This window comes from Electrona antarctica (assembly GCF_951216825.1).
Source record: "Electrona antarctica genome assembly, chromosome: 9".
NCBI lineage: Eukaryota > Metazoa > Chordata > Actinopteri > Myctophiformes > Myctophidae > Electrona > Electrona antarctica.
In genome coordinates this window covers 40,994,194-41,066,282 of record NC_136790.1, presented here as the reverse complement: position 1 = coordinate 41,066,282, position 72,089 = coordinate 40,994,194, and the positions used below count along the sequence as shown (strand labels likewise).

The window sequence follows — 72,089 nt, the reverse complement described above, 5'->3', positions numbered from 1 at the left end:
ATACTATCGCATCGCTGTTAAAATGTATCGTTAGACCCCTAGTAGGACCTACTCACAGTTCAAACTGTCACAGTAAAACAAGGAATATAGATGGCTTACTGGCTTATTTGATGCACATAACTGCATGTAAAGATTCTGCAGTTTGTGGTTGTTCTATTCATGCTCATCATTTCAATGTATTTGCGAATGTAACTGCTGTGATCAAACGTGCTAATGGCCACCTATTAGGTACTGACTAGCTAGATCACCTGTGAATGACCACATTATCATCATTAAAGGTGTGCTTCCATTGTTTTGTGGGGAAGCAACAATCTGTACCAATGATGGTGGCTCATTTGCAACAACTTGTTCTATTGTTCACCAAACCCTGAACACAGGACGTCAATGATGTCAAGCTTTGAGGCAGAGGGCATTACATTCTAGAGAAATGATTCTCAAAGGAAACGTGTCATGGACTGTACGACCCCTTTTACCTGGGTCTCAATACAGAGCCAGAGTCAAACACAACAGCCATCGTTGTTGTGTTTGGGGGTTTAAAGAACTTACCAACAACAAAGCAGCATGCTTTGTTACTCTTTGTATGTTTTGATTATTATTACAAAGCACATTAACCACTTCAGCCCTATATACATATACGTATATACATTACGGCCATTTGAAAATAGCCAATCTACAAGCTCACACTGCGTAAAGTCAGTTTTATTTTTCATCAATGTCACTTTGAGCCATCGTATAGTATAGTATTAGTATTTGACCGTGACAGGATTATATTGGGGTAAAATGGCGTCCTTCCATAATGTGATCATGAGCTGATCTATGATAACCAGTGGCCATTAACATGGTTTAATCTATGCATTTGAATGTGTTATTGTTCACAATGAGGCAGCAGCCATCATCATTTAGATTTCATGCAGAATAAGTTTAGCTACATATATTGGAAGCCCCTTTTCATTCTGGGCTGGTGAGTTAAATCAAATCAATTAAATTTAAAGGAGCTTCATTGGCATGAGAAAACATACGTTTACATTGCCAAAGCAAGTGTCAAAATACAATGAAAACGGTTGGATATGGGGAAAGTATATACAGTTGGATTTTGAAAAAACAGAGCCATGTCACATTGCATCGTTACACACATGTTATAAAGGGTATAACTTCACTCACTTCACACATGTGTGATTTTTCGAACTGTATTTGATTATTCTTTTTACATAGATGTCTATATTTGTAAATGGTAAATGGTGAATTTATCCAAGGCGCTTTACAGAGATTGTGCATTACATTCACAAACCGATGGCAGCGGAAACCATGCAAGGCTGAAGGCACCAACCAGCACATCGGGAGCAAATAGGGGTTCAGTGTCTTGCTCAAGGACACTTCGACAGTAACTCTGGGGGAGCCCGGGTTCGAACTGGCAACCTTACGGTTACCATCCAGCCACTCTACCCCTGAGCCACCGCCGCCTGGTTGTATGTCTTTAATGTTGTGACAAATAAAAAATGGAGGACCCTGATGTAAACAAGTCTTATAGTGCTTTTTCTGGTTTTATCCTCTTAGCAGCTTTTGTAGTCGACCTGTACCTTCATTGAACTGTACGCATTCTGCAAGATGTTAATACAATCAATCCCCCCACCCCCACCCCCCTCACAGACACCTTGGGAAAGGTGTTAATGGTCAGAGAGGGCCATGCTGTGACCAACCAGGTAACATCTTCCCTGAGTACCCTGACTAGACTGCATATAAAGAGTGGTCAGTGTTTCCTTCAGAGCAGATCATTTGAACCTACGAAGCAGCAGGAGAAAGAGGACTCAAGAAACACACCATGACTACATTAATGACCACGAGACAACAGGAGAGCAACAGATTAAAACTCAAACTAGAAGGCCTGAAAAAGCATCGCTTTGAACCATACCAGCGCTCTTCAAGGACATGTAGGCCTACAGGTAAGGGTTAATGACCGAATTAAAATGCATGCAGACACGCAAACTCTGAATACAAACACTAATACAATAATCACTCAAATAATATTGCAAGCGTTTTCATGCTCAACTGTGACCATAAGAGCTTGTCATTTAATATGGTGGCATGCAGCCGCATGATATGTCTTCATGTCTTTATATGTTGTGATGTTATAATGAAAATAAATAGTTATGATGGTATTTTATTAGATTTCAAGTGAGGCTACTCGAGCAAATGAACTGTTAAATGTGATTGATTGGAAGCAAATTAACTGTTGAATGTGATTGATTGGATACACACAGATGTACAGTTTACAGTTCATACAATAATGACAAGGAAGCTAATAATCAGTGTGACAAAAGCCTAAATAATCAGTGTGATCATGGCTTCTCTGGTCTGGTATTTTGTTTTAAAATACACAATGTGGTCATGGGTGGTGTGGGAAGGAAGGGAACTGTAGATCTGCTTGATTCTTCTTGTGTGTGTATAATGATAACTTCTCCCTCTGTCTCTTCACTCTCTCTAGGCACCAAGAAAAAGCAGCAGCTTTCTGAACCCTCCATGGACAAATCCGTGTTGCCCCGACACTCCAGCATGTCCAGCTCCAGTGGATCTGAACCAGAGTGGGACACAGGTGACCAAGAGGTGTTCAACTCCGATGGGCCCTTCCCAACCACTTCCATTGAGCACTTTGATTCAGAATGGGGCACCGTCGAGCAGGACCTGTTCAAGTTTGTCATCGTCCCTTCCCCGGCGGTTTACGTTGACATCCTGACCACATCGGCCCCCCAACAACACGCCGTCGTGTCCTGCTCAGCTGTCTCTTCCCCAATGACGCCACTGACCAAAGTGATCACCAGCTCCTCCCAACACTATGATGGACTCTTGGATTCAGAGAGTTGCATAGTCGAGCAGGACATGCTGGATGGAGGCCAGTACGTCGTCCAGAGCTTCATGGAGGAAGGGAGCTATGGGATGGTGGCCAAAGCCATCAACACACGTACACATGACAAGGTGGCCATCAAGATAATAAAAAAACGCTCCAATTACGATGAAGTGGTAGAACACGAGGTGAGCATGGCTTTGAGAGTTTTGGCATGGTTTAGTACCTAAATAATACGACCAATGATGATTTCTAATACCTGTCTCTAAATCTGTCTTCTTGAATTTGCAGATGACCATGTTGCGAAAGCTGCAAGTCCTGGACCCAGACGTGTGTGGAATAGTGAGATATTTCGACAGCTTTGTGCATAACGGATTTAAGTGCATGGTGTTTGAGTCTCTGGATGTTGATCTCCTGGAATTCGTGGAAGGGAGAAATAATCCAATGTCCATGACGGAGATGAGGCCCATCATACGGCAGGTATGAGTTTGAAATGTGATACAAAAACAAAACATTTGGTTAAATTTCACACCACCTTGTGTTGCACATATTCATATTAATCATGGTCTTTATTCTGGACTTGCAGCTTGCCATTGCACTCCAGGCCCTGAAGGGCATCGGTCTGATCCACACAGACATAAAAATGGAGAACATCATGCTGGTGAACCAACGAGCACAACCCCTCAGAGTCAAACTCATTGACTTTGGTCTGGCCGTTCCTGCCTCCGAGACCAAGCAATGGAGGATTGTGCCAAATCTTGAGTATAGGTATGTGTGCTACATTTATGTGTTGAATTGTATTTATCCTGGCCTTATCTGCTCTCCAGAAAGAACAAGAATTGTTATACAGTTATTATACCGCTAACATTCTGTTATTTTAAAACCCACAGAGCACCAGAAGTATTCCTGGGTCTCCCGCTCACAGAGGCACTTGACATGTGGTCACTGGGCTGTGTCGTGGCCAATGTGATGCTGAGCCGGCATTTATTCCATGGAAAGACTGAATATGATTTGGTGAGTAATCTACAGATGCACATTACAACACGCATTCTTAAGTGATCACACATGATTATGTGAAATATATCCTGGTGTTTTTTTCTGCAGGTTCAATCCATCTTCTTGACACTTGGTATGCCAGAGCAATCTCTCTTGGATGCTGGAAAAACAACCTGCAGCTTTTTCATTCAGGACGACGATACATGGAGATTCATGGTATGACACACACACACACACACACATACACAGAGAGACAAACATTGTTCTTCATTCAAATCACTGAAACTCTAACTTTTTGTTTATTTATGTACTTTGTCTAGAAACCGGAGGAATATTCCGCAGTGGTAGAGTTTGGAGCAGAAGATGAAGACCTCTTCTTGGACGATAGCTGCTCCCTGGAAGTAGTGTTCGCCTCCCTGTGTGACGATGCTGATGAAAGCGGCAATGCGTGGGTCTTCATGGACCTATTGAAACAAATGCTTCATCTGGATCCAGAGGAGAGGATAACACCTGACCAGGTGTTGGACCATCCCTTCATCACCACCAAGCCAAGTCCCACGAAACCACTGTTTCACAATAGTGTGCGATCTTGAGGTGGAGGTTTTTGTTTTGAGGAACAATTAGAACTTTCGACCGAATCAATGGAGAGATTACACTCCACTGCTGTTGCACTGGTACTGTCACGTACAGTGATATTTCACCCACCTGTACAAGAGACTGCATTGATATCTCTGCTGCTACTCATTGCTGCTGCAAATCTTTCTCTGTACTTGTATTTGACCATGCATACTTGATATTGTAACTTGGACATTGTATATTGGACCATGCAGCTTATAGTATATAAGACATTTTATATTAGACATTTTATATTTATATTAGACATTGTGGCACAAGTGAGTGTTGTGATGTGGTCAAATGTGGTCAGTGACACAGAAAAGACCAGGTGTTTCTTCCACCCTCTGCCAGTTTTCTGGTTTCTGTTTCACATCATTGTCTGCATTCCAACTGAGAGAGAAGAAATTAGCATATTAATGCATTGCATAAATGTTTTTGTGATCTATTTTGTAAGCCCAAATCGTAAGCATGATTGAAATAAAACTTGTTGAAGGAAATATTGTGTACTTTCTTATTGTGGTACAGCCTGTGGTTTCATAGTTTCTTTAAGACGCATAACTGTTGCTTAATTATATTTCATTATAAGGGATATTTATTGGTTAATTTTAATGTGTATTATATCAGCTTCACAAACACCTGCACATCCAAGTATCTGTTAAAATCATCAAATTTCATCAGATATAACAGATTTAACAGATTTTTGAGAAAACATTGAGGACTATAATTTTTATTTTTAAACTTGTTTTTATCCAGGGTATAGTTTCACTGAGCACCAGGCCTAGAATTCCGTCATTTTAGGGGCAAGGCCTTTTATTTAATTATTTATTATATGATAACCAGTGACCATTCACATGGTTTAATCTCTGCATTTGAATTTGTTATTGTTCACAATGAGGCATCAGCCATCATCATTTAGATTTCAACCTTGATAGACTAGACTTGAGTATAGTCCGGGAGCCGTGGGGGTGAACGTGGTTTCAACCGATTCTTGTAGCTTGGGGTCACCTCTTAAGAATTCAAGAGGGTGCCCGGTGATATCCCTTGGGCATTTTTAGTTATTAACCCCTTAATGTCCAAAACACAAAAAATCCACCCAAAATAGAGTTTTATGATATTGCATGCAAGATACTTGATCTGAATACATCAAATTAGCTTTCTACAGTGTTCATGAATGTGGATATGCACAGCACAGTGTATTTAAGACACTGAAGTATCTAAACTACAAAGGAGAAGTTCTGCACTGCAGACAGATAGATGGATGAAGAAGCACAGGCAAGGAGATGAATGAAGGTTTCCGGAGTTCCATTTATTTTCAGAGTTCAATACAGCATCAGACAGCCATGGATCCTTCCCTCAGCCTCTCGGCCTCCGGACTAACACTAACACAGATAGGCATTTTACTAGAGTATTTATACAGAGAGAACAACAGATGCAAAGGTGGTCTCAGGTTACCCCACCCCCCTGAAGTCTAAAGTGGTCAACATTGTCCAAATTGTCTCCATATATGGTCACCAGAAAGAAAGCACAGGAAGAACAGTAGGTGTCCTGCAGGGCCTGCTATCAGCAAACCCCCGACCATTTGTTTGGTCAAGCTCTATTCTGAAATTCCTAGCCTCTGTGTCCTGACATGTTTGCCCCGCTGAAAGACAATGTAATGTCATACTACACTAAACAGTTGTTTAAGCTATATTAGTGTTAATTGTGGTTTTCCATATACATCAGACCTCCCTTTGAGGCAACCATGCCTCATAAAAACGAATATGGAAACACAATTGGCCCTCGTCCTCCCTTTGGCACTGACTGGAACATTAAGATGACACAAAGAAATCAAACAATTACAGTAGAATTAAAAATGGCTTACAAACTTCTAGGCATTCAAATTACATAACTTGTTACAAATGGTTACATTACATTACACTTTTAACCTTTACATAACTCAAAACATGATCATTGGCATAAATGATAACCCGTAAACATATATCTGACACTTAAACACAATACACCGTCGCTGAATCCAACCCCTTTTGCTTCACTCCAAAGCACCCAATTATTGAATACAAAGTGTGTTACGGTTCTTCAAACTTTACATCTGATGCTCTTAGCTTCAGTTAATGTCAAGGATAAATTTCACCATAGTCATCCATAAAATGATTCATTTTTGTTTAGTTAACTCCTCTTTTTAGGACATGCAGAAATCATCTATAATTATTTCAACACTCTAGATTTCCCAAGGCTCGTAGAGAAAACCACGGCGACCATAAACCTGTATGTTTTTCCAGATCTCGTGCTATTACCCACGGCGACCATAAACCTGTATGTTTTTCCAGATCTCGTGCTATTACCCACTTACGTTAAAATCCTAGAGTAATTTATATAACTTTAGAGTTTTCCCCACATGTCATAGCAGAAATACCTTCGTTGACTTTTCCCATTCACAAATGTATTCGAACAAAAATAAGAACTTTATGCACAATTAGGACGATTAACACTTATGCGTACGACAGGAGCGCTGTCTTTCGCCTGACAAAGAAACATCTAACTAATTTTACTCCGGTAAATATTTCTATTCAGATCCAAATCTCCCTTAGGCATATTCATCCCCATTAAGCCAACTTATCTAATTAAATACCTGACACATAAAATCAACATACATGCCCATTAATATGTTGAACTAGACAAACGTAGACATACATTTGAAATCACAATGGAACGATATCCATCTGATATAATAAAATCTTCTGTAACGTTTCTCTTCTTCTTGTCTCACCTTCGATGTTCATCAGTCAGCGCACATAGGCCAAACGAGGTTGTGATGCAGTACACTTATGCACCGCATGGCGTAGGCCGCTCTGTTGTCGAGTTGCCCATTGTCCCGTCCGGAAACTTTCATTCTGAATTCTGATCTGAATTCACTTTATCACCTCCAACTGAGAGAGAAGAAATTAGCATATTAATGCATTGCATAAATGTTTTTGTGATCTATTTTGTAAGCCCAAATCGTAAGCATGATTGAAATAAAACTTGTTGAAGGAAATATTGTGTACTTTCTTATTGTGGTACAGCCTGTGGTTTCATAGTTTCTTTAAGACGCATAACTGTTGCTTAATTATATTTCATTATAAGGGATATTTATTGGTTAATTTTAATGTGTATTATATCAGCTTCACAAACACCTGCACATCCAAGTATCTGTTAAAATCATCAAATTTCATCGGATATAACAGATTTAACAGATTTTTGAGAAAACATTGAGGACTATAATTTTTATTTTTAAACTTGTTTTTATCCAGGGTATAGTTTCACTGAGCACCAGGCCTAGAATTCCGTCATTTTAGGGGCAAGGCCTTTTATTTAATTATTTATTATATGATAACCAGTGACCATTCACATGGTTTAATCTCTGCATTTGAATTTGTTATTGTTCACAATGAGGCATCAGCCATCATCATTTAGATTTCAACCTTGATAGACTAGAATTGAGTATAGTCCGGGAGCCGTGGGGGTGAACGTGGTTTCAACCGATTCTTGTAGCTTGGGGTCACCTCTTAAGAATTCAAGAGGGTGCCCGGTGATATCCCTTGTGCATTTTTAGTTATTAACCCCTTAATGTCCAAAACACAAAAAATCCACCCAAAATAGAGTTTTATGATATTGCATGCAAGATACTTGATCTGAATACATCAAATTAGCTTTCTACAGTGTTCATGAATGTGGATATGCACAGTGTATTTCATTTATGATTAATGCATTATTAATAAATGCATAATAACCCCTTCATGTCCGAAAACCCTCAAATCCCATAAAATCTATATATTTTTAGATCTAAATGCATCAAATGTACTTTCTGGAGTGTTTATCCATGAATGTGGATATGTACAATATTTGATTTAAGAATAGGGCATGTTTTTATATTAGCCCCTTCATGCTTAAAACGGAAAAACCCCATAAAATACAATAATCAATGTAAATGCATTCTAAAAAAATGCTTATTTGGAAGTGGTCATGTCCACCACATCTCCTTTCTCATGAATGAATTATTTCAGGCCTGTCATGAGCATTCTACACCAAAACATCAACAGAACATTATGTGAATGACTATGTACACAGGTTTTCGCTCTTACTTACAGCCACACTTATATATAATCTTCAGGTAGTGGTAGGGCTCAGTGACCTGATAGATCTGTGTATTTCCATTCAAATTACTCTGGGTCCCATGCTGGTGGAAGATGCCCATCAATATTTTGCCACAAAGCTGCTTAAAAGTGGGCCTTCTGTTTAGTTTGTAAATACATCAAAGATGCGAATATAATCCATTTCTAATGGATGCCTTGGCCTGGAAGAGAGGTCATCAGGTGGTCTCCAACCTTCTTAGAGAGTTTCAACCCTCAACCACTACACTCTCCAGTTGGCGGGTCAGCAGTGATTGGCCAAGTCACTGCTCCTCTAGGCTTCCAGCTATAGACAAGTCTACGGAGGGGCACCCCGCGAGCAGCCATCACCGAGGCGCAACCTGCACCGGGAGAGAGAGCCACACCCGGCCAACAGGGAAGTGCGAAAAACCTGCCGGCCAGGTGCAGCAAACCAGTGCTGACCACACCCCAGCGACCGCCGCGCCCAGGGCACCCCCCGCGGACCCACCCACTGTCCTTTCTCTCCTGCCAGAACTAGCAGGAAGCTCTCTCTGCCTTGTGTGTTCTTGGGGGATATCAGGCACTGAGAGGCCTCCTGCCTAGTGTCCTCCTACGTCTCACCAGACTGTTCATCTGTGCGGTGTGCATGTTTGTTTGTTTGATTGATTGATTGATTGATTGATTGATTGAAATATTTATTAACAGTTTGCAGAATTACAGTACATTTCAAGCACAAACTCAATACAAAGGCTGTTAACTGTGAGTGGACGTCCCAATTAAGCATTACACTTGTTTACAAGAGGGTCCACCATGTTCAATTCATCAAAACATTTAGAGACGTACAAATAGACACTTCTATATAGACAAAGAACAGAACAGGAATTCATCATAATGGAGGTAAAAAGGGAAAAGAAACATATACAGAGAGGGAACAAGGGGGGGGGGGGGTATTCACGTTCAGCTCCGTTCCTTTGTTTGTTTGCCTTGGAGGAGCTGCTTTGGGTCCCCAAGTCGGCTCCGTGGCCGTACCTTGAGTTGGCTGTGTGGCCGTGACCGTCTCTTGTGTTGTCCTTGCGTTGGGTCCCCAAGTCGGCTCCGTGGCCATACCTTGAGTTGGCTGTGTGGCCGCGACCGTCTCTTGTGTTGTCCTTGCTTCCGTGTTTGGGGGATTCAGATTTTACGGCGGCCAGTTTCGAATTGCAGCCATCCGTAGGTGCCCTTTGAGAGCGGTTTTGAAGAAGTCAAGGGATTTGCATGTCTTAATGACTGTTGGTAGGGCGTTCCACATTTTGGTGGCATAGGAGCAAAAATAATTTAGTCCCTTGTTTGTGCCGAATCTGGGTTGTACATGGTTCGTTGCACTCCCTCTGGTGTTGTGGGTGTGGACAGTATCTAGACAGGTACATGGGTATCTTGGTGGTGTATTGAATCTTGTGGACCAGACCCATTGCAAGATGCTGTACTCTGTCGTCGACCCTAAGCCATTCCAGCCTGTCGAAGTGGGCAGGGGTGAGGTGGGTTCGGGGGGCGAGGCCAAGTAGGAGCCTGACCAGTTTGTTTTGGGAAGTCTGGAGCCTAGTTTTAAGGGCCTTTGAGGTGCTGTGGTACCAGGAGGTGCATGCATAGTCAAAGAAACTTTGTACAAGGGCTCCTGTTAAGGTCTTCAAGGTGTTTTTGTTGACCAGTGAGGAGATCCTGTAAAGGAATCTTGTTCTTTGGTTGACCTTTTTGATTACGTTGGTGGCCATTTTATCACCGGAAAGATTAGCCTCCAGGATGGAACCTAGGTAGGTAATTTCATCTTTACGTGTGATAACATTGTCACCCACTCTAACCAAGAAGCCATTTGCCTTGCTGAGATTACTATTAGAGCCAAAGAGAATGGATTCAGTTTTTCCCAGGTTTAAAGATAGTTTGTTATCACCGAGCCAGGTGCAGATTCTACCAAGTTCAGAGCTGAGGGCCTTTTCAACCTGCAGTTTCTTCCTGTCCGAGACTAGCAGTGCCGAGTCATCTGCGGACAGGAACAAGTTGCAGTCACAAGCTGAAGTCATGTCGTTAACATATATTAGGAACAGTAAAGGCCCTAGTATGCTTCCTTGTGGAACGCCACAGCTCACTGGGAGGGGGGGGGACAGTGTTCCATTCACCACCATGTGTCCGTCCTTGTCCACACTTGGCTTTACTCTGGTGTATTTGTATCTTAACATTCTCAATGAATGATTGATGTGTTGGTGGTAGTAGTGCAGCTATAGGTTTGAAGTAGATGCATGTCCTTTCCCACATTCTTTTCTCCCAGGCTAGTAGTCTAGTTTCCTCCATAGTTTCCTTAAGGGAACAGGACCTGAAGGTCCAGATGGCACTCGCCTGGAATGCCTATAGCACAAGATGAGGAGAGTGTAGTCAGACATGGGAGAAGACTTTGCAGTATCCCTGTCTCTTCCATGTCTGTCTTAATCTTGGAGCAGATGTGACAAGTCAGGTCCAAGGTCTTCCGGGTCTCTTGCTTCAAGGTTATTCAAATAGGTAACCCATCCTGCACTGTGGCCATACCTCATGAAGGTGAACTCTATGAACTGTTGGTCCACCGACCATTCCATGCTCCAGCAATAGGTGATGTCACATAAAAATACCTTTGAACATGTATTGTACACTGTAGAGTTAGCACATGTAGTACATGTAGTAGAGGCCATAACATCAGATGGAGAAGGCAGTCATCTCATGTTCAGACTAGATGTCATGACAATTGACATCAGCAATTGTAATCTGACCCAATTGGGCTCACATCAGGTCCTCTGCCTCTGGAGCCTCCATCGTAGATGGAGCCTCCATCTACAATCACTCTGTAGAACATGCTCAGCCATCAACTGCAGGGCACGCACACACATTCTGAAGGAACTTCTTTCCCATTCAACATCTTGGCAAAAACATCCGACAGTCACAGAACACCAGAAAGCCCACTTTCAGCTAACAGTGAACCTACTGGCCTATATATAACAAAATCATCAAGGCATGCATAGCAGGAAAAAGTATGTATGAATTGGGGTTATTATCTGTAGCCAGCATTGAATTGATAATATTCATAGCTGTGATTTTCAGCTGAGTATGTTTATTATTTTTGGTGGAATAGTATCTGTGTTCTATAGACCAGTATTATTTAATGGGGTCAAAGTACTCTGTCAGTTCAAAACATTGAACATCACCACATGTACTATGAATACATCTTGGAGAAAGTAAATTTGATGGTTTGGATTTAAGTAAATGAAATAGGCTAGCATAACCCTATTTTTGTGGGAAATGTTCGGTGGATGTTTGGTGCAAGATGCTCAAGATGGATGGCCTGAAAAGGTTAATATGCAAAGCAGATTAATTAATACAGATTAATACAGATTGTAGAATGCAAATTTGATACATTTCACTTGATTATTGTGCATACAATCTGAAAAGATTGTATGGGATTTTCGGGCATGAAGGGGTTAATATGCATGAATTAATAATACATTCATCATAAATTAAATACACTGTGCATCTCCACATTCATAAACACTGTAGAAAGCTAATTTGATGCATTTAGACTAAGTATTTTGCATGAAATACCATAAAACTCTATTTTGGGTGGATTTTTTTGTGTTTTGGACATTAAGGGGTTAATAACTAAAAATGCCCAAGGGATATCACCGGGCACCCTCTTGAATTATTAAGAGGTGACCCCAAGCTACAAGAATCAGTTGAGAAAAAAACTTTATCTGACGAAACCACGTTCAGACAAAAATCAGCCTTTGGCTCCCTGACTATAGAGCGTGAGGCAGTATAGAGCTCCCAGGATTACTGCATGTTTTTTGTGAGTGTACCTACCCTAGGGAAAACGTAACCTTGCGTCACCAGGCCACTCAGGGTATGAGCGCTAATGACGTGGAGGAGAGAACACACGCCCCAGCGCCCCAGGCGGGAATCAAACCGGCGATAGTGCTACCGACTGTGCTACCGACTGCAGGCACAACCGTGCCCCCCATTAGCCCCATAAAAGTTTCACATAATAATCTTAAGTCCTCGCTTAAAACTATACTGAATTCTTATTTGCACACATTTGTCTCTTAATAAGTAAGACCAGTAGCCTGGGTTCCAGACTGAATCGCTGCGTTCTGTGAATCTGTTTTTGTCACTTTTCTACAAAACAAAATCACGGAATGGAGCGATTCAGGCTGGAACCCAGGCTATAAGACCAGGCCTTGGCTTAGAACCTTGCATCTCTTCGAGGTACAGGCTAAATGTTTGGTCTATAGGTCAGTCCCAACTTTAGCTCGGCGTCCGTGTTGAAGGACACCATGCAGGTCCCCATCGTTTTCCTTGAAAATATTAATGACTTTCCGCTTCAGTAATTCAGAACTAAATCCTCCTCCAGAACAAAGCAGCAAATCTCCCTTGTGGAACCTCCCTTTCCCATAAGGCAGGCTCTCACATACACATCTATGACAATGGGCTATGCACACAGAATAAGTCTTCCTATTTCCAGGCCCCTTCGCTACTTCCTTCACAGGTGTTACTGATGATACTAATAAGGCTCTGTTCCATTGTGGTGGTTCTAAAACCTTTTAATTGCAATAACCCTCATACCTGTAACTCTGAGTTATGGAACCCACTCAAGGACACTTTGGACCTCATTCACAACGGCGTTTACGCTCATATCGTGAGCGGAGCGTGAGCGGACAGGCATTTACGAGGATTCCCACATTACGTGGGAATTCATGGCCATGAACTTGGCCGTGATTATACACCATAAATAAATACTGAAACCAGATATAATCATTAGGGAAGGTGTATGCATGTACTATCTATGTGTACTATATGTAAACTCTTCATTTCCATTTTCCAGCCATTCAGTTGCAAAAAAACATTATTATCTTTATTTTCTTTAAATGATTTGTGGACCCCCCAAAATAATTTGGCGACCCCCAAGGGGTCGTGACCCACGGGTTGAGAACCCCTGCTGTAAACAAACGTGCAGACTTGGCTGCCACATGACGTCACATTTACATGTAATGCTCTAAACTAAGATAAATGTCCATAGACTTGGTTATGTTTGTTAAAAGTGCTCTAAACAAACGTCCTTAAAAGTCCATAGACTTGGCTGCCATGACGTAATTTCAAAAGCCAGAGCCCCTCAAAACTAAAATAGAATAGGTGCCCTTCAACACCATGGACAGCAACACACACTATAACAAATGTATAATCTGGTGTACCAAACATTTCTCAGTTTTTCTGGCATCCATTTCTGCTGAATGTTTTTATATCGTGCATATGTAATTAGATCATTTGCACATCTGAATAAATTAGCAAGACATAACAAGTCCAACTTGCAAGTGAACGAATATTTCATCTTATTACCATCGGGTATGTTTATGGTGGTTAATTAGCATGAAAGCATAAATATATGTAACAACCATAAGCAGGCACATTTTCTGTTTGTTTATTCTGTCATTACATTACACGGGCAATACTATACCATAGTAAACTGATATTATTGTCAGTTGTTATGCCCAAATAATATTTCTGTTTGTCATTAATTAGGCTGTCTATATTTTTGGAAACCTTAATGGTGAGTACCAAACTCTTCTTAGTTGATGGTAATTCTTACCATAGAATCCATTTGTTTGAGATTGGCGGTTCAGAATTCAGAAAAGGCATCAACATTAACAGCCCGTTTCAACACAGAATAGGCCAAAGCTAACGAGTTCACGGGTGAAAAAGACAGCGCAGGGCGGAGAGACAAGACAGGTAACACCACAAAGGAAAACAGCATAGCCTACACATTGATATGTCTAAAAGACAAAAAAATACAGGTCCAGGCACTCAGGGTGCCAGTGTGGATGTTATTAGCATAATATTTGGGCTATAGAGACAATTAGGCCTAATTGTAGGACCGCACCTACAATTAGGCCTACTAGGAGTTACAATTTACAATTTAGGCATTTAGCAGACGCTCTTAATCCAGAGCGACTTACATTAAGCAAGAACAAAAAGCATGGGAATACATCACATATGTAAAATGCATTTATCGCGAAACATGCGTAAGCTAAGAACGTGACTAGAACATATCTATATAATGACACTATACATATAAACTATAACTAGAACATATCTATATAATGACACTATACATATAAACTATACATATATGCTATACTATGCTGTACATATATACTATGAAGTGCTATGACTACATACAATGCACTTATTGTGCTGTCTACATGACATGCTATAAGTCTGTTTCAAATGCTATATAAGTCTAAGAAGTGCTGTCTAAGGAGTCTCTTTGTTTCACTGCTGTAACATATTTTCTACAGAAAGTCTTTAAAAAAATCACACCCATGTGAACTGAGTGGTGCAGTGACGTCACACACTAACCATACTCACCTGTACGTGGGGCCACGTACAGGTACACACATACACACATACACAGGTACATACAGACAAAGCTGGTTGTTGGAGTGGTTTGCACCACTCAAAAATAAAGGAACAAAATTAACAGAGGATCATGACAGAAAAGAAGCCTTGACATAACACAGAGATACGTGATAATGCTCTCTCTAGGAATAGCAATGACAAGGGACTACAGTATGCACAGGTAATCTGGAATAGGCAGAACTAAATTGAGAAAAAAATCTAAATATTCAGGGATTAATTGAGCTCATTGGCCTGCTGTCAGTGTGCACAAGAAATATGGCAATTAACATACATAGTAGGGAAATGCTGTGCTATTTGAATGTCCCCTAAGGGGGCCAATGCTGTAAAACATTGAAATTACTGTACTATGTTGCGATGTGGATATTCAGTTTTAACCACTTAAACCCTATCCTATATAGTTCATTGTACAATAGTGAAAATCTATAGTCACAACGTGTCAAGGCAAGTTGTGAGCTTGCAGAGTATTGGACTCGAGACTCGATGACTCGACTCGAGTCCGACTCGAGTCATTGATTTGACGACTTGCAACTCGACTTGGACTTAAGGGTAAAAACTTGAGACTCGACTTGACTTGGAAGACAATGACTCCAGACTCGACTCGACTTGAGACAAGCTGACTCGGACACCACCATCAAGTGTCACTGTTGTGCAGCCTAACACACAGAGGCCAGGGAGGAGAGCTTGTACAGTACAGTACAGTACAGTACAGTACAGTACAGTACAGTACAGTACAGTACAGTACAGTACAGTACAGTACAGTACAGTACAGTACAGTACAGTACTCGACTCGACAATCTTGTGACTCGACCCGACTTGACTTGACATAACCTTGTGACTCGACCCGACTTGACTCGACAACCTTGTGACTCGACCCGACTTGACATAACCTTTTGACTCGACTTGACTTGACTTGCCCACAACAGAAAAACTTGAGACTTGCTTGAGACTTGGACCAAATGACTTGCTACTCGACTCGGATCGGAGGGACTCGTGCAATTGTCTGTTGAGCTTGTAGAACTGCTCTATTTTGCCAAACGTTCACCTATTTTCATCTATGCATGCACATGCACAGAATCTGGATGCTAGGGTTCACGTGATTAAAAAAAAGAGGCAAAAAAGAGGCAAAAAAGAGGTGCAAAAAAACAAAAAATAAAAAGAAACATTGATGTTATGTCGTCGTGGATCTTCTTTAATAAAACAAAAACACTGAGATTACGTTGAACTGTGGATATTTTGTCATCAACAAAAAAAGTACTGTTGTAGTATATATTCAATTAAAAAAAAGAATTGGAGACACATTACCATTATGTTGTTTTATGTTATTAAAACATTGATTGGTGTGGGCATACATACAATAATAATCTAGGGAATGGTTCTCAAAGTGGGGATCAGGGACCCTCAGGGCTCCCCGAGGGGGTTCCAAGTGGACCCTTACAGGTCTGTGACTCTTGAGTGTGCAAAAGGAACCAAATAGACCCCTACGGGCTCATTTGTACAGAATGTACACTCAGCTGAGCTATAGGGGTCTTTGAAATGAAAAAATTGAGAACCACTGATCTACAGGGTCTGTGTACGTTTCTCTCCTGTCGAGGCCTTCACTTTCAGTGCCAGAGGTGGAGTCTGCTTGATTGGATTGAATGCAGGTCCATTGGCTCCAGTTTTTTTTAATGAATCTGGTAAAGGTTTGTGGCTGCCTCCATATGGCGTCTCACGTCTTGGTTCTACCTCCAGGGTGATGACCTTTGCCGTTAAGGGCTTTCAAAAAGGTCTGCATGCTTCCCCTCAGGTGCAGGATGCAGAAGGTGGATTCTCTCTGGACGTTCTAGTCGGAGAGAATGTGTCCATCAGGGACAAAAAATTAGCTTTTGGCTAACTCTGGCTCATTTACATGGATGTGAAAACTGACATTGATGAATAGCACTGTCCCTGGTAAATAAATAAATACATAAATAAATAAATCTAGCAGTTGCTTGTCAGAAAAGATCATATCCTCTTCTGGTCCAGGGGAACATTTGACATTATCAAACCTGGCTCAACCTTCACTTTGAGGTTGGTGGGGGGGTTTCACTGTTAATGTCTCAATGACTAATAAGTCGTCCTCAAGGTCAACGTCTAAAGGCGCTCACTTAATTTGTTTTAAATATTTGATATAATGTCTGACCTCCTTGATGTACACTCTAAAGGTTTGGTCCCTCATAGCCCTGTATCCCATAGTCAGCTCCTCACTTGTACAGAAGTGGATTAGGTCCCCATCCTTGTCCTTGTAGAACATCGCAAATTCCATACCCTTCAGGATGGAGAACTTATCGGCAACCTTTGCGAGCAGAAACTCATAATTTGTGGCTACATCGCACTCTATCATAAAGGACCGAATCTCCCGTGGGGTATCGCCCTTCCCCAGAAAATAACCTTTCACTTTAATATCCATGATATGTGTGTTGGTATCACTTGAGTCAGTGCTCTCTGCTGCACTGCACTGAAAATAAATTGTACACAGGAGAGCACAACACCTTTAGTATAGGCCGCCCAAGATGTGCTATGACGTCACACAAATCATGAATGGATGCAACCACCGATTTGCGCAGGTGTGTCCTGGAGTTTCACATAATACCCCCTTGTTTAACTACTTGAAGCCCAGCATCCATATTCTGGGGGAAACATTAGCCCAAAACAGCAAATTTACAAGGCTATTTTTGGTGAAGACTCTTTTGTGTGGAGGGAAGAAAGCGGTCAGTACAGCACAGTTGCAACTCTACTCGGGTCTGTTTTACTAAAAATCATACTCGTGTGAAGTGAGGGACACTCTTATCATCGTACATCATCACATTCCGTGCTCAGCCAATCAAATCATCACATCATGTGGTACAAACATACAAAGCTGTCCATAGGAGGGGCTAGCACCCTTCAACAATAGAGGGTTTAATTAAGCAATATTACACTCGAGGGGGTGGTTTAACGTCATTAATGCACGCAGAACTGCATTAACCCATTCAGGCCTGACGTCGAAATTTAAAAAAAAAAGTTTTCTAAATCATGACAATTTTCGGAAAGATTTGAGGCACATTTTAACGATTTTTCAAAAATAGCAGACCTACAAGTTCATAGCGCGCCACTCGGTGGCGCGCTATGAGCTTGTAGATCTGCTATTTTTCAATAGCTAAATTATAACATAAACGTTAATGGCTAATGTGGTTAAACGCTAACGTGACATGGATGCGTTCCAGGTCTCAATGGATTAATGACGTTAAACCACCCCCTCGAGTGTAATATTGCAATTATACAACATTATAATTATACAAAAAAAATGTTTTTTTAATGACAGATGTAGTCACTACGACCACAAATGTCCCAATAAACTAGCTAGCCTAGCCACCGAGTTTGCTGCGCTCTGGGAAACAGAGCAGCTGAATTATTTGTTTTGATTAGGTGTGGAGTGGTGTTCGTTTGAACCACGGCTAGAAGGCTGCTTCAACCAATCAGATTGCTTCCTCGAAACGACCTGTTGTATAATAAGTGGTTAAAACGTAGTCTTATCTGCACCCATTTCTCTATGAAGCCCATCCATCATGTAGGCTAGGGTTTAGTCAGTGGTTAATGCATGAACCGGCATGTCAGGGTCCGCCTGGCAAACAAAGAATCGATGCACGATCATCTTTTAAATATAAAGGAGAAGATAAAATAATTTACATTAATATAAATGCTAAACTTTGCTGCTCACCCTCCTTCACCCCAGCTACCACCTGTCGTTTTGGATCTACTGTTTAGGCACGGGGGATTTGGAGTCCTTAGGGTTGGGACTGACTAGAAACTCGACCGGCCTTCGGCCCAACGCACCCATGTTGCTCTGCTCACTGTAACTTTGCAAAGCTCCCAGTCAACAATTCTAATAATATGCGAGGCAGGCGGAGCCAACATGACTGACAGCAACATGATGAGTGGCGGGTCCAACATGACTGACAGCAACATGATGAGTGGCGGGTCCAACATGACTGACAGCAACATGATGAGTGGCGGGTCCAACATGACTGACAGCAACATGATGAGTGGCGGGTCCAACATGACTGACAGAAGCAACATGAGGCAGAGCCAACATGACTGACAGCAACATGAGGCAGAGCCAACATGACTGACAGCAGCAACATGAATGACATGAGTGGCGGGTCCAACATCACTCAGACTGATGGCAGAAGGGCCTTATTCGTGTCCATGCTGCCCAAGCAGCTGCTGGCCATGCCCAGCGGTGTAATAGCATTTATAGGGCCTGTGCAAATATTTTGGAAGACTGACAAAGTCTTCCGTGAAATAACCCTCGAGCGTCAATATAATTGGTAGCCTCCTATGACGTACCCCTCGCGCTGCTCTTGTGGTACTTCAACATCATGTCACCTCAAGTGTTCACAAAGCAAAGACGCAGCGGCGTGCGATCTTGCTCGTGCATCCATTTCACCCGCCTGCAGTTCCAGCTTTGACCACTATGGTCGACAGCTTCAGTGTTGGCCAGCCGTTCCGGGAGTTTGGCCTGCTCGCTGTAATGAATGATGACTTGAGTGGCACGTCCAACATGACTCAGACCGACGGCAGAAGGGCCTTATTCGTGCGCATGGAGCCCAAGCAGCTGCTGGCCATGCCCAGTGGCATAATGTCATTTATAGCCCCTGCCCCGGTGCAAATATTTTGTTTACCCCCCCCCCCACACACACACACACACACACACACACACACACACACACACGGGTTGGCAAGTGAAGTGAAGTTTTGTTTTTATTACCGGTACTTGTTTTGATGACAAGTGAAGGGCTAAAATATTTATATACATACATTTAAAAAAATAGGCTATATGTATATGTTAATATCCCTTTAAACTGTCCTAGTTGTGAAATAATCATGGTGAAATTCATGGTGAAAGTTTTACTCTTAGTCAATAACTTTGACAGTTCTTTCTATCCTCAATGTCCTGTCTCACTACAAATTAAACTGTAAATAAATCTGCCAACAAATAAAATAGGCAGAAATATAACATTCTTATACAAAATATGACAAGATTGTATTTTAAATCTCATCATCTAGTTATTCTGAGGTTAGTAGTAGTACAATTGTGTGCTTTACAGCAAATTGTTGAGATGCAATGTAAACATCTTGGACATAGTCCTTAGGCCAGAGGCCTTATTATCGGATATCGTTGCCCTAAAAAGGGACAAGACATATGTAGTATCATTTTGTTCGTTTGACATCCAGGAGTGCTAAATTGTGTGATAGCAGTTTCAGAAGGGCAGCTGAATATGATTTTAGGGGTATAATCTGATTATGCAAAACCATATAATTCTTTGTTATCTAAACTCCAAAATGATTCACTTTTATGCACATTTCTGATGTTTGTACCATGGATGGGCATGACCAACAACAGACATGCTGAATTATACTTCTTGTAGCCATACCAGGCAAATCCACAATACCCGCCTCTCTGAAACAGGGTACATCTTAAACTTCTGAATTAAACATAATAGAATCATGAGTGATACGACTTTTTATGGGTTTATGAGGATGTAGAAACCATTTAGACATTACTTTGAAGAGTCAGGAACTCTCAAACTCAAGGTTGTACCCCAGCACACAACGCAACTCAGGAAAACATGTAATAAACGAGTAAATGAGGACCACACAAGCTGTATTATGTTACTTCTGGAGATATTGATGCATTCCAAAAACACATCCCTTGTCCTATCTATCAGAAGTGCGGTACACAAAACCGCACACGGTTTGTGGCCTTGGTTTGGGAGAGACCTCTGTGAGAGTCTGTCACATATTTACAGGATGTGACATTGTGAGTGCCTTTGCTGGTCATGGAAATATGAATGCACTGAGGTTATTGAAGAAAAAACCCTGATTTTCAAACAACTTGGCCAGACTTGGGATGTTTCAACAGAGCTCTTTGACCGACTGCAGCAGTTCACCCATCTGTACCAGATCCCATACAGAGTGGATGGACAACTGTTGATGGTGGAGAGTTAGCAATTCAGTGGATGCGCACAGCCCCTGCACCAGATGTAGTCCTTGAGTTTTTGGCCTGTAAATGTGTGCAAGTATGCAAGCTTCCTAACTGCAGTTGTCTCAGCAATGGTTTGAGATGTACAGACCTCTGCAAACTCCAGAACTGTACAAACCAAGCACCTGAGGAAGATTCAATGCCTACAGTTGAACAGGACAGTTCTGATGAGGAAGAGGTTGCATAGTTCAATACAGCCATTGACATCTATAGACGTAAATTTGGTGTTTTCAGTGTTTACGATAGAGGGCGCTCTTCCACAACCTGTGCAACGTTAATCTACGGCTTCCGAATCAGAGGTAGACAGGAGAAAATGTGATCAAAACCAATCCAAAACATGTGTAGTATTATAGGACATTTTGGATACAAAATGACCTTGACATTGACCTTTGACACATGAACCTGAACTTGAATTGCTTCAGTCACCTCTTAAATCAACTCAGCACCCCAGGAAATGTATACTTTGATGTCAGAATCATCCAAATCGGCCCATTAGTCGTTGAGTTATGCCTTTCACTATATACAATTATTTTCATCATATATCAGATATAAGGGCCAAAAACAAGTAATCAGCTGCCATTTTGACATTGCTATCACTTCATTTCATAAACTACAGACATGTAGCAATACAAAAATCACATTGTCTCTTTGTCCCATTTTATGGCAACGATATCCGATAATAAGGCCTCTGGCCTAAGGACTATATTGTGGATTTTCCCGGTATGGCTACAAGAAGTATAATTCAGCATGTCTGTTTTTCTATTATGATGTTGGTCATGCCGATCCATGGTACAAACATCAGAAATGTGCATAAAAGTGAATAATTTTGGAGTTTAGATAACAATGAATTATATGGTTTTGCATAATCAGATTATACCCTTAAATCATATTCAGCTGCCCTTCTGAAACTGCTATTAAACAATTTAGCACTCCTGGATGTCAGACGAACAAAATTATACCACATATGTCTTGTCCCTTTTTAGGGCAACGATATCTCACCCGGCCTAAGGACTAACATGTTAGGCTGACCTTTGTGTAAACCTTTGCCAAGAAACACAATGGCTTAGGTGCGTTAATGTGCTACTCGCCTTGCGAAGTTGCCAGGATCATTTGCGTTTTGTCATGTTACTCCAGCACATTTTACTCAAGTTGAAAAATGTCAACTGAGGCAAATTTGCATCTATTTGGGTGATATGACTTCAAATCAATATCACAATTATTTTCAAACTTCTGGCTCGATTACAATTAATGAACGATTGAAGAAAACTGTGTTGATTGGCTTCGCAAATTTGGTACGCCACCATTGTGCAACAAAGTACGTATAACAGAGTTAAGTGGTTAATCAGTCTAATCGATTTAGCGGATTACAAAAAACTAATTTGTGTTGATTTGTTGATAGAAAAAAAAAATCATAATTATTTGATTAACCTACATGAGCAAGCATGTCAGTCATTGGTTCTCTACTTCTAGGTTCCTACTAGTCATCTAGCTGGCAGAGACAGGCCACTCCTCGGTTGATCCAGTGTTTCTGTGGCCTGTCCGACGGCAGCTCAATGGACAGGACATAGTTGGTCGAGTGACCCGTGGTGGACAAGGTGCCCCGGCGGGCGCTGGTTTTGTAAACTGGGCACACGTAGGTGTTCTGGTGCTTGAACTTGGACACATCTCCAGGTTTGAGCCAGATGATGGGCATCGTGTGAAAGAGGATCTTTGGGAGAGACTCTCCGATGACCATATTCTCTCTGTCCCAGCGTGCGCCCTCCATGAACAGGCCCCTGATATAGGCCCCGTCCTCAGGTTTCTTATCCATATGGGTCTCGTGTTTGGTCACCTGCAGCAATATGGGATAAATGTTGCAAAAATGAATAGATTGTTGAAGGAGGAAATGGGGAGTCATACAGCAGAGGTTCTCAAACATTTTCATATCAAGGATCCTCAAATTGATACATTTGGCCGCAGACGAAATACATATCTTCCTCTAAGAAGGTGTAGTGCCACGGACCCCCCCCCCCATTAAAGACAATTTGTATTAAAAATGGTAACTTTAGATCGTTGTGACTGAGTTTGTAGATCGATTTTGAATAGCTTATAGGCAGAAACTGATTTTTGTTATATTAACACATTTTGCTGCAGACCCCCTGGACTCCACCTCAAGGACCCCTGAGGGTACCCAGACCCCACTTTGAGAACCAGTGTCATAAATTATAGTATATTACTTGCCTCAAACTCAAAGCTAATGTAGTCAATGGGGACGGTGTATTTCCTGGCATAATTCTGAGACACTCCAGTAAGAAAGGACTGGGTGAAGTAGAAGCCAGATACCCAGAAGACTGCAGGTGGGCCATCGTCTATCCATTCCTGTCAAAACATACAAAGCACATACCAGTATTTTTCCCAGGGGTTCTCAAATGTTTTCACGTCAAGGACCCCAACATTTATTTGATTTTGATTAATTTAGCACAAAATGTCGCCTACACAATATTTAAAAGGGAAAGGAGTGCTAGGAGGAGGCAAGAAGCCCTTCACACACCTACTTTTAATGCTTTAACAACTACTACTATTCTGTCCTTGACTCCTTGCTTGCAGAGGTGCCAAACTAGACAGATAGTGAATTTGATTCTTTACATCCTCTTCTTTTAAGTTTAGTTTTTTAGTTGTAAAACTGTAACACAAATACAAAAATACCATGCCCAAAACATTAAATAAAACAGCTACAGTACACATATTTATGCACAGAAATGCACTGCCTACAAACATACAGAGCACATGGTCATTAACAAGCTGCTAACCAAACAAAACTTCTAACTCTGGCTCTGCAAAATCTTTAGAGGGATGTCATGAAAGCAAACATTTATCAATGCAAACATCAGAATTGAACAAAAAGTGTAGTATTTGGAACTTAGAGGCATACGTCTTGATTCACAGACATGAATGATGAACTGCACTCCAGCTCAGCCTGGCTACAACTAACTAGAGTCGACACAGGTGTGATCTAGGCTTTTTATACTTGACAAACCTACCACTAGAGGGTGCTCAATACAATTACATTAAAACATGAATACTACTACTACTGCTATGTATTAAATGTATTTAATTTTGTACTGCTATTGATGTAGTTAAATGCTAAGTTATATTCTTTAGGTTAAAACAAAAGGTTTATTGTTAAAATGTCAAAGCTAATCATGGCTATAGAGTATTTGGTCATTAACAGAGGTCTCTCCAGCTCTTTATGAAACAGGAAAAGTATTTTCAGGTGGGTTACACATTTCATCCAATCAGAAGAGAGAACCGCACAAAGATAATTTATCAGCTTGTGTTCCAGTACAAGTTTTGTCTCATTTATTTGTTTCATCACTTCCAGTTTCACTTGTTCCCCCTGTAGGCATATCCTGTATGAGTTCTACTGAACATTTATTTTCCGTTTACTTAAGAGCTAGAGACCCCTGCTAATGACCAAAGACTCTACAGCAGAGCCGGCCTGCTTGCTCAGGGGATAAATTGAATCTTGACCATCAGGTCAAACTTTGTGTCAGATCCTGTTTCTAGGTGAGACACTTTGACACAATATAAACCTGTTTCTAGGTGAGACACTTTGACACAATATAAACCTGTTTCTAGGTGAGACACTTTGACACAATATAAACCTGTTTCTAGGTGAGACACTTTGACACAATATAAACCTGTTTCTAGGTGAGACACTTTGACACAATATAAACCTGTTTCTAGGTGAGACACTTTGACACAATATAAATCTGTTTCTAGGTGAGACACTTTGACACAATATAAATCTGTTTCTAGGTGAGACACTTTGACACAATATAAATCTGTTTCTAGGTGAGACACTTTGACACAATATAAATCTGTTTCTAGGTGAGACACTTTGACACAATATAAATCTGTTTCTAGGTGAGACACTTTGACACAATATAAATCTCTAGTCTATATAGAAGAGCAGGGATACCAGATACAACCACCCCAATGTACAGTTGGGTGCCACCGATATTGTCCCTTATTATTTGATTTATTTTAAAAAATCCTTCTAAATCCTCCAGTTTTCTGAAATAAATATTTTCACGATATAAAATAGCAGACCTACAAGCTCGTAGCGCGCCACTCGGTGGCGCGCTATGAGCTTGTAGATCTGCTATTTTTCAATAGCTAAATTATAACATAACATAATGTTTAAAACATAAAGTGTCTCACCTAGAAAAAGCATTGAACGTGTTGTCTCCAACCAGCTCTCTCTCCATCTCTCACATAACAACCTGCTAGATCCCAACCAGTCCGGATTCAAAAAAGCCCACTCCACAGAAACTGCCCTGCTGGCAGTCACAGAAGCACTACATGCTGCCCAGGCTGCTTCCCACTCTGCAGTCCTGATTCTCCTAGACCTATCAGCAGCATTTGACACAGTGAACCACCAGCTGCTCCTAGACACCCTAGCGGATCTAGGCATCGGCGGGACGGCACTAAAGTGGTTCTCCTCTTACCTCACCGACCGGACCTACCAGGTCTCCTGGAAAGGTCTGTTATCATCCCCCCGAACCCTCCAAACTGGGGTCCCACAGGGATCTGTACTTGGTCCCCTCCTTTTCTCACTGTACACTAAATCCCTTGGCACTATCATCTCTGCTCACAATATATCCTATCACTGTTATGCCGATGACACACAACTGTTTCTATCCTTCCCCCCCTCTGCCACCCAGGTGGAAGAGCGCATCACTGCTTGCCTGGCTGACATCTCACAGTGGATGTCCTCCAACCACCTCAAGCTGAACCCAGACAAGACTGAGCTTCTCTTCTTCCCAGCTAAGTCCTGCCCGATGCGGGAGCTAACTATTTCCGTAGACAACGCCCTGGTAACGTCTGTCCCAACAGCCAGGAACCTTGGTGTTGTCCTGGACAGTCAGCTCTCGTTCAAAACTCACATCACAGCTGTCACTCGATCCTGTAGGTTCACACTCTATAACATACGACGAATTAGACCGTTCCTCACCCAGGAATCATCCCAGCTCCTAATCCAGACAACAGTCCTGTCAAAACTTGACTATTGTAACTCTCTCCTTACTGGCCTACCGGCATGTGCACTGAAGCCTCTCCAACTGATCCAAAATGCCGCAGCTCGCTTGGTCTTCAACCAGCCAAAATTCTCACATGTCTCCCCCCTGCTCCGCTCCCTGCACTGGCTCCCGGTCGCTGCCCGCACAGAATACAAAACTCTGATGTTGGCATTTAAAGCAACCAAAGGTATGGCTCCCCCATATCTTGCCAGCATGATTGAACCCTACAAACCCTCCCGCGCACTCAGATCAGCCAACGCAGGGAAGCTGAGGGTACCCTCACTAAAAACGCCGGGACAACGCTCCACACGTCCCAAACTCTTCTCCCTTCTGGCCCCAAAACTGTGGAATGCACTTCCCGTTGCAATCAGAACTGCAGCATCACTCCCGATCTTCCGCCGTAGTCTGAAAACCCACCTTTTCAGACTCCATCATGGCCCATAGCACTTACCCTACCCCCTTAGACAGCACTTCTTAGACTTATATAGCATTTGAAACAGACTTATAGCATGTCATGTAGACAGCACAATAAGTGCATTGTATGTAGTCATAGCACTTCATAGTATATATGTACAGCATAGTATAGCATATATGTGTAGTTTATATGTATAGTGTCATTATATAGATATGTTCTAGTTATAGTTTATATGTATAGTGTCATTATATAGATATGTTCTAGTCACGGTCTTAGCTTACGCATGTTTCGCGATAAATGCATTTTTTTACATATGTGATGTATTCCCATGCTTTTTGTTCTTGCCTATTGTAAATCGCTCTGGATTAAGAGCGTCTGCTAAATGCCTAAATTGTCTAAATTGTAAATTGTAAAACACCAAAAGGGGTTCCCGCCCAAAATGGGTTAACTGTCCTTTTGCGCAGATCACGCAAACCTCAGCAAAAAGAAAAGGACAATATCGATGGCCTCCAACTGTACGTATCTACCATGCAGATTGGACACAATTACATTTCATTCATAAAATTCAAAAGTGGCCACACAACTGAGTTAATTTATGATTTTATTTCTCATGCACGTGTACAGATACGGTATGTTCCACCCAGTTCAGCCAGGTCAACAATAACATCATTCTTACCTGTAGGAACTGCAGCCTGGCCAGGAGATCAGCCACGTAGCTCCCCAGTGGCTTGAGGGATGGGTAGGACTTGGCTGCCCACATCGCGGGCACTTTGCCCACCAGCATACTGCTGAAGACGTTCTCGAGTTCGGAGGACATCACCACCTGACCCTTCAAAGCCTTGCGCATGTTCACCAGACTGACACACATCACCTGAGTGAGCCTGAAAGCAACATATAAATGGTAAATGGTAAATGGTGCATTTATATAGCTCCTTTATCCAAGGCGCCTTACATAGATTGTGCATTACATTCACCCATTCACACACCGATTGCGGCAGAAGCCATGCAAGGTACCAACCAGCACATCGGGAGCAATTTGGGGTTCAGTGTCTTGCCCAGGGACACTTCGACATGTAGCCAGGAGGAGCCGGGATTCGAACCGCCGACCCATGGATCATTGGACGACCTGCTCTACCTCCTGAGCCACAGTCGCCACAGTCACTTGCTTAGCATACTCTACTACAGTGGTTCCCAAAGTGGGGTCCGGGGACCCCCAGGGGTCCTTCATGGAGTTCCAGGGAGTCCCCAGATAAATGATAGTTTGGAACCAAATGGACCCTTATGGGTCTGTAACTGAGAGTGTACAAATGTATTTGTATTTGTACACTCAGATTGATTGATTGAAATATTTATTAACAGTTTGCAGAATTACAGTACATTTCAAGCACATACTCAATACAAAGGCTGTTAACTGTGAGTGGACGACCCAATTAAGCATTACACTTGTTTACAATAGGGTCCACCATGTTCAATTCATCAAAACATTTAGAGACGTACAAATAGACACTTCTATATAGACAAAGAACAGAACAGGAATTCATCATAATGGAGGTAAAAAGGGAAAAGAAACATATACAGTGAGGGAAAAGGGGGGGGGGGGGGGGGGGATTCAGATTTTACGGAGTTTTAATTAACATTGATTTTACAATATAAATTATATAGAGTACCAGAGATAGAAATGCCATTAAATGGGGGTCTGTAGACTAATATGCATGTCAAACAGGGGGTCCTTGAAATTAAACAGGTTGAGAATCACTGCTAGGCATATTCTTTTCTAATGGGGGTCCGTGGGCTAATTAGTGTCAATTTGGGGGTCCTTGACTTCATGACATAAAAAGGTTTGGGAACCACTGCTCTACCATACAGATTGGGCAAAATTACAAAAGGATTACAGTACCGCTTCCAAGTATAATAACCATGCGTTGAAACCCTGTCACTACCTGTTGAAGCGAATGAGCTCCTGCCTCAGGACGGTGTTCATGGACTCCTCGTAGATCACTGGGTATTTTACCTGTTGAAGCGAATGAGCTCCTGCCTCAGGACGGTGTTCATGGACTCCTCGTAGATCACTGGGTATTTTACCTGTTGAAGCGAATGAGCTCCTGCCTCAGGACGGTGTTCATGGACTCCTCGTAGATCACTGGGTATTTCTCCATCACCATCTGCAGGTCAAAGCCCAGCGGCAGCTTGGACAGGATGTCCTCTGACAGCTCGTCCACCACTTCCTTTAAGACACAAACATCATTTATTTATAATGCTCTATGACAGCGATTTGCAACCTCTAAACGAAAGAAAAGGACACAAAAAGAAAACGACTGCAGTTGATTTGTCTGCATATGCTGTAGACCAGGAGTGGGCAACTTTGACGATGGAGAGGGCCACTATATTTCCACACTCACTCCCTAGGGCCATATATTACTGTCGTAGCAAAAATAGCCGATCTACAAGCTCAAAACGCGTCACGCTGCGACGCGTTTTGAGCTTGTAGATCGGCTATTTTTGCTATCTTCAAATTGAAATCTTAAATTATTTGTTGCTCTTTTTTTAATTGGAATCCTGAAAATTAACATTTTTATGTAATTTCAAATGCCTTTAATTATACTTGTGTTGAGCAATGAGCTACTAATTTAGACTGAAGTAATTACAGCGGGTCATGTTTGCATGTTGTGGAATTGTAACAATAACCAATATTATATCAGTATTCTGACATTAACCTGAGGGCCACATTAAGTGAAGGTGGGGGCCGCATGTGGCCCCCGGGCCGCCAGTTGCCCACCCCTGCTGTAGACCAGTGGTAGGGCCCGCCAGCGAATAGATAGCATCTGGCCAATTATCCTGATTGTCCCACATACAGGATATAGCATCCAAATAGAGAATCTACCCCAAGCTTTTATCCATTATTGAGTGTGACAGGCAGGTGTCTCTTAGCCCTAAACGTCCAGCAGGGGGAGTGGTTTCACCAGGCTAGGTGTCTCTACATAACAAGAAGAGACCTTGAGCTCATATAACATGAAAGAGTTTGTTTATCTTGCAGATGCAAGGTTCTTCTTTCTTTCTTTAGTTTTTACTTTTAGCCCCTCCAATGCCTGGCTTCTGAAATTACGTCATTTGGCAGCCAAGTCTATGCACTTTTAATGTTTGTTCAGGGCAGCAGTTAAACATTGACGACGTGATACATATTGTATCAACATATCAATATAAATTAATCTTGTAACTGATTTTGTTTTATAGACAATAACACTACACTCATGTTCATTACATAGTGGCAGTGAATCTGCAATGAAAGTGACTCTGCCATATATGTGCAGGCTTCTAAAAGTCAAAATGATGCTTCATTTTCCAAAAACTCATGCCCAACGTCACCTCACGTGACAGCCACTGTGGGTACCACTTCACACAAGTGTGATTTTTAATTATCTAAATGTCAAGTGCAACATTCAAGGATGTGGCCTGCACAAATTCATTACACACGCTTTTCTGTCTGCACCTGTTACATTTGATTACACACAATTCTATATGCAATTATGCACCAAATGTCTGTCGCAAGTTCCAGTTCTTAAATTAGCCAAATACTATGTCCCGATGAAGATCCGAATTGATCGAAACGTTGACGACGCAATGAAAATACAGCAGAGTTTTTCAGAGACTCCATTCTCTTTCATAAAGCATTGTCAAAAGACAATTAGATGCTTACCTGAGGGGATTTAGCCCCACCTGTAGACTGTCTAGGCAAAGTCAACAACACTCCATCCAGTAGCTGATTGGTCTCTTGAGTCTCTTTAGTTATGTCAGCGTTGCTATGAAGCCCAAACACACTGGGCTCGGCGCTGCTTGGTAGATTGCGTATGTAGTCAACATAGGTCTGGAATAAACAAAAGAAAAGAAAAACATAGTATTTGATCTTATCAGATACTGTAGGGCAGGGGTAGGCTGTAGGCAACATGGGTGCCAACATTGGCGCAGGGGAGGGTGATTGCTGGCACACAAGTATGAGAGAGATGTTTTTTCTTTTCAAATTAAATATTCAAAAAAGTTAAATTAAGTCCCCTCACAAAGGGCCTGGGCCATGGCTCAGTGGTCCAGGCACCTTGGCTGGTAATCCAGTCTGGCAGTGTGCCGCGGGTTCGACTCCCGATCCCGACGGCCCTTACTGCATGTCTTCCCCCCATCTCTCTCCCCATTTCCTGTCAGCCTACTGTCTGTCCCTCCATACAAAAAAATTAAATAAAAGGCGAAAGCCACAAAAAAAAAACATTAAAAAAAAAAGGTCCCCTCACAAATTACATCTTGCACATAATTCTACATTCATTCAAACTCCTAACTCTGACTGGGAATGGAGTCTGAGATATGGTCCCCCCCATTATTTACCCTATCCCTAACCACACAAAGCCACATAGTGGGATGTCGAATTATGGGCAGTCCCCTGAGAGATAGGTGCTCTGAGGCTAATGATCATTACATCCTGATGTGAAAGAAAATATTTCTAAAGAAGGTTGTTATAGCCTATGGACAATCAAAAGGAAATATTTCCTTTAACTTGATGTTGATATAGCACGCTGACTAACACGAAAATGAAAACACATGTCAAAAACTTTGCCGACCCCTGCTGTAGGATGCCTATGTAGTCACTCACAAGTTTTGTTGTCAACAATGACGGACAAAGTACATTTACTTGAGTACTGCAACTACTGCACTCAAGTAAACAAATGTAGTATATCTGTGATCTGTACTTTTACTACTTTACTTGAATAGTTGTATATTTGGATACTTGCAGTACATAATATAAAATATGATGACGGTGCATATGCTGTATGCAGCAATAGGGGCCTTGATCATACCTGGTAGGGACTGTGAGAAGGGACATAATACATGTCTTCCTCACTCAGGCAGTAACGCTCCTGTTCAATCAGCTCCTGACTGTAGAAGATTGACAGCAGGGACAGCAGCAGACGCCTGTCCTTGTCATCGGTTACCCTGCCACCATAGTTGCACTCGCCTAAGATAAGAGTTGAGGAGAATAATTATGAAAAAATAAATAAAATGAACGTGAGGGATAAAAGTCTACCCGAAAATCGTCCCTGGAGAAAGGAACAAAATTCAAAATGTATAACTGGTGCAGTGACATTGACTTCATTATTCGGGTATGTCTGAAGCATATTTTACTGAGCATGTGATAATAGCCAATTTTTTCTGCAAAAATAGGCAAATATTGCAACGTGACGGGTTGCCAGCTTGTAGATCGGCCTATTTCCGGCAAAGAGGTTTGGTGTAGGGAGGAAAAAGGGTTAATAAATAGTCTTACCGGTTAGGTAAGTGAGGGCCTCCAGTGGAATGTCCTCATACTCATCCAGGAACATCAGAATCTGCCTCATACTGATCCTCAGGTCAGACTCATTAAACTCATAGGGGATATTCCAACCTACACACAAAACAGAAAACACATTGCTACTGTACGGTGTGACTCTGTACGGGTCTAGCCGTCTATTAGAGGGTCTTTCTGTCTGTCCGTCTCAGATCAGGTGCTAATCTCGCAAAACCGCTAGCTAGACAGAGCGTGCTAAATTTAGGAACCAAATGGAGCCTTATTGGGTCTGTAACTCAGAGTGTACAAAAGGAGACAAATAGGTAACGTTTATATTTTGTACACTATCAGAGTTTAAATTACTCTGAGGATTTTATAATGTAGAATGGGATCCCAGTCAAATGGCGGTCTTTGGTGTAATGCAGTGATTCTCAGCCCTTTAAATGTCAAGGCCAGTTTGGTTTCATTAGGACATGGACCACCACCATTTCATATGATGTTTTATTCCTGGCACCCCAATCTACACTGTACAATCCACAGTGTTAATCTAACTCTGCGAGTGTACAAATGTACACTTATGTACTCTGAGTTACAGGGCCCTTAAGGGCCCATTTGGTTCATAATTATACTTCATCAAGCTGGGGACCCCCTACAACCCCCAGGGTCCCCAGACCCCACCTTTGAGAATACATCTGCCTCACCCAGAGGTCCAAAGTTCCTCCTCTCCTGTACCAGAGCGTGAAAGAAGGTGAGCCCAAACAGCAGCTTCTGCCATACGACTTGTTTCTTGGAGCCGCAGAAGAAGGCAGGGTTGGAGATGGGGTCGCTCAGATAGGAACGCAGCAGGTTGGCTCTCATTCCTCTGGGAGGCTCGTTGGTCATCTTCACTCCGTTCTGCAGGATGCTGACTGGGAACTTGTCCGATGGATAACTGGTCAGCCACAATCTGAGAAGAGGCATTATTTCAGTGGGTCCCAACACTCTCTGGATCCAGAGATTGAAAATCTCTAAAGTGTATGCGGGGGGTGCACCTATCTGACCACTAAACACAGGAGCGGTGTTAAGCGGTCAGTAGGGTGGGCCACGTGCATTTTCACTGCACGTTTTGATCAATTAATCGATTGTGTTCCGGCTTGGATCGATTGAACTAGCGTAGTATACTTTATGTTCATAGTTTTCAAAGTTTTAAAGAAAAGAATGATTTTGAGTGGTGTAAACCACTCCTACAACTGGCTTTGTTAGTCTGTCTGTCTGTCTGTCTGTCTGTCTGTCTGTCTGTCTGTCTGTCTGTCTGTGCTCAAAAAATGAGCATGGTTGCTACGGTCACCCAGTTCACCCGGGTGTGATTTAATTACGTCAGAGCTGATTTCATTACGTCAGAGCTGATCAGGCTATATAATACCTTACACCACTCAGTTCACACGGGTGTGATTTTTATTTTTTACATAGCCTACTTAGTTACATAATTTTATATAATAGATATTTAATATTATCAATAAAATCTTGGTGTCTTGTCAATTCTTTAGAGGCCCGATTGCATTATGCTGACATTCTCTTTTGTCATACAGTATGTGTTATTCAGTAATTCCTTCTTCCTTATCCGGCACTGACCTGAAGCTGGGATGGGTGTTCTCTGGGGTGATCGTCTCCTCACAGATCCTCTCTAGTGTGGGCATCCAGCTGCTGGCCAGGTGACAGTTTTGCAGTAACACCCAGGTGCCCTTTTGGAGGGCACTCTCTATCATGCGGGCCGCTATGGGCCCCTGGTCCTGCCCAAGGGAGATGGTCTGGATCTTACTGCCACCCATATCCAAGTCATCAGCAAACTTCAGCAGGCCTGAAGGAACAATTCATTCACTCATTTTTGCAAGAGCAAATCATCGCTGTTGGGTGGAAACCTTGTATATCAAAAAATACATTATTTCGAAAAAAGTGAAAATAGCTGATCTACATGCTCACATGCTATAAGGAACAGCAATGTCCCTATGTCCTAACCTATGTGACTATGTCAGCTTAGAGTACCAGTAGGGGCAAAAGTGGCGCTGTTGTACCAGAAACAGAGAGAGAGATAGTGTTATTGCCTGCTAATGAGAGAGAGAGAGAGGGGGGGGGGGGGTTGCACCACTCAGTTCACACAGGTGTGATTTTTACTATTGCACTTTTGTATGATGAAGTAGGGCATCAATTTACAGACAAAAATAAGATAATAAAAAAGTGTATATATGGACTTAAATATGAAACAAGGTTTCTGCCCGGAAGCAACGAAATGCGTCAAAGTCTATTGTACGATGCAATTTAAGAGAGACGTTTAGTCTGACAAATCACCTGCTGTTGGATCAGATCCCGGCGACAGCACAAAGATCAGAGGAGAGCAGCAGTTGGAGTCGTTATAACTTCCTGCCAGGTCAAAGGTGGGCGGCTCGACGTAGGCACGCCCCATGTTGTCCACTATGAACTCCTGCACTGCCGGCACCAGCTTGTCTGGCCTGAAGCATCTCAGCACCACCAGGCGGTCCATCCCCACCAACGTCCTCCACTGGTCCGGCAGCTGCTCCTCGTGGGGCTTTCCCGAATCGTAGATCTCCTTCCATGCGGAGATGTTGTCTCGGACGTGCCCGAAGAGCCCAGCCAGGTTGGGGAGGCTGGAGGCCCTGACGATCTCTGACCAGGATTTGTCGGAGAGCCACTCCGGGGCGGGGTTGGGGTGAGGGTTATCCAAAGCGATGCCTCCGGTGAGCAGGAAGCGCCAAACCTGGTCGTCCACCTGGCCCTTGCCTCGCATGATGCCAACAGTTAGCAGCAGGGAAAAGAGAACCTTGTCCTTCTCGAAGAGCGAGCGGCAGATGTTGTTGTAGATGCTGAGGGTGAAGTGCTCGACAACGTTGCCAATCCTCTCGGCCAAGTCAACGCTCTTCGCACTCTGAGCGATGGACTGCACATAGAGGTTGATAAACCAGGTGAGCGAGTACTGGTACATAGGCTCAATGTTGGCCAAATCGGAAATGCAGAAGAACAGGATGGACGAGTGTTGAGCCACGGGACGGTAACCCATGCGGGTGACGTCGATCTCCTCCTCGGTGACACTGGTGATTTTTTGTTTCTCCGAGATCTCTTCGGACAGGACCTTGGAGGAGGACAGGAACTGAATTGCCGTCTCATCTTCCAGTATGTTCCCCTCGCAGGAGGAGAGCACTTGAAGGATCTTATCTTCAATCTCCTTCAACTGCTCGTTGTTGGCGGCACTCTCCAGAATGAGCTGGTTCTTCTTCTCTTCTAGCTCAGGTTTCTCCTTGGCAGCTACAATGCCCAGCAGCTGGTCCTCCAAGCCCTGGGGGGTGATCATGAAGTTCAGCAGGCAGACTTTGATAGCCACTTCTGGGAGGTAGTGAGGGTTCCGCAGGCCGGTGGTCATGTACAACAAAAAGTCCTTGGAGTACTCCACAACGTTGTCCCCGAGCTTGATACACTCCACACCTTGCTGCTTGAAGGTCTGCTTCAACAACACAGGATCCAGCACGGCATCCAGTTCTTCCCCGACATTCTCCAAGAGAACCGGGGTTCCAAACTGGATGCAGTTCTCCAGTGTTCTCATGTAGTTGCTGTCTGAGAGCTTGATGACCACTAGCTTGTTGGCCCTCTCCATGTTCCTGATCCACTTGTTGGCCTGACGCTGGGGGTCAATTATCAGTGGCCACCGACGGGAGTTGGACACAATGATGCCGTTGTCTGTGGAGAAAGAGTCCACGGGAAGCCCAGCGATCTGCCATTGCCTGACAGACACCTGGTTTCCCAGGGTGCTGCTGAGGGTGAAGTCCTCAGAACATGGTATTTGTTTCTCTCGGCACAGGATGTGCCACTCCCGCTGGCACTCCACACGATAGTCAACTGAAAAGGCCCCGAGATAGGACACAATGCCAGAGGAGAGGAGCACGTCACCGGTCAGGTTGGCGTATCTAGACAGGACACACAGACAGACATGGAGCCTATGAGGTTAGAGCACTGTTCCCCAAACAGTGGCTCGGGACCCATGTTTGGGTCGTGGATACATTTTTATGGGTTGCGAGTAATTAAATATCCCCCTTTGGGCTCCTACATAATCAAATCACACCTGTGTGAAGTGAGGAGTGCTCTTATACATCGTCTCATTCCGGCCAATCACAATTTGCATCCTCACCTTCGTCCTCAATGTTTGTGCACACACACACACACACACACACACACACACACACACACACACACACACACACACACACACACACACACACACACACACACACACACACACACACACACACACACACACACACACACACACACACACACACACACACACACACACACACACACACACACCCTGTAATTATAGATTAACACACACCTTATTCCCAGCAGGTCTGCAGCCTTTGTCCACCTGTCCTTCTCTCCTCCCAGCCCTCCAATCAGCTGCTCTGCTCTGACCAGCTTCTGGGAGCACACTTCAATGTTCCCCTCCAGCTCTCTCTTCTTGCTCTTCGTGGCCTCCAACGTGTGGTTCAGGCTCTGCAGTCGCTCCTCCACCTGCTTCAACTCGGCTCTCTTCACGGCCAGCATGTCCATCTGGGCGGCGAGCTCGGCCTCGGCCTGCCTGAGCCTCTCCTCCTTGGGGGCCACGACCTTGACCACTCGTTCGTACACCTCCATCGCTCTCACCCACTTACAGAGGCCCTCGCAGGCCGAGGACACGGTCTTGATGACAGACGGTTGAAAGTCGGGGTGCTCGATGAACCGCTCTCTGATTCTCTTGATGGAGGCGGCGGGGATGTTGTCTTTGTCGTATGCCTTGAGACCTTCCAAAAATTTCATGTCCCCCAAGAGCTTCTTAGAGGGGCCCCAATAGTCCTCGATCATCTTGCCTGAAGCACAAACATATTTATTTTTTTAAAGGTAGGGCAAGGGATATTCTTTTATTAAAATAAGTATTAAAGGCCAGGACCACTAGGCCAGCGGTCCGAGGTTCCAAATCTGTGTCACAAATCTATTTATTAAAGATGTGGAGAGACAGAGAGACCCTATAGCAGAAACACTGAAAGAAACACTATAGTAATGAGCATCAGAATATAGTGCTTTAAAGATTTTTACCTTTAAATGCGTCTTTATTTGTACTGTATGTGAGCATACTTCTCCAATATTCAAAAGATCGTACCTGAGCCTCTGGGATCAGGTTTTCTCTCAGGTTTGATGCCCTTCATGACGCAGATCGACTCCATAACAAGCTTGACCAAACCCGGGGGGTTGGTCATGGACTTGACCACTGTGATGTCTGCAGGTTTCAGGGTGTTCAGAGCCTCCAGGGCCGCCTCCAGAGCGGGCATGGCCTCGGCTAGATCCCCCTCACACTCATCCTGAACACAACCAGCACACAGCCCCTTCATTTAGGAATAACTACACTCATCCTGAACACAGCCCCTTCATTTAGGAATAACTACACTCATCCTGAACACAACCCCTTCATTTAGGAATAACTACACTCATCCTGAACACAACCAGCACACAGCCCCTTCATTTAGGAATAACTACACTCATCCTGAACACAGCCAGCACACAGCCCCTTCATTTAGGAATAACTACACTCATCCTGAACACAACCAGCTCACAGCCCCTTCATTTAAGAATAACTACACTCATCCTGAACACAACCAGCACACAGCCCCTTCATTTAGGAATAACTACACTCATCCTGAACACAGCCCCTTCATTTAGGAATAACTACACTCATCCTGAACACAATCAGCACACAGCCCATTCATTTAGGAATAACTACACTCATCCTGAACACAGCCCCTTCATTTAGGAATAACTACACTCATCCTGAACACAGCCCCTTCATTTAGGAATAACTACACTCATCCTGAACACAACCCCTTCATTTAGGAATAACTACACTCATCCTGAACACAACCCCTTCATTTAGGAATAACTACACTCATCCTGAACACAACCCCTTCATTTAGGAATAACTACACTCATCCTGAACACAGCCCCTTCATTTAGGAATAACTACACTCATCCTGAACACAGCCCCTTCATTTAGGAATAACTACACTCATCCTGAACACAGCCCCTTCATTTAGGAATAACTACACTCATCCTGAACACAATCAGCACACAGCCCCTTCATTTAGGAATAACTACACTCATCCTGAACACAGCCCCTTCATTTAGGAATAACTACACTCATCCTGAACACAACCCCTTCATTTAGGAATAACTACACTCATCCTGAACACAACCCCTTCATTTAGGAATAACTACACTCATCCTGAACACAACCCCTTCATTTAGGAATAACTACACTCATCCTGAACACAGCCCCTTCATTTAGGAATAACTACACTCATCCTGAACACAGCCCCTTCATTTAGGAATAACTACACTCATCCTGAACACAATCAGCACGCAGCCCCTTCATTTAGGAATAATTATGCTACTGCCTGAGGTCCATAAACACACAGCTATGATCGACATCATTTTGTACTTAAGTTTAAAGTATCAATACCAAAATGAAGAAATACCTTCGTTACAAGTCCAGTATTCCAAATTTACTTGAGTAAAAGTACAAAAGTATTGGTATCACATTAAAGTACTAAAGTACTCATTATGCATGAAATTTCACATTTCACAAGTTTTCAAATCAACATTGTGTTCATAGTTGGTGTGATCCACTTGACTTGATTTTTCAAACTATAGTTAAAGTGCTTGGTGTGAATGGCCATTAAATGTACTGATGTTACTTTCCACCACTGCCGACATGTTATTGATCCGAAAACAATGTCTAATGTACCTTTATAGCTTTGGCTGCGGCAGCCGCCTCATTGGCCACTTGCTCATCGGCAGACACCAGCTCCTTCTTGGCGTCCACCTCCACCGTCTCCTTCTCCACCTTCAGCATCATCTCATCCGTCTGGGCCGACGTCCGGATGAGCTCCGGCTGCAGGGCGGTCAGCTCCTGCTGCATCACTGACACCTGTGGACGGGATTCCATGGGTTCACCCATTAAAACCAGGAAAGCATCTGTGTCATTTTAGATTTTACCTATACCTGTATACATAGCCAGTTAATGTTCTTTTTTCAGGAAATGAAAAATACAAGTTTTTCAGGAAATGAAGAAAAACTTGTATTTTTAAAGCAAAAGCACCGATACCAGTGTTGTGATCTCATGTTGTGTTTATAGCTATCTAGCTATATATCTCGTGTTGTGTTTATAGCAGACTCCTCACTCAAATGTGCACTTGCAGTTTGGGCAACTGAAAAGCAAACTCCACATGCCCCAACATTTTATTTACCTGCCATTATCCAGAAAGTAAATTTCAGCCTGAAAGTACTCTATCGATCAATTAACTGCTTCACCCTTCAGGTCAGGAAAAGAATCCTCTCACAACTAATTCTCCCAATATTAGACTATGCTGACATTGTTTACCAAAATACCTCCGATATACACCTCTATCCCCTCAACGTAAAATATAACGATCTCTGCAGATTTATATTGAGGTGTCCCTATATGACCCACCATTGTACCATGTATGAGTCCCTCAACTGGCTAACACCAAAAGCTCTCATTGGCTACTATTTATCTTTAAATGCATATACTTTAATTACCCGGAATATCTAAAACAATATCTATGTCCCTTCAGCTCACCATACAACCTGAGGTACACTATCCTTACCTTATAGTCCCCACCAACATCAGAAAAGAAGTCGGTGCTTTTAAATTTAAAGCTCCTGTCGACTGGAACAATCTCCCCAGTCCTTCAATATTTTTAAAGTGTCTATCATTACTCATCTTCAAACACCATGCTCCTGTTTCTAAATGTCTCTGATTGTTCTGATTGTTCTCTCTGTCTCTTACTATACTTCAACCTGCTAAGGTGCATGTGCATGTTTGTACTCTGTGTATTCATCAACAATGTTGTTAATGCAGGATATCGCATTAGCATGTCTGTTATGGTGCTCGGCCTGTTGTTTGGCTTCCGGTAAAGATGTAAGATGTAAAGAACTTACGTTCATCATCTTTACATCTTTACATACTTGTATCAACTATCATTACATGACTATATTGATTTATTGATAACATGTTGCGGGTGATTAGGTGGGGTGGGAGCGGCTAGTTTTAGGAGAGCTTTGTTGTTTGTTTTGTCCGCGGTTATGTACCGGTATGGCGGTATGTATGAATGTACTTGTTGTTTTGTACTGTATTTGCTGTATGTTGCTGGACCCCCTCGAAAACGAGATGATACATCTCAAGGGGATATCCTTTTCTCAATAAAGGTTCATATAGTGTCAACCCCTTACCCCTGTGTCGGATCGGTGGCATATTCACCGATACCGATATGACCCGATATGACAAATAAGGGCCGATCCGATACTTTTCCCGATACCGATACAGTATCGGGACATCTCTAGTTTTTAACCAACACACAGAAGTAAAGGGTGTTCAATAGCAATCATTCATAAAAAATAAAAAAAATCTAAAACTTGACAAATGGAGTGGTTTCTGACGGACAGCGACAATATTATGTTCATGTGCAAGGCGCTTTATCACGTTCACCCTGGTTGAGCACCGGCCAACCAACTCCCTCCCCACACTGTCAAGGATCCAGGGAATACTGTAGGTCACTGTCCTAGCTATATACTGAAAAGGATGGTCAAGCGGCATCACCTGAGAAGCAGCAAACTCAAGTTTCTGCAGGCCAACAAGGTAGCGGCTCCTCATGGTGTTGACCTCAGTCCTCTTGGCGTTGAGCAGAGCCTTGAAGGTGAGGATGAGCTCCAGGTAGGAGGTGGGGGTCACGTAGTTGTGTCTCCTCAGCCTGCAGGAATACCTCTCAGAAAGGTCCCTGACACTGGTGTGGAATGTCTTACACATCTCCACCACCCTGAGGATCATAACAACAAATATGCAGTACATTACTACATGAAATCACGCACGCACGCACGCACGCACGCACGCACGCACGCACGCACGCACGCACGCACACACACACACACACACACACACACACACACACACACACACACACACACACACACACACACACACACACACACACACACACACACACACACACACAAATCTCATGTACACTTACCTGCTACCTTTTACGCTGTGTATAAATGTGGATATCTCTGAGTTCTCCCTTGACTTTATTACTGTTCTGCACACTGTCACAATGAAATGTTGTTCATGGACCCCAGGTAAAACATCTGCTGCAATGCTACAGCTAACAGGGATCCAAATTAAACAAACAAATCTGCCAAACTAACTTGATCACTAAAGTGCAATCTGTGTCTGTTCTACAACGCTATACGTAGGTAGGTATTAAAATGTCCATCCTTACTGCAGTCTGACATTACTTTCCAGCTCCACATCCTCTAAGAACTTGTGGGCCACCATCTCCAGAGCGTCACTGGGCCAAGCCTGGAACCAGTCAATGGTGCAGCAGTTGATGAGGGACGGGAACATCCTGAGGCGGTTCCTGAACGCATCACCGATGGGACTCATAGCTGTTGACAGCAGTGTTCATTTTTACAGCAATTTTTTTATAGTTTAGTCATAACCTTTTGAATAAAATTTAGTTTTAGTCATATCTTAGTCATCTGAAAAGTTGATTTTGACGACAAGATTTATTTTGGCAGGCCTTAACCCATTTTGGGCGGGAACCCCTTTTGGTGTTAGCATTATGTTATGCTTTAGCTATTGAAAAATAGCAGATCTACAAGCTCAAGCTCATAACGACTGACACAGAAACAGCTTTTTCAGAAAACTGTCTGAAAATCTGATCTCAGGTCAAAATGGGTTAAGTGGCGTCGTAATGGCTGATTTTACACTTGCATGCATGGGGTTGCATGCTGAACATAGCCGATCTACAAACTCATAACACAAAATAATGTACTATGAGCATGTAGATTGCTATTTTTCAATAGCCAAAGTATAAAATAAGTGACACAGATGTTATCCCAGTTGGTCAAAAAAAACATGACTGTCTTATAGTAGTACATTCTCTCTTCTGGAAAAGTTCAGAAAACTCACCAAGCACAATGTGAAGGTTGGCCCTGACGCGGTCGATGAAAAAACTGTACATGGACAGTGGAGTGGCGTCGTCCATCTTCTTGCCCCCGACCCGGGCGATGCTCTGCACCTTCTCCACGATGTCGGCGCGCTCGTCGGCCGGGAAGATGTTGGGGACGTCGCCCGTGTTCAGTAGCATGTTGACGTCCTCCACCATGGCCTCGTCCTTCACCTGACTGTCACTGAACAGGAACACCAGACGCTGGCCCTCCATGCCCGCCTTGAGCATCACACGCTTCAGGTCCTCACGCCACTCCGCCCTGCCGCAGTTCCAAGGTTATTATAGTTAACTAACTAATGAAAAAAAACATTTCCATTAACTGAACTAAATAAAAACTATAATAAAAAAACACACCTGTGTGAAATGAGGGGCGCACTAATCATCGTACATCATCATCAAGAATGGTGGTCCCTTATTGGCCAAGGGTGGCCACCAACATACATTTGCCGATTTGCTCAGACACATACTGTATGACGTAAATTCTCCATTCATTGTCAATGGCATTTGATGTTTGTGTTCAGACAGAATCTACACTATAGCTGTTTATAGGAGGGGCTAGCGCCCCTCAAAAACTAAAACGATAACTAACTGAAACTGAACTAGTACAAAACTAACTAAAACGAACTGAAATTATAGGCAAAATGCCCTTAGTTTTAGTTTATCTCATTACCAACAGTAACTGCATATATGTTTTTAATGGTATCTTTTGTTTTTATTACACTCTGACCTTTTTGAATCCTGCGCCTGACAAATAACCCAAAGTATGAAAAAAACTAAAACTAACACTAAAACTAATAAAAAAGACTAAGCGTAAAAAATATAATAATAATAAGCAATAAGCAAACCCGCTTTAAAAACAAATTAAAACTAACTGAATTAGAAAAAAGAAAAAAAAGTCCAAACTAACTAAAACTAAACTATAATGAGAAATCCCAAACTATTATAACCTTGCATAGTTCTTGGTCAGCTCGATCTGGAAGAGGTCGTAGTCGTTGATGAAGGCGGCCAGCTTAGTGGCGCTCCGGCGGCCAGAGCCGCCGATGCCCACCAGCAGCAGGTGGCCGTTGTCTTGCTTCAGCACGCGGCAGATGCGGGAGACGTGCTCGATGGCGAACTTGAACATGACGAGGGACATGGGCGCCTTGCTGCAGTTGTTGAACTCGTCCAGGTAGTGTTCCATCGCTTCCTGCAGGGCGTGCAGGTCCGTGATCTCATCGTAGGCCTTGGCGTCGGTGTCGGGCTTGGCGTAGTCGCCAAAGAACAAGCTACGGATGTTCTCGTCTACCACCTTGCCGTCTGGGCTGAGATGGCACAACAGCTGGGCGAACGTGATGGGAGACGGGTACAGAAATAAAACCACGGGCCAATTGTGTCCCAGTCTGATCTTTAAAACTGACACAATGTGCACAATGATATTTGAAGGTCAGATCGGATTTGTGTATTCAGACATCGTCAGCCTTTCTTGTTGTAATTACGATGTAATTACATAGGTGTGAGCCATGCATAATTCGTATCCTACCCTACGACAGTGTTGGACGCATTGTCAGCTTATACTGTAGACCGGCTATTTAGACACCATTGTACAATGAAGTATAAATCAGGCTTCCCTTTTTAAGACTTGATAGATAAACCCAATCTGACTCCAATCTGGATATGTCAAAAATCACATTAGGTCTGCCAGTCTGAACATAGCTTAATCCAACAGGTGTGTTTTTTGAGTGGTGCAACCACTCCAAGGAACAGCAATGTCCGTGTTCACCACCTATGTGACTCGTGTTAATGTGTGTGACTCATGTGTGACTCATGAGTACCAGTAGGGGCGCTGTTGTGGCAGGAACAGAGACAGAGAGATGCACTGTTGCCTGCTAATGAGAGAGAGAGAGAGAGGGGGGGGGGTATTTGCACCACTCAGTTCACACGGGTGTGATTTTATTATCATACCTTATCAATGCTCTCCTTAAAGAAGGACAGTGTTCTCCCTTTGACGATGTTGAAGAAAGTGTCCCTGTCCTCAGGACTGATGAGACGGTCATAGAACACCCGGTACACCTCATGGATCCACAGACGGATCAACTTGTCTGCCTCCTGATCGCACAAGCACAAACAATACATTTCAAACACAAATGCAATCGAATTGAGTCAAACGTGTGTTCTGTGTTGTCCAAGCTCACCTGCATGTGTGTGTGCGGAGCCAGAAGGACACCGCGGATCACTCTGGAAAAGTCCCTCAGGTTGAAGATGTAGTGGGACTTGGACGGGGTGGGGAGGAAAGTGTCCATGGTGTCCTTATAGACAGCCATGGTGGCCTGCACCATGATTTTACCCAGTCTAGAGAGAGAGAAACATTTATTCTCCAGGACACACTTTCTGGTTAAATATAAATGTCACTGTATTTATTATACATTAAAACCTTGGTTTTAAAGATGGCGTAAGTGATGTTTTAAGTCTCTCCAGGTTTTTAATTAAGAGAAAATAACTGTTCATGTCGGGATACCAATTTTATCCAATCAGGAATTAGAACTCCACAAAGAGCATGCATCAGGTTAAATTATCCATTTTAGCTAACACTGACCAACTTTAACATTCCTTTTCCGCCTCATGGGAATCTGGCAATTTTCTTTATGCTACAAACTTACAAAACTATCCACTATCTAAGGCAGCCTTGCTGACAAGAATTGGATATGAAACAACCAAGGCACATGAATGCTGTTGAAGCCAATACTTTTGAAACAATTCTCCATAAGCAAGTCACATGCTTACAAACTTCTAAACTGTGTCTCATACATAATGTAAAAAAAGCCAAGACGTTGTTGCAGTTTGATGAAACCTCAAATAAAAATGTCTTTCTCCAATGAGGAAACATCTTGGCGATTGTGTTAGAGCAGGTTATGAGTTACCTGTAGAAGGAAGTGTCAAAGCCCTTGCTGAAGTGCCAGTCGGTGATGGAGGTGAATATTTTGCTCAGCGTTTCATCGTCAAAGGAATCAATAGAGATGATGTTCAGGTGACGAGTGAAGCGGCCTAGAATTCCCATCAGTTTGTCAGAAACTTCACACTAATCCATAATAATAACATTAACTATACAATAACATTAACCTTCCATTAACCTTACAGTAGTAAAGTACTTATACCCCAGCATCTGTATTCTAGATAAAACCTTCGCAGATAATAGTTGACTCCGGTCAACCAAGTGTAAGGTTTAAAGGGGATAACAATACCTGTAATGCTATTCCTCCCACCCCCAGGGGGCCCCATAGCAGACAACAACAGCACGTCCACTATGTCCTGTTTGGAGTTGTCCTTCCTGTCGTACCAGTGGTGGTGGTCAATCCACTGTCTCAGCAGCTCAATGGGAGGCTGAGCCCCATAGACTTCTTTTGCTGGCATGTTCAGGTCATCTGCATTGGGAGAGTTATGTACAGTTGGGTGCCACTGATATTGTCCCTTATCATTTGACCCATTTAGGCCTGACCTCAAAATTTAAAAAAATCCAATTTAAAAAATAGCAGACCTACAAGCTCGTAGCGCGCCACTCGGTGGCGCGCTACGAGCTTGTAGATCTGCTATTTTTCAATAGCTAAATTATAACAATGTTCCCGCCCAAAATGGGTTAACTGTCCTTTTGCGCAGATCACGCAAACCTCAGCAAAAAGTAAAGGACAATATCGATGGCCTCCAACTGTATGAAAGGGTAGTGCACATAGTATCTAAATAGGCAACAACTGCAGATGCAAGACAAGGAGCCAGCTAGGTGGATGAAGTGTGTACAACTTATCCAAAGCATATGATCAGCCCTACCAACATAGATGATGCATTTCTTCCCCATGGGAGGCCCAAACATGCCCTTTCTCCTGCGATCCAGCTTGGCCATGATGATGTCCTGGGTGTGGTGAGCGGACGTGCGGGCAGAGAAGTTGATGCAGATGGGAGTGTAACGCTCTTTGGGGAGTTTCATCAAGAAGCTGTTGTTCATGACCGACTTGCCGGTGCCAGTCGGCCCCACAAACAGCACAGGAACCTCATGCGTCAGGTACGTATGCAGGAAGAACAGCTGACGCGCCGTCTCTGTGGTGGGGATGATGAGATCTGACACCTGGCGAGGACAGACAAGGATTAATATGGCGACAAAATGATAGCAAAATTCTATCATTTTTTCTTTCTTTGAGCCATTATATATATATATATATATATATATATCTCTCTCAAATAGGGGCCCATGGTCTAATGTTTATCAAACTGTCCAAACTATCCTTGAATTAAAAAGGTTCAGAGTCACTGCTCTATAGAAGCCATGACTTCTGGAACAGAAGCGAGCTTACATTGGCTCCAGGTGGTATGATGCTCTCCTCCTTTGAGATTGATTCCGTCCATGTGTTCCACTGTCCTCGTCCTTGCTTGTAGAAGTAGTAGTCATAGACAGTGCCTACAGAACAATGAGGATATAGTTGCTGATAAGTAAAAGTGTAATAAATGATCGTTTTTTAATGACGCGTGCGTGCGTGCACAATTTCTTGTGAATGGAATACTCATTTTCCATCCATATAGACCTCCATTTATTTATTGTTTATGTCACCTTTTGTAACCTTTGTAACCCAGAAGTGACCATATTTGGACGAGAGGCTGGAGGTGGGGAGAAGCATTGCTCCGCCTCCATCACTGTGGTATTCTATGGTCGCAGCTTGTCAGTTACAATGTAGCTACGCCCTAAAGCATGCCCTGCTTTTTCATCTATTTTACTCTAAATTGGATCATAACTTACTAAATTAACAGATAGAACCATTAGATAGAATGCCAGTTTAAGACAATGCCATATTGGCTACATTTTATTCAGGCCAGAAGCTTTACATTTGGGTATAACAAATGAAGACATGCGACACGAATACATGCGAGAAATGATTATGAAGACATAATAAATTAGAATTAGCCAAGAAGACCTCTCTCGGGGAAGATGTTGCTCTTGGTCAGTCTGACACTTTTTGGCCGAGGGTGCTGGTCGTCCATGCCCATAATCAGCGCACGGTAGAAGGCGTCAAACTTCTTACGGCCGTCTCCGCTGATGGTCCCGCCTAGAGTCCACACGACAGCGAATAGGAACAAGCCCTGCAGCCACATGGTGACCTGTTGACTGGACATGGCCCCTCCGCCACCGTCTCCTGACACAGCGATTTCATCTAGACATGGACAGGAACATCAACATGGTGAAAAAAGGACAATTGAGTGAGTTTTTATATTTTGACACTTGCTTTGTCAATGTAAACATATGTTTTCTCATTCCAATAAAGCTTCTTTGAATTGAATTTAATTTAATGCACACTGACAAACCATACTGTACTGTATCTGATAATTAAACTTTTACCCTGGTGTCCCTGGCAAAAATATATCTATAAGGTCACAAGTAACGTCTAGCATTGCGACGTGTTGTGAGCTTTATAGATGGCCAGTTCTGCTGTGCAACACCATCCCATAACAAAGTATAAAATAGGGCTGAAGTGGTTTTAACTATACAGTCTTACTGACCAAGCAGACAGGAATAAAGCCTCATCAAACTGTAGGCCAGGTGGATGGCCGATGTCTGCACCAGGAAGCGACACTCGCTGGCAACAAAGTCCAGGCAGGGCTGAACCAGCCAATTAAACAGGTCCACAATCTGTAACACAGAAGACAGCAGCTACATGATCATGTATTACTTCACATATCATATAGACAGTAAAAGGGCAAGAATAATAACTATGAAGATAACTATAACCATATTGATGTGAGATGCCACACTGATGAATGATAACGTTCTGTAGTGTAAACATGTTGAACGTGATGCCCCGCAATTTTGGATGGGTTTTGATTGGCTGTCAGTGTTTTTATTGTTCAGCAAATCAAACGTAATCCCAGCGGTACTGTTGTCAAGGTATGTGCGTGCGTGTGTGTGTGTGTGTGTGTGTGTGTGTGTGTGTGTGTGTGTGTGTGTGTGTGTGTGTGTGTGTGTGTGTGTGTGTGTGTGTGTCTATGTGTGCGTGTGCGTGTGTGTGTGTGTGTGTGTGTGTGTGTGTGTGTGTGTGTGTGTGTGTGTGTGTGTGTGTGTGTGTGTGTGTGTGTGTGCGCGTGTGTGTGTGTGCACGTGCGTGTGTGTGTGTGTGTGTGTGTGTGTGTGCATGCGTGCATGGCATGCACTCACCAGCTCTCTGTGTTCAGCATTCAGGTTTTCAGGCAGTGTGTCCATATAGGAGTCTCTTAGAGGAGTCCAGCCTAGTTGGTGAGGCTCCATGTAGATCATACCACACCTTCATCGCATATATTAATACACACTCACTTCAACAAACAAACCAACGGAACACTCAAATACGCAGCCACAGATGCTAATTCTGTACTACAGTAACAGGTACATGAAAAAATTAAATAACTAATAATCTTGAGGGCAGGGGTGGCCTAAGGGTTAGAGGAGTGCCCTTGTTGCCGAAAGGTTGCCGGTTTGATTCCCCGGATGAGCAGGAAAAATCTGGGTGGGGAAGTGATTGTCATCACTCACCCAACACCGCTGAAGTGCCCTTGAGCAAGGCACTGAACCCCCAAATGCTCCCCCTGGAGCTGCTTAGTGGCCAACAGTATAAGACTGTGGTTGTACTGGTCAGCTCCCAGGTTTTAGTGTGTGCGTGCGTGCGTGCGTGTGTTTCTATGTGTGCAGGGCATTTCTGAAAATGAGCACCTGTGCTCAGCTACTTCCCTGGGTAAATAAAAATAAGTAGAAATGTTTGTGCTCCGTGATTCTGGTGTGTAGAGCTAATCTCAAACCATACATACACCAACACTTTTATATATACTGATATTGATTAACTGAATTAATGCAATTCATGTTCATGTTTGTAATATGTCACCTGTTGTGTGTGGACCCCAGGAAGACTAGCTGACTGTCATGGCATCAGCTAATGGGGATCCTTTTCAAATAAACAAATAAATACTCCTGTACCTGCTGACAGTAGCTGGCGAGGCTTGCTCCAGGTCAGCCGGCTCAAAGATCAGACTCATCTTGGAACTCATCTGAATGATCTCACCACTCATCAGGCACAGCTGGCAAGGAACGCCAAGAGAAATCATTAAGCGTTAGTAAGCATGGCACACAAACGCATTAGCAAATACATTACAGTACATTAGATGTTGGGCAAAATGGTGCCATGGACATAAATGCATGGTGGACGAAACCTTCTTGTTGTCGTCCAGCACGGTGTTCATGTTCTCGATCCAGACGGCATCGATGGGTCCGTCAAAGAGGATCCACCGGCGGTTGTCTGAGGTGGAGGTGGCCTGTTCCCTGAAGGAGGTGGCCAGGACGCCGTCGGACCACTCATGACTGACCGGGTCAGAGCAGCCGTACAGCTGACCCATAGTAATGGCCTTGGGGTTGATGATGCAGTAGTCCACTGCAAACTCCTCCATCAGGCCGGCTGGGTGGAAGGAATGAGTGGAATGAGTCTGAAGATTGACAACTTTCAACTCATAGCGTCCCTTTGGCACGAAATAGTCGATCTACAAGCTCACAATATGTACTTTTGAGAGCTTGTAGTTGGCTATTTTCGTTATTTGTCGTATGATGTAAATGGTTGCTATCGGGTGGAAACTTTGGATGTCTAAAACCGTTCCTTGTTTATTTGTTTCATGCGGTGCTTTGTAGCTTGTATGAGCTTGTAGATCTACAATTTCAGAACGTTTGTGTGACACTTGTATGTATGTATGATCAAATAGGGCGTTAATTTATGGAAAAGGTTTCTACCCGACAGCAACAAATGGGGTGGTTCATTTATAATCTGTCACAAAATGGTGTCGCTTGCCAACAAGATCATTTCATTTCATTTTTTTAAGATACATTTTTTGGGCATTTTAATTTTTGTATGCCTTTATTGATAGTACATTAGGTAGACTGTAAACAGGGAGAGCGAGATGGAGAGTGACGCACAGAAAAGGTTGTCGGGATCGGGACTTGAACCCGTGACACGCTGTCAGGCTACATTGGTGCCCGGACCACTAAGGCCAGGGGTCCCGGCCAACAAGAACAGCTCTGGTTGGCATACCTTCGAAAAGGTCTCGAAGGGCGCCGGCAAGTACTTTATAAGCAGAGGTCTTTCCCCCGAGAGGTTCTCCAACTATCATGAAGCCATGTCGCACCAGCATCATCTCGTACACCTGCACACAAAGACGTACAGTATATTCATATCTATGCAGAGAGTCAGCTTCTGCAACCAGTTATACAGCTGCTGAAGTATAACTGGTTGCAGAAGAGAGGCTTTTTGCCCTCTGGGAGGCACACTAGTCTAGAACAGGGGTTCTCAACCCGTGGGTCGCGACCCCTCGGGGGGTCGCCAAATTAGTTTGGGGGGTCCCCAAATATTTTTTTTTTTTAAATTTTTTTTTTTTTTTTTTTTTTTAGATTTTTCAAAAATAGCAGACCTACAAGCTCGTAGCGCGCCACTCGGTGGCGCGCTATGAGCTTGTAGATCTGCTATTTTTCAATAGCTAAATTATAACATAGTTTAAAACACCAAAAGGGGTTCGGGGCGGGGGTCCCGAGACATTGCCAAAGCATTTCCGGGGGTCCCCGGCCAAAAAGGTTGAGAACCCCTAGTCTAGAAGACCAGGGGTTCTCAACGCAATTGGCTGGGGACCCCCGGGAATGCTTTGGTCATATCTCGCGACCCCCGCCCCACTCCCCACCCCCAATACAAAATGACAGCTACAATAACCTTAATACCGGTAATGGAGAAAATACATCATAAATAAATACTGAAACCAGATATAATCATTAAGGAAAGTTTATGCATGTACTATGTACTGTAACTGTAAAATAATCTGGGGACCCCCCCAAAATAATTTGTCGACCCCCCCTGGGTCTAACTAAGTAAGGTCTTTCATCCCATATACACAGTGATTGTCTGTCTTTGTACCTGGGTGATTTTGGAAATGAACCACGGGACCGGCTGGAGCTTGAGCTTGGCAATGTTCTTATGAATAGCATTGAGGAGGACCTCGTGGTCTGGTTTAGGAAGGACCACTCCGGGAAACAGGTCAGAGATGATGCCCTGTGGATAACAGCAGAAGACAAGAATGTAAATAAACATAATGATTCAACACAAAGCCACTGATATGCAGTACATACAATCAAACACATCATTGTGTAAATCTGCATACATTGTGTGTAGTGTTACCTATGATCCTATATTACTGAGGCACTACACTGTCTCGTGTCTCTATGCATTTGATGTATGTGTTTACCTTGTTTACTGTATGTCACTCTGGATAAAGAGCGCCTGCTAAATGCCTAAATTGCAAATCATGATTATTAGCTCCCACGCATTAGTGCAATTATTTAAACACTGAATCCCATTAAATCACCAGTTATAGCTTAACATACTGTATGTAAATATAATAAGCAAAGCCACAACAAGAAAATTGTTCCCCAGGCATATTATAATTATAAAGAATATACTGTAAAAACAATCAGCTACATCAGGGGTTCTCAACCCGTGGGTCGCGACCCCTCGGGGGGTCGCCAAATTATTTTGGGGGGTCCCCAAATAAATTTCAAAAAAAGAAAAAAAACATTTTTTTCCTTTTTTTTTTAATGCAACTGAATGGCTGTATAATGGAAATGAAGAGTTTACATAGTACACATAGTACATGCATACACCTTCCCTAATGATTATATCTGGTTTCAGTATTTATTTATGGTGTATTGTCTCTATTATTAAGGTTATTGTAGCAGTCAATTTATATTGGGGGTCGGGAGGGGGGCGGGGCGGGGGTCCCGAGACGTTGCCAAAGCATTTCCGGGGGTCCCCGGACAAAAACGTTGAGAACCCCTGAGCTACATCACAGTAGCCATAATTATGTAGACACAAGATAGGGTGGTGTTACCTGAAACAGGTGTTACCTGAAACAGATAGGGTGGTGTTACCTGAAACAGGGTGGTGTTACCTGAAACAGGTGTTACCTGAAACAAATAGGGTGGTGTTACCTGAAACAGGGTGGTGTTACCTGAAACAGGTGTTACCTGAAACAGCGGCACGTCCTGTGCCAAAAACTTGGCCATGTTGACGTCCATGAGCGCCCTGAGCAGCAGCACGCTCTCGTTCTCCTCTGGGTACTTCAGCTTCAGGTTGCCCGCCGTGGTCAGCACAGACTTCACAGCACGCATCCCATAGTCATAGTGGTGCTGGGAAGACAGCTGCTCAGAACACAGGCGGTAGGTGGCCACGATCTTCTGGGCAAGGCTACCGACAAACAGAAAGGAATTAGGACAGAGGACGTTGGAATTACCAGTTACAGTGGCGTTGTGGTTGGAGTGTCCGCCCTGGGACTGGGTTCAGGGTCAGGGTTCAATCCCCGGCCGAGTCACACCAAAGAAGAGTAAAACTGTACCCAATGCCTACCTGTGTAGGGGTAAGTGCCTGCGACATACTAGCGTAGCGTCATGTCCAGGGGGTGAACTTGTTCGTCAAGCAGCCTCATGCTTAGGAGACAGGAGACATGCTGCGTTCACATGGGCAGATACAAAGATGCAAAGCTACACCGGATATTTGTAGCTTTGTATCTTTGTAGCTGAAGTTGAAACCAGCTCAACTTTTTTTAGCTGTTGCTTTTGCAGCAGCTACATACATTGTCGGATGTATCTTTAATTGTATCTTCATGTCGCCGACTTAAATTGACAATGAATGGTAGACTGTATCTTTGCATCTATCCGTGTGAACACAGCATTAGGCATCTGACCTATGGACCACAAGACTCTGGAACTGTTGCTTCCCAAGACTACTTACTTACGTTTGAGCTGACAAAGGCTGGGGAAAACCAATAGCCGAATAAGGCTATTGGCTAACCACTTGAACCCTAGTGTCCCTATTCTGGGTACCGGCATGCTTAATAGGCGAACATTCTGCGAGAAAAAAACACTTCTACAAGCTAAAGAGGGAGCTAAGGGTAGATGCATCTCCTGGGAGATGCCAGTCAAAGTATATAGGGTGTACATGGTTAGGAGACAGTGTCCATGATTTGTGATTACCGTATCATAATATCATGTGTGTGTGTTTTATGTACCTGCGAGATTCAATGAAGCCCATGGAGTATAGTGAGATCTCTCCAATAAGGCCATAGTCTGGAACCATCATGGCCACCGTTCGGAAGAGAGCCTGCAAGACAGCATTTAGTTTTGCTCTACTGCAATATGGTTTGAAAATAATAATCGCGGTCTCAATGGGTTAACCCATTGAGACCTGGAACGCATCCATGTCACGTTAGCGTTTAACCACATTAACCATTAACCCATTTTGGGCGGGAACCCCTTTTGGTGTTTTAAACATTGTTATAATTTAGCTATTGAAAAATAGCAGATCTACAAGCTCATAGCGCGCCACCGAGTGGCGCGCTATGAACTTGTAGGTCTGCTATTTTTGAAAAATCGTTAAAATGTGCCTCAAATCTTTCAGAAAATTGTCATGATTTAGAAAACTTTTTTTTTTTTTTTCTCGACGTCAGGCCTGAATGGGTCAACAACACTGGGCACAGCACCTTGAGGTTGTCAGGGAGCTCGGCTCTGCCAGCGTAGCCCGGGTTCATGGTGATGAAGACAGAACAGGTGGGGTTGAGGGACAGCTCCGTCCCCTCAAACAGGAAGGTCTTCAGGTTCCTGGCGATGGCCTGCTGGATGCTCTGCACCTGCTGCGCCACCACGGACAACACCTCCACCTAGGACGGACGGACGGACAGACAGACAGACAGACAGGCAGACAGACAGACAAGACAGACAAGACAGACAAGACAGACAGACAGACAGACAGACAGACAGACAGACAGACAGACAGACAGACAGACAGACAGACAGACAGACAGAGCACGCGCGCAGGCGCGCACACACACACACACACACACACACACCGAAATGGACCCATGGATAATTGGACCGGACCGAACGGACCCAAGAAGAAAACATTCTTTTTTTTTAAATGATGTTTTTATTTTGGTCATCGTGTACAAGCATAATGAACAACTACATCATGAGATCAAGTGCATTACAATCGTTACATATATATATATATATATATATATTTATATATATATATATATATATATAAAGATATATTTCCCATGTTCTCAATGGTGACCATTTTTTTTCCTGGAACAGAAGAAAACATTCTAACTTACTGGACCTGTCCCGAAACGGTGCAGAGCCAAACTAGACCTGGTCTGAAACAAACCGGATCTCTAGACCTGTACTAGACCTGGAGCTCGGTTCTCGGTTTCGGGGCTTGGATCTTCGGTTCCGGGTGGACCCTCTAACACCCATCCTTGAAGCATTAGATACATGGATGCTACCCACTCAGCTATGCAGCGGTTGTACAGTAGCTGAGTGGGTAGAGAGGCAGCCATCAGCTGGGTGAAGGTAAAACTGAATTTCCTTTTAATAAAGGTCTACAAATGCAAAAAGGCATGGTAGGGTGATGCCGTGATTCAAGCGTTGGTCCCGTTACTGAACGGCCACTCCCGGACAGTAGGCTATTCTGTCTATCGTCTCAACTAAACAGCAACTCTAACAACAGCAGCTGCTTGCTACTGTGTGAGTATGGGGGACTCACCTCTATTCGATTGAACTCATCAAAGCAGGCCCAAGCACCAGACTGAGCCAATCCTTTGAAGAACTTACTCATGGCCTTGTAGCTGAGACCATCAGAGCAGTTAAACACCACACACTAATAAGAAATACATTGGAAAAAACACAAATGTAAAAACAACTTAAATACACTTACTGCGTTTTTGTATGTAATTTTGGACAAAATCTATACTATAATGTAAGACATTATCCAGTGAGGTTGAAGCTGTGCTTCAGTACCTGTTTGGCCAGGGCTTTGGCCAGATCCTTGGTGGTCTCTGTCTTGCCAGTTCCTGCAGGCCCCTCGGGAGCTCCTCCCAGGTTCAGCTTCAGGGCTCCCATCAATGTCCTGGAGTAGCACATGGTGTTCACCACTTAACCCATTAAGACGTGAGGCCCATTTAAGTGACACGCTGTGAGCTTGTATCTGATTCGTTACTTGACCAACTCTATCGATCGCTATTGGCCTCTAACAGATATATCAGTATCTGTGTTTCTTACATGGCTTGGTTGAATGCTGGATTCTGATTGGTCAATCTCTGAGGACTGTTATAATACACTTTTTTTGTTTCGTTTTTGAGGAGCACTGCCCAGCTTTGTGTGTTTGTGTGAATCATATTCACACAAACACACAACTTGGCTGAGCAAAGTTACAAGGATAAAAATCACACCTGTGTGAACTGAGTGGTGCAAGGTCTTATATAGTCTGATCAGCTATGTCAGTGACGTCACACACTAACCATAGCAACCATGCTCACCTGTGCACGGACACGTACACAGGTACACAAACATACAGACAACGCTGGTTGTTGGAGTGGTTTGCACCACTCAAAAAAGTGAGGACAGAAAAGTGAAGACGCAAATTGCGATTGGCCGGAATGTGATGATGTATGATGATGTATGATGACAAGAGCGCCCCTCACTTCACACGGGTGTGATTTTTTTACATTATGATAAGGGGTGGTAGAAGTAGTAGGAATGGACAAAGTCACTACTATAAGTAACCTGTAGCATCGGTCGGTAAGCGGTGTGATGACCAGACGTGAGGAGTTGCCCAGATACTCGTAGCCGTATTTCAAACAGGTGGTGATCATGCGCAGCATCACGTCTCCGTCCTCCCAGAAGTAACGCAGCTGCGAGATCCAGTTGAAGTCGTTGAGCGAGGAGACGCGCTCCTCCGCCAGTTTGGCAACCACGTCTCGGGCTTTGTGGGAAAGAAACGATGAAGATGGCTGAATACAATTTAGAAGTTATAACATGTATTTGATGGAGATTAAAGACATCGTATTATTTCACCACAGCATATAGGAGAGAAGGGGAGGGCAGAGAGGACCGAAGGACAATTCGAACAAATTGTTTTGTTTTTGATACATTATCCTTTCAGTTACTGGCACATGCCCCGGTTGAAATGTCAAATTATCATGACAGCGTTTGGATTTGTAGATATCATATAATTTTATTTATTTCAACACTACCTGGTGTTCTGCTTGCATCTGGCATTAAAAAGTAACATTTTAGGTACACCTTTGGCATGAGCGTACAAAGTGCTTATTATTGAGAGACATTACCGTGCACGTCCATCACAGTGAGCGCACCAAGGGTCATCCTCGCCCCTCCTGGAAGCTTCCCGCGCACCAGCTCCACAATGTCAGCAATCTGGGCATTACACTGGTCCACATAAGCCTTTCAGTGGACAGGGCGAAACAACACCACACAGTTATGAGCAAACAGTTATTGGGTCTCTTTGTGTGAATACATGTGTGTGAAGTAGGCCAGTGGAGAGACTGACTGTCAGGGAGTTGTTCTGGATGGCTTGGGACACTTCACTGGTCCAAAAGATGGAGGAAGCACATATGACCACCTGGCCTGGCCACTGCAACACCCACTTCTTCCTGGGCACCTACAAAGGATGGCGCCATCACACCTCTTAAATGTCATGATACATTGTATACTTTGTCAATAAACAAAAGTAGAAAAAATAGAGTTTACGCCTCAACCAAGCTCACCCAGGAAAAAAATAAAAATTCATGGTGTGAATGGCCTGTATTTACTGTAAATCGCAATGAAAAGATGACAACCAAACGTGAAAAGAATCAGACTGTTGCAACACTCTGTGTTGCAACACAATATGTTGATGCGGAAACATGCAGCCCCATGTATTCTGTTATATTACAATGTAAATCTCCTATAAGGTGATATATGAAAGTACCTCAGCATACTGAAGCAGTCCTTGATGGATCACGTTCTGGACACTCCTAAGCATCATGCTCTCCACCTGCAGCAGCCATTTTTCCACCATACCCTGAAAGTCAACCAGGAACAGACAACATGCCAACATCAAAATCTAATCAGATTAAAAAACAACTGCAGAATTATTGTTTCCACCAGAAGGCATGGGGAGAGAGTATGCTTTGCACTCCGTCCATGTGTGTGTCCGTCCATGTGTCCGTCCGTCCGTCTGTTACCAGTTCATCTCCGGCACCGTTAACCCGGTCGATGCCAAACTTTGCACACACACTCCCTAGATGCCAACGATGAACCTCTGCCCCAAATTTTCCAGAACGGCCTGTTATAGCGCCACCAGGAGGCCGACTTTTGGTAAAACACATTTTTTGATATTACTCCTCCATATTTTGTCCAAAAGTCCTGCAAATCGTTACACAATATCTCTATATCTATATATGTCATGTGCTCAAGACAGATATGTCCGATATTTCATATTCCATCCTGATTGGCTAACATTGGCTTTCAAATTTTGCAGGATTGGCCCGTTTTGAACAAAAAGCCTCAAATCATGAACGCAGTGTGACATTTACGTGAAATCTTTCACAGACGTTCCTACTAGGCTGAGGAATATATACCTCCCTTTTCACATTGGCCTGTTATAGCGCCACCAACAGGTGTATTTTTGCAAAACACATTTTACAAATTACAATTACACACAAATATAAATATTTTACATGATCTTTATACTAATGTATCTATATTTGTATGTATGGTATGCATGCACAGAAATGATTCATGAGTTTCACACAGCATGGCTCTATAGGTCTGTGTGACTGTGATGGTATGTCTATACCTTGGCTTTGGCTGGGTAGATCTTTCCTGTGAAAGGCACAGTCTCCTTCTCTGAGCTGATCATGCCGGTGATCTCCAGGTCCTCGCTGAACTCCAGCTTGGCGATGCCCTCAAAGCACTTCTTCAGATGGGGCTGGACGCGCATGGGCTCCTTGGTCTCAGAGAGGATCTCCAGAAGCTCATCATTGGACAGGAAAAAGAACCTTGGAGAAGGGATGTTGATCAGTAAAGATTATAAATTGACTAACAATTTGAAAAGCCAATGGCTGGCATGAAAGGTAAGTCCATATAGGCTTTTCATCTTCCAGAATAACAGTAATGTGTTCTAAGAACACATTACTGTTCTTAGAACACTGTTCTTTATGATAAGAGAAAGTATTTGATTTTTAAAAAGACTGAATAATTTATGCTTATATCACAGGTATAAAGAGTTGACACTCATTAAACAGACTGTTTGGTGTCACCTCGGGAAGTAAAGCCTCTTCTTCTCCAGGTATGTGTTGAGGCCTTTCTGGATGTCCTCCAAGAACATGTTGGACTCCTGCAGCCGCCCCAGCATGTTGCGTTGATCTGTGGCCACCAGCACCCGAGTATCCTTCAGCTAAAACACACACAACGACACAAGTGATTCACACAGAGCAGTTTGAAGCCAAGGAAAGTGAACTCAAGTGAAAGTTTATCTCTGGAAAACATAACTGAATGTAACGGAGTAGCTCCCCTGGTTTGGCTTTAATCCTAGCCCTACATGTTAACTCTGGGTTTGAATCTTTTTGCAAAAAACAAAAGAAGAAACAGCAACAGCATGTTTTTTACTCAATCAGGTACACAAATTCACAAGCACAGCTTTCTACTGTTGCCTCTACTGTAGCTACTAGGGGCCTAGGCCTTGCTCAAAGGCAACTGTTGCTGTTGACAAAGGAGAAAGCGGTTCCCCCGAATCGCTTCAGTCCTGTGAATTTCCCATCGCAAGCCTGCTTCTCTAACATCAAAGCTGCTCGTGCAATGGACTCACCGCTTCGCCGATGATGTCCTTCCAGTAACTGTCTACGATGGCAAACTTGCGGCCCTCCTCTGGCATCTGGGCAATGATGTCCTCAGAGCTGAAAATGGGCTCCAGGTAGAGCCACGTAGCTTGGCACTTCAACATGGCGTCTAGGATGTCCTGCATGGTCAGCAGCTTGTCTTCCCATCGCTTTGAGGGAGAGAGCGAGTGGAAGCATAAAGGAATGAGAGGAAAGACAGCATGGAAAAGGATCATGTAGACTAGAGCAGGGGTTCTCAACGTTTTTGGCCGGGGACCCCCGGAAGTGCTTTGGCAATGTCTCGGGACCCCCGCCCCGCCCCCTCCCGACCCCCAATATAAATTGACTGCTACAATAACCTTAAACTATTTTGGGCGGGAACCCCTTTTGGTGTTTTAAGCATTGTTATAATTTAGCTATTGAAAAATAGCAGATCTACAAGCTCATAGCGCGCCACCGAGTGGCGCGCTACGAGCTTGTAGGTCTGCTATTTTTTAAATCATTTTTTTTTTTTTTTTTTTTTTAAATCATTTGGGGACCCCCTAAAATAATTTGGCGACCCCCCGAGGGGTCGCGACCCACGGGTTGAGAACCCCTGGACTAGAGAATGTGCCCCTATCTCACATATCAAAATCACTTTGTTCATGGAGTAGTCTAATACCGAATTCACACCAGCAGAAGCTGCCACGCTCTGAGAAAGCAGCGATGTCTATTGGAGAGAGACCGACGCCTTCCCCGCTGCGGCAGGAGGCGGAGCCAGCAAAAAACGTGGTGCGGCAAAGTTGAGAAAAGTTCAACTTTGCAGATTTTGTATTATTATTACGGACATACAGTAAACACTTCAGCCCTATATACATTTCGGCCATGTGAAAATTGCCGATCTAGCTCAGATTCTAGATTTCTAGATCTGCTATTTTCAAAAGATTTTGATACATTTGAAAACTTCTGCATAATGAGTACTTTTAGTTTTGGTACTTGCGAATACATTTTGAATTCGGGACCTTCGGGAGTATTTCTAAATTGCAGTATTGATACTTTTACTTAAGTAAAACATATTTTGAGTACCTTTTCCACCACTGATGAAAGGACACAGATAGCACAGTCACCCAAGGACAAAGTACACAGTATAAAGTATACAGTAGTATATAGATCATGTTTCCCATCCATGTCCAGTGTCTGTGCCTATCTATACTGGTCTAGTTTACATGGTACGTGTACCTTGCATTCAGCCTCTATGGGCTTGATGAAAGGCGAGCCTCGCATGGTCTGAGTCTTAATGACATGGTCATCCAGGAGCAACTGGATGTCATCCATCGCAGACACGATGCTTGTGCCCTAAAAGAAGAAACAACGTCATCGGACACACACTATGAGTCCCATGTCCATATTATGCGCAGCGTGCTGAAATCCCCTATAGCCCGGCTGGGTTTCATTCATGTAAAACAGCAAGTAGCCGCCCGTGTCTCCCTTACACAATTACAATTTAGGCATTTAGCAGATGAGATCAGAATGAGCAGATTAAGCTCTAGACAATAAACATATTAATAATGTGTGTGTGTGTGTGTGTGTGCGTGTGTGCGTGTGTGCGTGCGTGTGTGCGTGCGTATAGGCTGTCGTACTGTGTCTCTGTAGGGGGTGAAAGAGAAGTGAAGCTCAGCCCATTCACTCCTCATCTTCTCCATGGCCTTCTCCAGAGAGTACTCCTTACAGGCTGAAGCTCCGATCTCTTCCAGCCTGAGGCAGAGGACAGATATAAACCGCCATTCATATACGTAATGGACTCTCATTTCCCTCACGTAACTGTTCTCTCCTCCTATTTTAAAGCATAGATTGTTGTTGTTTTTGCTGTTTTTTTTAAATAAATGGTCTTACTTGTCAGAGAACTTGGAGAGTCCCAGGTCCACCATGTTCATCAGTGAGGTGTCCACACCTGGCTTAACATCAAAGCCCACGATGCTGCTGATCTGTGGGACAAGACCTGTTAGTTGATCATTGATTGATTGATTGAAAATTTTATTAACAGTTTGTAGAATTACAGTACATTTCAAGCACAAACTCAATACAAAGGCTGTTAACTGTGAGTGGACGACCCAATTAAGCATTACACTTGTTTACAACAGGGTCCACCATGTTCAATTCATCAAATTCATCATCTCCATTTCATTGATGGGAGGAGGAGCAAGACTAGGCATTTATTATACCAGGAGACACGTTGTCGTTTTCTTTAGTACCGTATGTATACCCAGCCAGCCAAAACAGCCGGTGGATCCTATTGGTTCACCGATCTGAGCGGCCGCTCCCCTCCCTCCCCCCACCACCCTCCCCGGTAGAAAACAGCAGAGAACACTGACGTCACCAAATTTGGAGCGACGCCCCTCTGCACTGTTACTGGTTAGCGAAATACAAGACTCCCACGTCCTTTGCCAGATTTTCCAATGTGTTTCCCCAGGCTTTTCTTTTTGAGCCGAATGCGAACGAACGTTGGCTTTCCACGTGCATGCGATATCATTTCACGCACAAAGAGCAGAATTCATAGAATTATTTAAATGGCAATACTTTTTGATGTACTGTGTCTGTTGACAAACGGAGCATGACGCTGAATGGTGACTCTGCACTAGTCCAGGGGTTCTCAACGTTTTTGGCCGGGGACCCCCGGAAATGCTTTGGCAATGTCTCGGGACCCCCGCCCCGCCCCCTCCCGACCCCCAATATAAATTGACTGCTACAATAACCTCAACCCATTTTGGGCGGGAACCCCTTTTGGTGTTTTAAGCATTATGTTATAATTTAGCTATTGAAAAATAGCAGATCTACAAGCTCATAGAGCGCCACCGAGTGGCGCGCTACGAGCTTGTAGGTCTGCTATTTTTGAAAAATCGTGAAAAAAAATAAAAACCCTGCACTAGTGCACTGACCTCCTCCCAGTGTCGCTCTTTAATGCCAGGGTTACAGATGGTGGTGAGGAGAGGCACGTGTTGTCTGAACTTGTCTATCTTCATCTTGAAGCTCTGGGACACGCGGCACGGCCCAGAGGCATCCGAGAAGGACTTGGTCAGTTTGTACATGGTCCTCCACATGGTCTCCAACTCCTCGGAGATCTTCTCTGCATCCAGGTGCAAGAAAGGGCCTGTGGAGGTGGGGGGCACAGTGGGGTCAAAGGGCATGTGGAGGTGGGGGGGCACAGTGGGGTCAAGGTGGGGTCAAAGGGCATGTGGAGGTGGGGGGGCACAGTGTTGATTTCGGCGCGCAACCAAACATAAACGTATTTGTCTTTTAGTTCTACTGGATCTCTTCTCCACTAGTCCATCCTTAATATATTTAGTCTTAGTTCTAGTCGTCGTAGCTTAGTTTTATTTAGTTTTTGTCTGTGAAAAGTTTTAGTCGACGAAATCAACACCGGGGTCAAGGGAGTTCTGCGTCTATGCTTTCTTCTAAACCAGGGGTTTTCAAGCCCCACCTCTATTCATAGCAAAAATAGCCTTTTTATGTGAGTTTGTAGATCTCTGCTATTTTTGAAAATGTTTGGATTTATTTAGTTAGTATTTTTTTTAAGGCGTCCAAAGGCGTCAGGTGGCACTGAGACTGTTGTTCAAAGACACCAACCATTCATCCAGAGCTCTGACTGGACATGGAAGCGGAGAGCAGTGGTCCAGAGGTGGTGGTAGGGCTGCTTGGTGGCCAGCACACTCTGCAGCATGGGGAGCTGAGTCAGCTCCTTCTCCAGCAGACTCTGCTCTTTGTTAATGCCCTGCGGGAGGGAGCAACCAAGACTTTATTTATAATATATTACTTTATAATACGGGTGGAAACCTTGTATGTCCTTGTATGTCCAAATCCAAAACCATTGCTTTTTTATTATTAAAACATTTTAAAAAGGTGAAAACAAGCCCACAACGCATTGCGGATGTGGCGCGTTGTTCACTTGTAGATTGGCTATTTTCACTACATTCCATGTGCAACATTCTTGTATGATGAACTAGGGCGTTCATTTACAAGAAAAAAATATAAAAAGTTGAAGCATCTGCCGCAGTGGTTCTCAAACATTTCCACGTAAAAGACCCCCAAATTGATATATATTTGGCAGCAGACTCCTTGGCACCAAGGAGTCCACAGTCTTTCTATGATCTATAAGCTCATAGCGCAAGCATTCAGGACTTTTTACTTGTAACAAAGTATTTCTACTTTGCAATATAGATACAGAAATGTGAGTACTTGTCCCACCACTGACTGTTTGTTGTACAGTACGTGCCCTGGACCCTATGACCTCCCTCTGACCTCTAGTTGAGTGAGTGCAGCATCCAGGGTGTCAGCGAGCTGCTTGAGTTTCTCCACGTTCCTCTTCATCTCCTCCAGGTGGGTCACTTCCTTCTTCCTGAAGGCCTCCACCTCCTTGCTCACGTCCTGCAGCGTTTGGTCCAACTGCTCCGTCCTGGTGGGGGGACAGAGGATATGTTCAGGCACTAGGTGGAAGAAATACTGAGATTTTGTACTTTAAAAAAAAGGGAAAGTCTTCAAAGTGTGAGAACTACTGATTTAGAAAGCATTTGTAGAATCGGCTCACGTCTTAATCGGTTAAATTATTTTTATGCGGATTTTTATGCGGATAAGGGAGAGGGATCACTAGGAGGCATTTGGGGGGATGTTATGATGTGTGATGTCTTAACAGGTTCACGCAGTGACCTTTTAAGGAGCTGGTCCTCGGCTTGTTCTTTGCTGGTGGCCAGACAGCTCTTGTTGAAGTCGAACACAGTGAGGATCTGGTCGGGCCACTGGAATACTTTACAGTTCAGTCTCATGTCATCAGCTAGATGAATAGGGAAAAGAAACAGCAAAAACTTCAGATACATCAGATCAGCCACTGCAACTCACACATGCACCAGCATTTCTCATGAATGACCAACGCCCAAGTTCATTCAGGAAACTCCAATCTACAAGTTCACAATGGGTCGTGCTGTGACACATCGTTAGCCTGTAGATCTGCTGTTTTGGATTCACAACGATACACAACAACGTATAAATCAAGCCTTACTGCAGTACATCATGTGATTTGAGTTCATCAAGGTTTTTAAACGTACCAGGCAGGGTGGCATAGTCCAGTAAGAAGCTGAGGCGGTGGGCCGCCTCATCAATCTCGTCTCTCAGCTTGTGGACAGTGACCTCGCTGGACTGTTTCAGGTACTGGTTGAGAGACACCAGGTCCTCCGTGGTGGTTGGGGTTCTCGAGACGGCCTCCACAATGTCCTCATAATGTTGACAAAGCCTATAGGAAAATACAAAAGAGTAAACTTAAGTAAAGCTTAATTTATACTCAATTGTGTGATGGTGACACTTGCAGACAAGGAGAGTTTTCAAACATCATGGGTCAAACAAAAAACTAACAATAATCAGCTACCTATAACTCAAGAAGAGTCAAATTTGCTTGGTGTCACGCTCAATAACATTAAACATTTTGTAAAGAAAATGGGGGTAGAAGAACATCATTCTATACCAACACCCCTCTTTTTCGTGTTGTGATGATTGCCACGTTTCACTCAATGTTCGCCGGCAGAATAGGGACACTAGGGTCCATGTGGGTCGCTAGGGAAGGACTAGAAGGACTACTCGGGACAGTCTCTTCACCTCTTACTGAGCTCTCGGTTCTCGTCCACCTCAAATGTGACGATCCTGTCTTTCAGTTTCTCCGCAAGCTCACACAGGTCGTCGTTCAGCTTGCCAGCGTACAGACAGAACATGGACAAGGGTACCGTCACGTGCAGAGAAGCCACCTCCTTCCACAAGTTCTTGAGACTTTCAATTTTCTGAAAAATGGAGAGCAGACAATGCATTCACACACCACCAAAATAGCCATTAAACAATAAACAGAACAGCTAAACGGCAGCACTAGGCAACAATGACCACTCTTTTTTGCGACCATAGGTCGCATTTACTATGAAAACCTGCATCTCCCGTCCGTCCGTCCGTCCGTCCGTCCGCCCGTCCGTCAGTTAGTCACCCACGCCTCCATATATGGCCTTGTGACATCACGTCTCCATATATGACCTCATCAAACCCTGTACACTCAAGACATGCTCCATATATGGCCCCCCATGCCAAAGCGCCAGCGCTCGCCCAGCAGTCTGCCGCCCAGCAGTATGCGTGCACGCGCTTCTCACCCTCAGGGCGTCTTACTGGTTTTATGCCGTCAATCTATATTTCCTGTGTGTGTGTGTGTGTGTGTGTGCGCGCGCGCGTGCGTGCGTGCGTGCGTGCGTGTTTACTAAAAAGCTATTTCAGTTGCAGATTTTGTAGGAAAGGTGATTGATTGAATGATTGATTGTATACTTTATTAACAGTGAAGAAGAAAGAAGAAGAAGAAAAAAGCACAAAAAAGCACAGGAAAGTACAGTTCAATCCCAGGTTTGCTATTTTAAACCCAAGAAAGCCTATGGCTTGTTTCTATTGGGTCCTTTGAACTTGGTGCAATACAATGAATGTATTATTATACATTAATATTACTTAAAAGTAGAAGTTAGCTGTGTGGATAGGAGAGCATCAGCTATATAGATTATTTTACCTTGGAAAACCCTTCTAGGGAATGCTTTTCCTTGAGGAATGCCGTTATGTCCTGCTTTGCCTTGTTGTCCAGAAGATGGCTGTATTTCTTATACACATTCAAATACCTGAACATCAGAATGTAGCATTGTCTTAGTCATAACACCACCCCTGTCATTGTACATGAGAAATGGTGATATAGTGCAAGGGTTCCCAAACTTTTCAGCCCCCCTAAAGTAATTCAATTGTAACTTTAGAAATATGCATGAAATATGTATCCTGATGTCAGTTTGTTTACTGTTGAGTGAGAAAACAATGTTGCACATTAAGCTAATCAACTGGGTCCCTCAGTTTGGGAACCACTGATATAGTGTCAAGTAATGCCCTCCTACTTTTTTGGTCCCACTGTGTTCTTGTGGAAAATGTCTTTAGCTTTGTTGATTATTTCTGTAACCAGCAACTCATCAGGTCTGACAGTGTATAGGAACAGGTTCTGGATGTCTGGGAACAGGCTGCACTCCACCTAGACACCAAAAAACATTCAAAAATAATATTATTAATACTTGTCATGGGCCGTGTCGCATGGCGAATATATGAGCTCACAAATTGTTGTGGTGACACTGTCACACGACACCGGCATGTACCGGTAATAGAGAATTAAATCAAGCGTTCCATTTTATAATACACTCCTCGCAGTGTGGCACAAAGTGATTGTATATCTGTAATGTTTGAGAACTACTGTTCTAAACCACAGTTCTAAATCCTAAGAGTTTTCTTCTTAAAGATGCTTTACCGTTTTTAATGGTTTAAATTGGTGTGCAGATGTTTATACCTTTTTAATTTTTTTAGTATTTAGTGTCTAACTATCATGATGATAGCTGCCATTATGACCGCTATCAGTTCATTTGGAGAAAATATTTGTGTGTCCTGGACTCTGGTGCATGGACACTACTGCTAACATATATGCTGAATAAATGCGTCAAGACATGGGCTCCAGTTGCATACAGGAGGAGCTGGAACGTTGCCAGGTGCTGACCCATGTACCTTAGGGAGCATCTGGGCACTCTTGACGATCTCCAGGAAGGCCCTGCGTATGAGCTCCCAGCATTCCTGGAGGCTGGGGTTGAACACGATGCGTGGCTCCACCACCTCCATCTTGACCAGCAGCACCTGGGGCTGCACGTACCTCATGTCGTCAAACACCTCGCCAAAGTCACTACCTTCCTGAAAGAGACGGAAGGGCCAGGCTCTAGGTTTGATGAATGACAGACACTATGAATGGGATGAAAGAAACATAAAGTGGTGCTTTCTCCTCATGAGTAAATGTTCCTTCATTTGCAGCTGTCATTTCATTTTCGATTTCTATTGAGCCAAATGACCATTAAGCTGCATGCGCTCAGCTTTTCATATTAATAACGTCATCTCCAAAAGGTTTCAGCCCAACCCGAGCCCCTTTGACTTAAATGATGAATTCAAGTTCAATATTAAATAAAATCTAAAACATACGTGAAGAAAAATGCATGGAGTTACAAAGTTGGTCTACTGGCAGTGTGCAGTGTGCACAAGACATTTAGCGCTGAGTCGTCCAGTAGTGCGAGATTAGCTCCGGATGAACACACACACACACACACACACACACACACACACACACACACACACACACACACACACACACACACACACACACACGGACGGACGCACGGACGCACGGACGGACGGACGGACGGAGAATCCAAACCTGATGTATGCTAAAGAAGTGCAGCAGGTCCTCTAGTGATGCTATGACCATGCCACGCAACTGGAGAGACATGAGTGCAGCCACGCAGGAAAATAACTCCTGGGCGCGGACCGGAGCCACTCGGTCACTCTGGGGCACCAGGGGAAGCCACAGCTCCTTGTACGTGACAAACAGGGACGCACAGTGTGGCAGCCACCTGGAACAGAAAGAAAAAGGTGTGGCATATATCTAAAACTTTGCTTGTTTGTGAAATCAATTGGGGCTGAGCAATGGTGTGTGCTCTAATAGCTGAAGATAAATTGTGACAGGGTCAATGATGGTGCAACAGCAGAACAAGCTCTTTATTGTCCAGTGCGAAACGGAATCATACGGTTATGCAGCTTTGCTATGCTGTGGCATTTGATGAAAACTGTTACAGGAGAGTAGAAATTGGATACAGGGAAATGACTCAAACAATGGTATCTAAAGCAGAAGCTCATTGTGAATAGTGAATCAAAACATTGGTGGCCATTTCCAATGAGAAGGGTTCATGTTTAAGCAATGCAATCAGAGTGCATATATAGTATACATACAATGACCTGATGGGGGGGTGATGCATAGAGTATATATATAATAGAGACTGAACTGGCGCGAAGCTCCGCCCCCCCAGCTATTCATGTCAGTGGAAGTTGCTCAGTGGCGTTTTGAAGCACCCGGAAGACTGCCGGAAGTCCCTCCCAGGACCTCAACTTTGAGGTCCTGAGTGACGTAGGGCAACCGAGCGCTCAACGTTAAAGCCCAGCTGCACGGGGTTTCCCGGTCATGAATCCACGGGTCCGCCTGTAGTCCCTCCTCCTACCACTAGGACCCAGAGCTTCAACGTTGGAAAGTCTGCCTGCCCCCTTGGGGTGATGAGGTGTCCACATTGCCTTTAAGTGTCAAGTGCATCTGCAACTACAGTAAGCCGCATTTCTATTTAACCCATGAAAACCTGCCAATTTAGATGTTATATGCTGGCTTTTTTATTTTTGTGAAAAACATGTGGGGTCCTTGGCACAAAAAGGTTTGAGAACTACTGATTTAGAAGGTATTTGTAAAAACAAACGGCCTCAGGCCTTAATTGGTTGAAGGACGGAATGAGCAAATTGGAGAAGCAAATGGTTTTCTGTTGAGGAAACATGTGTGTGTGCACATTACTTTGTCTTATGCCATGCCCAGAATGGCAGCGTAATGCCAATTCAGGAGAGAAGTGGTGAAAAGGTCACCACTTACCCGTGGCAATGGGAGGTAGTTCACCTATTATTGAGGATCTGATTACGAATGAGTGCTGCTCCCAGCGTAATATTGTCTCAGTCCTGTAATGTCTCCTCATTATGTATTAATCAGTCTCAGTCTCTTAGTTGCCACTCTACGTCTAACACCAAAAAGTGCCTAGGCTATTGATGACCTGTTACTGCTGTACATTGCACAGAGGAAAAGAAAATCTGAAGGGTATGAATTCACAAATTCTTTCAAAAACAAGAGGGCCTTGATTATATTTATATCCCCAGTAGAATGTATACATTGAAAAGGTCAGTCAGAATCTCTCAGGAGTATGCTTGACAGTTTGTGTGACTAACTGATAGACTAAATAGTTTGTTTGTTAAATAACTCACTGAACACACTTACTTGTGGATCAATTGGTCTCTGGTGGCTTGGCAGTGTCTCCGGACCAGCTCTTCAAACTCAGATGGAAGAAGGGGGAGGTCGGATGAAAAAAGATCCGCCAGTCGCACAAACCGCAAGGAGGAGAAACTGAAAGGAGATGGAGATTAACAAGATGTGGCAATGCCAGCAGTGGTGTGGTGGTTGAGATGCTTGCCTCCAGAACAAGCAAGCACATTACATGATACAGCAGTGGTTCTCAAACATTTTCGTGTCAAGAACCCCCAAATTGATATGCATTTGTCTGTGAACCCCAATTTGAGAACATTTTGTGCCAGGAACCTCCATAAGAGAACATTTGTCAACAATTAAAAAGAATAACACATCTACAAGCTCACAAAGGGTTGAATTGTGACCAGTTATGGGTTTCTAGATCAGCTAATTTCACTGAATGTTCTCCCCAGAATTAGGGGATCATGTGTTTATATGCGATATGTTTATATTTCTACGAGATCAGTATTAGTTACCTGTTGAGCCAAGCATCCTGCAGGAGATGCATCATGTGGTTGACAGTGAACAGGTGCTGGCTCAGCCAGTCACGAGCATCCCTGTAGCTGGCAGCCCAAGGCACCGGCGCACGGATCACCCTCCTGGGAAAGGGCCTGATGGGAATGCAAGAGATGGACAGACGCTGGCGCTCCAACGGGTCCATCAGGATGTAGTCCACTGGAGGGGGGAGAGATGGATGCCAAAACGTGGAGGTGTGATCCTCCATCAACTATGGGAATTCACCATTTGCGAAGCTAGTTTATTTTATATTATGTAAGTAAATGCATAGATCTCAGCACAACACAGTGAACTTCAAAGCTGTTTGTCCCAGCAATGGGGCTAGGCAGGAAATGCTCCTAATGCTATGTTCATACCGGTTCATACTGGCAGCCCAAATCAGATTTTTGGCCTAACTCCAGAATGGCTTTATCAAGACTGAACAACAAATTACAAATGGAAAAATATTTATGCCAATCAGATTTGAACCACATTGCTAGGTAGTTTGAAAAGCCTTTCAAATCTGATTTCCAAATATGTGTTTCAGTTTGTACACTCTGGACACTTAAGTCTGTCTGAATAAGTGTGAACAGTCACTCCTATAAGTATTAGATTGGAGAAACAAATAGGATTGGCCTGCAGTCTAAACAAAGCCTAATTTTCGATATTATCAGAACTGCATTGACCTTGTGTCCCAAGTTTAGATGAGTCACTGATCAGCAGGGATCACTGGTCTGAATATAACTCTACATAGTCAGTACTGTGATTTATAAGATCAACATTTTTGTCATTACCTATGCTCTTCTTCATACTGAAGTCATAGTCATGGCTGACCTCCTCCAGCAGGCTCTGATGGGGCCTGCAGGTACCATCCTCCTCTGAGGTGGGAGGCAGCAGACGCGAGAAGCTCTGCTGTGGAGGCCGAGAGGCTAGCATGGAAGTGTGGATGCCATGGGCAATGTAGTGCACATACCTCTGGGTGAGGAAAGTAAAAAGAAAAGTTTACTCATTTTGAAACCAGAACTCTTTTCGTAATTTGCCTTGGTGACGTTTGTGTAGCACACAACTTTTAGATGGCATAAGAACATGTGCATTGTTACAGGGCCAACAAGAGATCACATTTAGCATGGTTGGGCCAAGCTGGACAATATCATAGAGACAGGCTATACACAGAATGTTCACCTATTATGACCAGAATATGGAATCTGAGGTTAATTCATCAAATGCTTGCCTCCAGATCTCTCTCACTAGGTTCTGCCTCAGTGGTCCAAACCAACTTCTCCTGACTGTGCATGACCTCCAGCTGCTCTTCAGGGCTCAAAGGTGGGCTGCTGGGCCTCAGGGGGTCTCTTGGATTGGGCTTTGTCCCAGGTGAGGTTGAATCCCTTGGAATAGACATACGATTCATACAAGGTGCTTGCAAGAAAAAACACCAAATGGGTTACAGCAATTATTTAAAGAAATGTGTTTTGCTATTTGGTATTGTGGTCAAAGTTGATGATTTTTATGTTTACCTTCCTACTGGAGGAAGCTTTTTTCTTCTAGATGGCAGGGATGCTGAAAGACTGAATTAAGTTAAAACTCCTGCTCAGTGGAAACTGATATTTAAATAAATTATCCTCAGATTACAAGTATTGAAAAAGTTTGAAAGGATACAATGTCGAAGTGCGTTTCTCGTGGATCCATGGACATTTTTGGATCTGTGCTGAAGGTTATGAATCTTCAGGTCCTGTGCCCGGGGGCTGAAGTTGTTGCCGATGGACTCACTGGGAGTACGGTGATGCCGCTGCTCCTTAAATGGCACTGCTAGTGTCCAGGTGTTGTTCTGGAGGATTGGTGGGTGTTGACTACACCTAGAAACAATCTGGAGAGGAGAGGAGAGGAGAGGAGAGGAGAGGAGAGGAGAGGAGAGGAGAGGAGAGGAGAGGAGAGGAGAGGAGAGGAGAGGAGAGGTTTTCAAATTAAATTTGCCTTTGCTCGTCTTCACTGTGATTCCATTAAAAACTGAGGAAATGTTGAAATGCTGTGTATTCCAGAATCATATAATTTAAAGCTTTTTAGTGTAAGCTTTCTTACTTGATAAAGGTCTGAGGGTCCCTCATTGTATGTCTTTGGCAGAGCTGGAGGTTCTGTGGCATGACTCATATTATGGATATTATCATCATCCATCTGCAATTCAGAAGCAGACACTGAGGAAATATATGTTTAGTTTATTTATACTGTATACTTGAAGGTGCTGCTAAATGTTTTTGTTTTTATTTTTTAAAAGCCATAAATAATTAGCATGATCTTACATAAATCTTTGTTGTTGTTTTCAACCAAAATAACAATTGCTTCTACTTCAGGCAAATTAAGAAATAATGCATTTAAATAAAATGCCTGTGCATGTGTACATGCTCTCAAATATAATAGACTATAACTTATTTGACATAACTTACATAATGTGTACCACATAATGAATGTAGGCTACCTTATGTTGGCCTTAAAGGACCGTACTTCACCACTTTTCAACCTATCTTCATATAATTGGTCCTCTCACTAATGTTAAATAAAATAGGAGATTTTATTTTCAACTCAGTCTGTGTCTCGGCTGTGGGCAGTTCAGAAATCATTGATGGGGAATCCATAAGCTAATAGAAAAGCTAATAGAAACTGCAGGCTTTCTATTCCTGAAAGGTTGCAATGCGAAAATTGAAGCATCGTTCTCACAATAATAAAAATCTAAATATTTATTTCAAAACATTTTATTTAAAAAAAAATCTGCCTAACAATGATGTCACTGGTGGACATGTTTCTGAGGTGTCCACAGCCCTCCTATGAGAAACAGACCAATTATATGAAGAAAAGTGGTGAAGTTGTCCTTTAATTAAAAGATCATCCCTTTAAACTTTATAGTAATTTTGGACCCCCTTTTTCTTCTTTTCATTTGTCCTTCTACCTTAATTGCGTATTTATTTC

The 72,089-nt window shown here is 43.4% G+C and overlaps 1 protein-coding gene across 1 annotated transcript; it reads right to left on the bottom strand.

Moving 5' to 3' along the window:
• Positions 1-22,478: 22,478 nt before the first annotated feature.
• On the bottom strand, positions 22,479-71,276 carry dnah3 (dynein axonemal heavy chain 3; the record flags this gene model as incomplete). Its single annotated transcript, XM_079510737.1, has 60 exons — positions 22,479-22,919; positions 23,309-23,446; positions 27,240-27,444; positions 28,646-28,788; positions 30,258-30,425; positions 31,402-31,559; positions 31,866-31,982; positions 32,567-32,811; positions 33,477-33,702; positions 34,191-35,818; positions 36,244-36,757; positions 37,048-37,246; positions 38,686-38,868; positions 40,561-40,777; positions 41,240-41,405; positions 41,932-42,230; positions 42,919-43,289; positions 43,913-44,056; positions 44,143-44,299; positions 44,869-44,992; positions 45,190-45,369; positions 45,770-46,064; positions 46,291-46,394; positions 46,906-47,142; positions 47,489-47,618; positions 48,141-48,246; positions 48,930-49,030; positions 49,163-49,404; positions 50,029-50,140; positions 50,899-51,033; positions 52,005-52,224; positions 53,045-53,136; positions 53,516-53,692; positions 54,580-54,693; positions 54,834-54,942; positions 55,599-55,797; positions 56,162-56,276; positions 56,383-56,493; positions 56,803-56,895; positions 57,673-57,874; positions 58,136-58,272; positions 58,684-58,863; positions 59,912-60,028; positions 60,313-60,427; positions 60,566-60,657; positions 61,609-61,820; positions 62,297-62,441; positions 62,969-63,122; positions 63,374-63,497; positions 63,769-63,953; positions 64,313-64,491; positions 65,247-65,352; positions 65,617-65,747; positions 66,269-66,448; positions 66,963-67,158; positions 68,610-68,735; positions 69,113-69,311; positions 69,926-70,106; positions 70,822-70,995; positions 71,208-71,276. The coding sequence occupies 60 exons, from the start codon at positions 71,274-71,276 to the stop codon at positions 22,566-22,568; spliced, it is 11,832 nt and encodes a 3,943-aa protein (XP_079366863.1). The 3' UTR covers positions 22,479-22,565.
• Between the last annotated feature and the right edge of the window lie 813 nt (positions 71,277-72,089).